The following is a 72,089-nucleotide window of genomic DNA, read 5'->3' as shown; positions in this document are numbered from 1 at the left end:
ATGAAGGCTAACGTACTATTCACCTTCCTAATCGCTTTTTGTACCTGCCTATTTACCTTTGTTGTCTGGTGTACAAGGACACACAGATTCCTTTGTGCATCCACACTTCCCAATATATCACCAATGAACTAATATTGTCTTTCTTTTTTTGCACTGAAAAGTAAGTCTTCAGATTTAGCCTTCTATGTTGAAATCATTATCTGAGGCAAGCCAAAACTTGTTCTTTTTTGATTGATGAGAAAATTGGAACTGTGATCTCCAGGAGTTTCTGATAAGTATCATTAAACATCTGAAAATGTTGGCACAAACAGTGAGTTTTGTATTACTGATGTGTACAGGTATAGACCTCATTTAAAAGCCTTGCAGCAAGATTTTTCACTGTGCTAATCCAGTGAGAACCTGGCAAAAGCAACTCAATTCCTAGGGCAGAATTTTACGTGAGAAATGAGGTGTGGGGAGGGAGGCCTGTAAAATTCTATGATTGACCTGTCCACTGACTTTAATTCTGGTTCACAATTTTATGAGCCTGAGTTTGCTACTCTTAAGCAGGCATTCTTCAGGTGGACAGGAGAGGATGATGAGCAGGAGGGAGACCCAGAAGGTCATCCTGTGATACAACCTCACACAGGGAGGGAAGGGAGACCTCCTTCATCAGCTTAGCTCTTTTTCATCTCAGACAAAACATCAAAAGCTCTGTCCTTATAGATACTCCAGTTGTCAGGGGCAAACATCCCAACTCCATCCAATCAAAATTGAGCAAAATGGCTGCAATATCCGCGGAGGTGCATTCATTGCTGACTTTTCAGATGGATGGAAGGGAATTCCCAATATTCAAAAAAAATTGTGCCTCTGATTTCCTAACTCTCACCTTTCTACCTTCACTGAATTAAAATGTTGGACAATGTACAGTTTTCTGTGGAACTATCATTTAGGTAGACTAAAATCCACTACTAGATCGCTTGGTATCTGGTACAAAATATATTGAACCAACAGGAGTTCAAATACAGCAACATAGGAACAAGAGTAGGCCACTCAGGCCCCTGACTCTGATTCAGCATTTGATTAAACCATGTCCAACCAATATTCTAACTGTGTCTGCCCACAATGACTATTAATCATTGCCAGGCGAAGATCTTGATTTTAAGAGTTTTACTTGGCCAATCCTAAACAGCTTTTACATTCCAGATTTCTACTGCCCTTTGAGCAAAGGTTTCTCCTAGCATCATTTAAATATCCCAACTATGATTTTGTTATACCCCTTTGCTCTAGGCTCCTGGAACCAAGTTTTTCATCTATTTAACCTACAATTTCTTTAATCATATGAAACACCTCAGTAAGATTATTTTAAGTCCTCCATATTCTAGAAAATACATGCCTCGAATATGCAACTTATCCCTCTCAATTAAGCCAATATCCTTTCTATTAGTTGAATTACAATTGGGTCCAACAAATGGGTGTGATGTATCTATAATGTGGATGAAGTGCGTTAGCAAGCTTCCCATTTCTGTGCCTTAGCTTGCTTTTCATATTCAGCCTATATCACTGGCTAGATGCAATGCAAAATAGAGAACTGAATGTGAGAGAGCTGTTAGCGTAGTGGCAATATCACTGGGCTAGTAATCTCGAAACTCCAGGCTAATGTTCTGGGAGCATGGGTTTGAATGACACTGTGGGAAGATGGTTAAAGCTAAATTCAATTTAGATCTGAAATTAAAAAGTGAGCCTAACATCAATTATTGTTTGAAAATCCATCTTGTAGACCAATAACCATTAAGGAAAGAAATCTGCTGTCCTTATCCAGTCTGTGATTGATTCAATTATAGCATTGTAGTGGTTCTCTGGACAGTTAGAGATGGATAATGAATGCCAGCCCAACCAGAGACGTCCACATCCCATGAATGAATTTTTAAAAGTGTACGTTTCTCTTTGTCTCACAGTGTCTCCAGCTGCCAGCCCTCAGAGGTGCCTCACCACAGCAACACCCAGAAACTGGGTCCATCGTTCTCCCAAGTTAAAACTTAAGAAGTGAGGTATACCAGGCACCCTCCAATGGGCATCACAAATTATCATTGGAGCAGTGTGTTAGAACACGCTAGAACTTTCAAGCCTCTCAAGAAATGAATTAATTTCCAATAATCTTTTTGAAGATTGATTTGGTTACAAAATTATTACAAATGGAGGGTAGGAAAAATGGTAGACTGGATGTTTGGGCTGGAGGGAACAGGTCATGTGGTTAAAAGTCTCTCAGAATATGTCTGACCCACTTGGAAAACATTCTGACATCTATCTGCTTTAATTGCCACATTCGTGTACGTTACACTTAAATTTCAGAAATCCTTGTTTGCTATGTTTCAAGAGTCTTTGATCTAGCTTCGAATTCAATGAAAGTTGGACACCTGATGATAACCCTTGAGGTCACATTCACCCATTTCTTCTTGCCAAGTAAATTTGAACTTTTGCTCAGCGTGTTGCAGGATCTGTTTGGCTTGTGTGGTCTAAAAGTGATTAAATAACTGCTGAGCTTCAGATTAGAAGCTACAGAATAATATAAACAAGAATGTAAGGTCATGACATCAGGGTGGAGAGAAAGCTTACATTTTCTGAAACTTCTAATGATTCTTTCTGAGCGACAGCCTTTGATAAAATCCCACCACCGACACCTAATACTTATTGTAACCAGGATACGTTTTTGATGGGATTGCAGCTGTCTTTTGCTGATTAGGACCTGTCAGAGAAATCAGTTAAATGATGGTTTAAATTTCTTTTTATCGTCTAAGTGAGAATGATGTACAGAGAGAAGGTGCTGAGGAGAGAGGGGCCTGAAATTGTCCTCCCTTTTTAGACCTATATTCGTCAGTGACTAATCATTTTCCAAACATTATATTATTTGCTTTAAAACCATAAAGGAGTATGTGTTCACAGAGGACATTCATCATATCAAAAAGCAGTTAGAGCCTAGTTTATATCTCTTTGCACTTTAAATTTTCAGAAACAGATATACCAATGGGGGAGTTCCAATGTTTTGAACAGGAAATAGTTTCAAGGTGCTTGCTAGGTGGAGGCAAAGGAAATCTCTCAATTGTGTCACAATTATGTCTTTTTTTGTGAATTGAAGAACAGGATTGACAGAGGTTAGGGAGCAGTAAGTTCGACCAGCCACCATAATGCTGGACCAGGAACCGAAATACGTTTCTGGTTAGCACCATGTGGAGGAGCTGAATGTTTATATCATTGGTGACCAGTACACTCAATGCAAAGAGCCCTTATTAAGTATGTAGGTGAATGCCAAACAAAATGTAATAGGAATTAATACAAATTATATGTCTACGAAAGGGAAATAAGCACTAAGGGATAGGGATTCAATGCTGTACAGTATAGGATTGTATAGAGGAAAGGGAATATTGGTGGATAGGCTTTAACCTTTCAAATATGTCTCCTGGACCTGACTCCCCAATCTACAGAAATAATTGTTCATCACTTTATCTATCTGGTCCTTAAAATCTTGTCAATTTTGATCAAACATCTACTCAACATTCTAACTTTTAGGGAATGCAACTCCAGTTTATGTGAAAAAAAGCTGTAGGAACTGCGGATGCTGGAAATCAAAAATGAAAACAGAAATGCTGGAAAAAACTCAGCAGGTTTGGCAGTATCTGTGGAGAGAAATCAGAGTTAATGCTTAGGGTCCTTCGGATACTGGTCACTGGACCCAAAATATTAACTCTGATTTCTCTCCACGGATACTGCCAGACCTACTCAGCTATTTCAGTCTTGTTCCTAACTTAATAATTAGCACCAAGATATCTGATAAATCAGCACTACATCTCCTTCAACGAAACACACCATTTTGAAGATGCAATGGCCAAAACAGTTTGTAGTATTGCGGATGTGATTTAACCAGAATTTTATACAGATGAAACACAACTTCTTCACCCTTGTATTTTTCATCTTTAGGTATTAAAAACATTTAATTTTTCTCTTTTAATTATTGTGCATATCTGTTCAAGACATTTTAACAAACCATTTATCAATGCACAGAGTCTCTAAGAATCTCTGCTGTTGCTAATTGTTCATTATTTTGAATGTACCATTTTATCCATTCAAGTTTCAAAGTGGAGGATTTTATACTTTCCTACAAGGAAATCCATTTGCCACAGTTTTGCAGTTTTAATCACTTTGCGATTTTATACTTCTGTTTACAATGTTTACAATAACATCCGTCTTTGTCATGGGAAATTTGGATGTATAATTTTCTAATCAAATCATTAATACTTATGAATAAATGAGGTTCCAGCTCAGATCCTTACAGAACACCACTATTCACAGCCTTCAAATTAGAGTAGAGTAATGGCCAACTTCCAATTTCCTAACAACCAATTTCCTAAGCAAGTTTTCAATTTTTAAAAAATTCACTCATGGGACACGAGCATCACTGGCTGAACTAGTATTTATAGCCTACCCTAATTGCCTTTGAGAAGTTGGTGGTGAGCTGTCTTCTTGTACTGCTGCAGTCCATGTGCTGTAGCTGAACTCACTATGCCCTTAGGGAGGGACTTCCAGGATTTTGACTTAATGACAGTGAAGGAACGGCAATATATTTCCTAGTCAGAAATGTGAGTGGCTTAGAGGGGAACCTGCAGGTAGTGCTGTCCCCATCTATTGCTGCCCGTGTCCTTCTAGATGGAGTGGTCATGGGTTTAGAAGGTTCTGACTATGAATCATTGGTAAATTTCTACAGTGCATGTTGTAAATGGTACATACTGCTGCTCCAGAGCATTGCTGGTGAAGGGAGTGGATATCTATAGATGTGGTGACAATCAAGTGGGATGCTTTGTCCTGGATAGTGTCAAGCTTCTTCAGTGTTTAAATTTTAATTAGATTCCCTACAATGTGGAAACAGGCCTTCGGCCCAACCAGTCTGACCCTCTGAAGAGTAACCACCCAGACCCACTTGCCTCTGATTAATGCACATGGCATTATGGGCAATTTACCATGGCCAATTCACTCGACCCGCACATCTTTGGACTGTGGAGAAAACCGGAGCACCTGGAGGAAACCCACGCAGACACAGGGAGAACGCACAAATTCCACACATACAGTCGCCCGAGGCTGTAATCAAACCTGGGAACTTGGTGTTGTGAGGCAGCATGACTAACCACTGAGCCACCGTACCACCCCAATTGTTGGAGCCCATCCAGGCAAGTGGAGAGCATTCCATCACACTCCTGACTTGTGCTTTGTAGATGATCATCAGGCTTTGGAGAGTCACCAGGTGAATTAATCTTTGCAATATTCCTAATCTCTGACCTATTTTTGTAGTCACTGTGTTTATGTGTCCAGTTGAGCTTCTGGTCAATGGTAACCCCAAGGATGTTGATAGTGGGGGATTCAGTGATGATACATCATTGAATGGCAAAGGGTGGTGGTTAGATTGCCACTGTTGGAGATAGTCATTACCTGACATGTGTGTGGTGCAAATATTATTTGCCACTTGTCAGCCCAAGCCTGAATATTGTCCAGATCTGGCTGCATTTGGGCATGGACTGCTGCAGTATCTGAGGTGTCGTGAATGGTACTGAATATTGTGCAATCATTCATGAACATCCCAACCTTTTACCTTATGTGAAGGGAAGGTCATTAATGAAGCAGCTGAAGTTAGTTGGGATTAGGACACTACACTGAGGAACTCATGCAAAGATGTCCTAAGGCTGAGATAACTGACCTCCAACAACTACCATCTCTTGATGTCACGAGGAACTAAGGGCTGCGGGGAGAATGCTGGTTAGTGGAGTTGAAATGCCCATCAGCCATGATTGAATGGTAGAATGGACTCGATGGGCCGAATGACCTTACTTCCACTCCTATGTCTTATGGTCTTAACCACTTTCCTTAGTGCTAGGTGTGACCCCAGCCAGTGGAGAGTTTGCTCCCTAGGTGATTCCAGTTTTGCTAGGGCTCTTTGATGCCATTCTCGGTCAAATGTGGTCTTGATGTCAAGTGCTATCACTCTCGGGTTTCCCTGCCTGTATTTAACCTGAAGCCATGAGACTTCATGGGTCCCAGAGTCAATGTTGAGGACTCCAAGGGCAATTCCGTCCTGAGTATATATCACTGTGCCATCACCTCTGCTGGGTCTATCCTGCCGGTGGGGTAAGACCTATCTAGGGATGGTGACAGTGATGTCTGGTCCATTGTCTGTCAGGTATGATTCCTTGAATATGACTATGTGATCAAAAGTGTCAAACAATGTGAGTGAAGTGTCAACTGTTGAATAGCATGTAAAGAAATGACATATGATCCTATTAATAATTACAAAAAGTCAAAAATAGAGATATAGGTCATTCCTCCATTTGCTATTCAGCTGTTGACACTTTACTCATACCATCTGACACTTTTGATCATCTGTAGACTTGTTATTCAGCATGTTCACACTCCATTCACACCATTTGTATTTATCTTTTGCCATTCATAATTATCTGGAATTATCCTACCATTACCTCTCTGTATATAAAGTCTGTGCCTGTGTGCTTCCCTCTACTTCATCTGGTAAAGGAGCAGTGTTATGAAAGCTTGTGATTTCAAATAAACCTGTAAGACCATAACCTGGTGTCGTGAGACTTCTGACTCTGTCCACCTCAGTCCAACACCGGCATCTCCAAATTTTTAAATATATTAGGGGAGTCTGTGATCAAGCAAGGAAAACAATTGTGCATTAAGGTTTCTGTTAAAAACTTCTTAATTTTGGTTTTGTTAAACTTTGCTTAGAGAGAGAGAGAGAGAGAGACATTTCAATATTAGTTTTAGTTTTAGTTTTGGGGAATCTTCAGAGGTACTTGGATGAAAATGAATAATGTTAAGGGCTTGGATGGAGATGAATTTGTTAAGTGTGTACAAAAAAAAATTCTGATTCGGTACGTGGATGTACCTCCTAGAAAAGGTGCAAACTTGACTTACTCTTGGAAAATAAGACAGGGTAGGTTACTGAGATACAGGTGGGGAAGCACTTTGGGGCAGGGACCATAAATAGTTTTAAGATAGTGGTGGAAAAGGATAGACCTGATCTAAAAGTTAAAATTGGATTAGACAAGAACTTTCAAAAGCTGATGGGACTAGATGTTCACAGGTAAATGGACGGCTGAAAAATTGGAAGCTTTCAGAAATGAGATAACAAAAGCCCAGAGACAGTATGTTCCTGTTAGGGTGAAAAGCAAGGCTGTTAGGTGGAGGGAATGCTGGACGACTAGAGAAATTGAGATGTTGAACAAGAATAAGAAGGAAGCATATGTCAGGCATAAATAGCAGCGATTGAGTGACTGTCTAGTAGAAAATAAAGGCAGTAGGAGTATACTTAAGAGGGAAATCAGGACGACAAAAAGGGGACATGAGATAGCTTTGGCTAATAGGGTTAAGGAGACTCCAAAGGGATTTTATAAATACATTAAGGAGAAAAGAGTAACTAGGGTGCAATTATGGCCCTTTAAAGATCAGCAAAGCTGCCTACGTGCGGATCCGCAGGAGATGGGAGAGATACTAAACGAGTATTTTGCATCAGTGTTTACTGTGAAGAAGAATATGGAAGATAGAGAACCTGAGATAATAAATAGTAACATCTTGAAAAATGTCCATATTTAAGAGGAGGAAGTGCTGGATGTCTTAAAACACAAAGGTAGATAAATCCCCGGGACTTGATCAGGTGTACCCTAGAACTCTATGGGAAGCTAGGGAAGTGATTGCTGGGCCCCTTGCTCAGATATTTGTATCATCAATAGTCACAGGTGATGTGCTGTAAAACTAGATGTTGGCTCATGTGGTGTCTCACAAATTTGATTAAGTTTTTGAAGAAGTAACGAAGAGGATTGGTGAGGGCAAAGCCATGGACGTGATCTATGTGGGCTTCAGTAAGGCATTCGACAAGGGTCCTCATGGTAGATTGGTTAGCAAGGTTAGATCACATGGAATAGAGAGAGAACTAGCTGTTTGGATACAGAACTGGCTTGAAGGTAGAAGAACCATTCCTCCTATATTCATAGAACATAGAACATAGAACAATACAGCGCAGAACAGGCCCTTCAGCCCTCGATGTTGTGCTGACCTGTGAACTATTCTCAGCTTGTCCCCCTATACTATCCCAAAATCATCCATGTGCTTATCTAAGGATTGTTTAAATCTCCCTAATGTGGCTGAGTTAACTACCTTAGCAGGTAGGGCATTACACACCCTTACCACTCTCTGCGTAAACTTGCCTCTGACATCTGTCTTAAATCTATCACCCCTCAATTTGTAGTTATGTCCTCTCGTACAAGCTGATGTCATCATCCTAGGAAAAAGTCTTTCACTGTCTACCCTATTTAATCCTCTGATCACCATGTATGTCTCTATCAAACACCGCACCACCACCTCCGCAACCCCCCCCCCCCCAACCACACACAAGTCTCTCAGCCTTTCCTCTTAAGACCTTCCCTCCAGACCAAGCAACATCCTGGTAAATCTCCTCTGCACCTTTTCCAATGCTTCCACATCCTTTCTGCAATGGGGCAACCAGAATTGTACACACTACTCCAAGTGTGGCCGTACCAGCGTTTTGTATAGTTGCAGCATGATATTGCAGTTCCGGAACTCAATCCCTCTACCAATGAAACCTAACACACCGTATGCCTTCTTCACAGCACTATCCACCTGGGTGGCAACTTTCAGGGATCTATGCACATGGACTCCAAGATCCCTCTGCACATTCACACTGCCAAGAATCTTTTCATTGACCCAGTACTCTGCCTTCCTGTTATTCTTCCCAAAGCGCATCACCTCACATTTAGCTGCATTGAACTCCATTTGCCACCTCTCATTCCAATTCTGTAGTTTATCCAAGTCCCCCTACAACCCGTAACATTCTTCCAAACTGTCCACTACTCCACCGACTTTAGTATCGTCTGCAAATTTACTAATCCATCCACCTATGCCTGCACTTAAGTCATTAATAAAAATGACAAACAGCAGTGGTCCCAAAACAGATCCTTGTGGCACATCAAAAGTAACCGGACTCCAGACTGAACGTTTGCCATCAACCACCACTCGCTGCTTTCTCCCAGTTAGCCAGTTTCTAATCCAAACTGCTAAATCACCCTCATTTCCATGGCTCTGCATTTTCTCCAACAGCCTACTATGTAGAACCTAATCAAAGGCTTTACTGAAGTCCAAGTATACCACCTCAACTGCCCTCCCTTCATCTACATGCTTGGTTACCTTTTCAAATAACTCAATGAGGTTTGTGAGACACGACCTGCCCTTGACGAAACTATGTTGACTATCTGAAATCAAATTGTTGCTTGCTAGATGATTATAAATCTTATCTCTTATAATCCTTTTCAAAACCTTTCGTATAACAGAAATAAGACTCACTGGTCTATAATTACCTGGGTCATCTCTACTGCCCTTCTTGAACAAGGGCACAACATTTGCAATCCTCCAGTCCTCAGGTACTAAACCCGTAGACAATGACGACTGGCACAGTGGTTAGCACTGCTGCCTCACAGCGCCTGTAGACCCGGGTTCAATTCCCGACTCAGGCGACTGACTGTGTGGAGTTTGCACGTTCTCCCCATGTCTGCGTGGGTTTCCTCCGGGTGCTCCGGTTTCCTCCCACAGTCCAAAGATGTGCGGCTCAGGTGAATTGGCCATGCTAAATTGCCCGTAGTGTTAGGTAAGGGGTAAATGTAGGGGTATGGGTGGGTTGCGCTTCGGCGGGTCGGTGTGGACTTGTTGGGCCGGAGGGCCTGTTTCCACACTGTAAGTCTAATCAAATATCAAAGCCAATGGCTCTGCTATCTCCTCACTAGCTTCCCAGAGAATCCTCAGGTAAATCCCATCTGGCCCAGGGAACTTGTCTACTTTCACTCCTTCTAGAATTGATAACATCTGTTCGTAACTAACCTCGATCCTTTCTAGTCTAATATCTCATACCTCATTCTTCTCCTCCACAATATTCTCCTTTTCATGAGTGAACACTGATGAGAAATGTTCATTTAGCACCTCTCCAATCTCTACAGGGTCCACACTCAACTTCCCACTTCTGTCTTTGACTGGTCCTATTCTTACCCTAATCATCCTTTTATTCCTCACATACCTATAGAAAGCTTTAGGGTTCTCCTTTATTCTATTTGCTAAAGACTGCTCGTGTCCTCTCTTTGCTCTTCTTAACTCTCCCTTTAAATCCTTCCTAGTTAATCTGTAACTCTCCATCCCCTCACCCGTACCATCTTGCCTGATCAACACATAAGAAGAAGAAGGAGGCTTAACAAGAGATGCAATTTCTGTAGTAAACCACAGTTCCCCTGCCTTATCACTTCCTCCCTGCCTGACAGGGACATACCTATCAAGGACAGGTATAATATCTGTTCCTTAAACCAGCTCCACATTTTGATTACCTGCATCCCCTGCATTTTGCTACCCCATTCTATGCATCCTAATTCTTGCCTAATCGCATTATAATTGCCCTTACCCCATCGATAACTCTTGACCTGTGGCATGTACCAATCCCTTTCCAGTGCTAAACTAAACGTAACTGAATTATGGTCACTCTCTCCAAAGTGCTCACCTACAACTAAATCAAAACACCTGGCCTGGTTCATTACCAAGCACCAGATCCAGTATGGCCTCCCCTCTTGTCGGCCCTTCGACATACTGTGTCAGGAAACCCTCCTGTGATTGGACAAAAACTGATCCATCCGAAGTACTGGAGCTATAACATTTCCAGTCAATGTTGGGGAAGTTAAAGTCCCCCATAATGACCACCCTGTTCCTTTTACTCCTACTCAGAATAATTTTGCCAATCCTCTCTTCCACTCCCTGGAACTCTGCAGAGGCCTATAAAAAACTCCAAGCAGTGTGACCTCTCCTCTCCTGTTTCTAACCTCAGCCCACACTACCTCAGTAGACGAGTCCTCATCAAAAATTCTCTCAGCCACCATTATACTATCTTTGACTAACAAGGCCACACCTCCCCCTCTTTTACCACCTTGCCTGTTCTTAATGAAAGATCTAAACCCTGGAACCTGCAACATCTATTCCTCACCCTGCTCTATCCATGTCTCCGAAATGGCCACTACATCAAAGTCCCAGGTACCTCTCCATGCTGCAAGCTCACCTACCTTATTTCGGATACTTCTGGCATTGAAGTAGACACACTTCAAACCACTTCACTGTCTGCCAGCACATTCACATCCAATCATTTATATAAACAATGAAAAGCAGTGGACCCAGTACTGATCCTTGTGGCACACAGCTGGTCACTGGTCTCCAGAACAAAAAACAACCCTCTACCATCATCCTCTGTCTCATACCTTCAAGCTAATTTAGTATCCAATTGTGTAGCTCCCCGAATCCCATGTGATCTAACCTTACTAACCAGTCTACCATGCAGAAACTTGTTTATTCTATTTTATCTTCATTTCTTTTGTTATAGCCAATTTTTTTATTCATTCATAGGATGAGACCATCGCTGGTTAGGCCAGTATTTATTGCCTATCCCTAATTGCCCAAAGGGTAGTTAAGAGTCTGTGGGTCTACAGTCACATATTGGCCAGACAAGGTAAGGATAGCAATTTTCTTCCTAAAGGCCATTAGTGAACCAGATGGGTTTTCCCAATTATCAACAATAGATTCATAACCAGCTTTAAACCCTTGATTTCAGATGTTTATTGAATTCTAATTTCACTATCTGCCATGGCAGGATTCAAACCCATTCCCCAGAACATCACCTGGGTCTCTGGATGAACTGTCCAGTGAAAGTACCACTAGGCCATTGCCTTCCCTACTTGTAGCATTATACACTTTACTTTTCATGAGAGACCACCTCATTAAAACCAAAACCACAAAAATGTGGCCTAACAATCCAGATTTCAGTCTGGGATCTGACCTGCCCAGTATTAACTTCAGCTGGGAATTTAATGAACGGGATTCAAGCTGAGAAGATTGAAAGACTACTTAGACTGTTAATCACGAAACATTTTGTTTTACTTACCCATGTTAATTTGCAAACAAATAAGTGCATTAGGAAGTAGTGAGGAACCAAAGTAGCTCATAAAAAGTCAGAACTTTCAAAGCCTTAAACCTGCCACCAAAGTTAAGTCTAGTGTTTAGTAGCATAGCTACTCTTTAAACAAGGCAAAATAAGATATTGATCAGTGCGAGTAAATCCAGAAAACAAATAGTTAAGTAAGGATTTTCCCTTCTTTGGGTTGTGAAAGGTTTAATAGATTTTAAAAATGACATTCTTTCCTTTTTGATTTCTTTGTATACTTTTAATGCATTTTACTTTTTTTTTCTCTTAAATTCTCTTTCCATTCCTGCTCTGACATTGAATTGACCCTCTATCTCAGTGTTTCTTCTTTTTTTTTATCATATTTTTATCTCATTGCTAAAAGCGTTACACTATTTGTCCCATTATTCACTATGATTCAAGTGCCCTGTTACTCTCACAAGGCTCCTATCAGCTCACACCTCCAGCAGCCCTTCCCAGGCAACAGCTTTTAAAAATTAAATGTGCAAGCAAATCTAACTCATGGGGCTCCAACAAAATGTGACCTTTGTGTTTCTAAAATGGAACATAAGTTTGTAATAATGTATATTATTTAAATATTGCTTTCACTTTGTACTCCTTGGTCTTATGAGTCATGCAGTACCATTTCAGAAGTATCAAGTAACAGACCATGGCACTGTTTTAATTCACCAGACTCCGCAATTTTCAACCAAAGGACTGTCTTCAGATAATTTCCAGTTCTGAAGTATCATTGAAGAATAAGTCACAATGATCAAACATAAATTATTTCCTTCCTAAATGGTTTTAATTGGAATCTTTTGGAATTTTAGAGAAACTTCAACTGCATCCAATTTCAATTGCACTCTAACTTTTAAAACATATTTTCTTGTTTATTGCTCTGTTTCCTAGTAGTGCTTTGTATCTTTATGCTCTATGTTTTAACTTATTAGCTATATTCAGCTGCTAGCTACGCACTGATGCAGTTTTTCATGATATAATTACAATAGCCAAAGTTCAATGGTAGCACTTGTGCCCCAGGGTTTGAGACTTCAGAAATCCAGGCTGACACTTCAGTGCAGTTCAGTGCCAGATGAAATCTAAATTAAACCCTCATCTGGCTTCTCAGGTGAATGAAAAATGTTATGACTTGAAAAACAGCAGGGGATTCCTTCCCAGTGTGCTGGCCAATATTTATCCCTCAACCAACATCAATCAAATCAGATTATTCAGTCATTAGCCACATTATTGCCTGCAGAGTTTACTGTATGAGAATTTATTGATGTATTTCCTACAGTACCATAAGACAAAAAGACTACCATACGTAGGGACAGAACTAGGTCATTCAGCCCATCTCACCCATGCCACCAGGAGATCATGACTGATCTGGTAATCTTCAACTCCACTTTCCTGCCTTTTCCCCATTATCCATGATTCCTTTATTGCTTAAAAATCTGACATGAATGTACTTAATGACCCTACCCATCAATGAAACCAATTGATTCTTAACCATTGATCACTGCAGGAGTATATCATCCTGTCTTGAAATCAGTCCAGACCCAAAATCTTATATCATGTTCTATTTTATAATTACAACAGAGTGACCACACTTTGAAATTATTGGAAAGGCTGTTAAAAAAAACTGCAGAAATGTCCTGAGGTTGTGAAAGGTACTATCTAACTAGGTGAAAAGTGATACCTAAATTCCTTGGAGATCATCCACAGAAATAGACCATTCAGGAGCTGCCAGATGTTTATAAAATGCCATTGATGGATTTGGCCACCTCACTCATACCTGAGGCATAAGCAGGATAAACTTCTGCCCTTGAACTCTTTCAACCAATCTGAAAATGGTCCACTAATGACCACATAAGGATCACAATTGGGCCAAGGACAGAAGATTTGTCTTCTCAGTCTTCCTAGTCCCACTCCAACATTGCATAAATATTGGGGATGATGATGTTAAAAGATGACCAAGGAATTTTATGCCCACCCTTACCCCTCCCCCACCACTCAACCCCCACCCCTATCCCCCCAGCCTGAAGATCCATAGGAAGGGAATGGAACATTCTACTCCAAAGTCTTGAACCCATTAATCTAAACTGATGCCTAATACAGAATTGAGGGAGAGTTACATTGCTGGAGCTTTCAGATAAGTAATTAAATCTGGTGCCCAGTCTGACTTCTCAATTGGATGTTCAAGTTCCCAAGGTGGTACAGTGGCTCAGTGGTTTGCACTGCCGCCTCATAGCGCTAGGAACCTGGATTCGATTCCAGCCTCGAGTGACTGTGTGGAGTTTTCACATTCTCCCCACGCCTGCGTGGCTTTCCTCCCACAGTCCAAAGATGTGCAGGTTAGGTGAATTGGCCATGCTAAATTGCCCATAGTGTTCAGGGAGGTGTAGGTTAGATGCATTAGTCAGGGGTAAATATAGGATAATAGGGTAGGAGAATTGGGTCTGGTTGGGTTAATCTTTGGAGGGTTGGTATGGACTTGTTGGGCTGAAGGGCCTGTTTCCACACTGTCAGGATTCTCAGGTATGAATCGAGAAAGAGTAGGAGTTAATCCCAAGGATTCTGGCTGATGCTTATCCCTCAATCAACGTAAGAAGAAAATTACCTGGTCCTTAATACACTGGTTTAATTGGAGTTGTTGTGCAGTGTTCCCTACACCAGGGATCACACATTGCCTGTAAAGTACTTTGAGGCAGATGCAGTACTGGCTGGTTCAGGACCTATAGCCTTGGTCATGATAATCGAATAGACCATCTTCTTATGGGTACTTAATGGATACAGATACTGCAAAGGGCACTGTGGATACGGTGGGTATCCCTCCTTCTGCAGACTGCTTTGGCCTGCAAGAGAGAGGGCAGATACTCAGGGACTGTAGCTCAGCATAGTTGAGTAATGTGCTAACTGTTGTCTGAGTAATCTGTACTGTCGCTCTCCAGAAAACCTGGACATATGAGCTCTGTGTGTTGCATGACCTGTCTGTAATCTTGCCCATTGTAAGGTTTGCTGCCAACGTTGTCTTTCCTGGTAGGGATTTACAGGACTTGTTTGGTCAAGTGAGGAGGAGAACAACTATTTGCTAATCTAAAGAGACTTGACTTAAACAAGCTGTAGCTTCTTGCATGATGGAAGCAATGTACAAGTTCTAATAATATGATCAGTAGCATTACAGAGCCTTTCAGAAAGACCCACAAGGTAGGATTTACTCCTTTAAGATGCTGAGCTCATGTCTCTACAGCTCTGTATAACAGCATCAAAATAGATGATATTTAAAGCACTGCTGTTAACAAGCTGCCAGCCACTTTCATTGGGAAATATTATGCTGGCCCATTCCTGCTCCTGTCCCCATCTTCACTCTCCAACTCTACCTGTAGAAACACTTTGCTGTTGAAGCTATTGTAACAGTGGACAAAAATGAAGCCTCCATGACCTTCCACTAGATATTGCAACAAACTTGGCAACATGCTCCTTATTGCAATATGACATGTCACTTAATGTGATGAGGAGAGATTTAAAACCAATATATTAAGCACTTTTTAATTGATTTAAGAAACTTGAGCCCAAATAGCACAGTTGAATTGAGCTTTAACCTATGTTGGTTGATGAACTGAAAATGTGTTGCTGGTTAAAGCGCAGCAGGTCAGGCAGCATCCAAGGAACAGGAAATTCGACGTTTCGGGCAAAAGCCCTTCATCAGGAATGAGGAAAGTGTGTCCAGCAGGCTAAGATAAAAGGTAGGGAGGAGGGACTTGGGGGAGGGGCGATGGAGATGCGATAGGTGGAAGGAGGTCAAGGTGAGGGTGATAGGCCGGAGTGGGGTGGGGGCGGAGAGGTCAGGAAGCGGATTGCAGGTTAGGAGGGTGGTGCTGAGTTCGAGGGAATCAACTGAGACAAGGTGGGGGGAGGGGAAATGAGGAAACTGGAGAAATCTGAGTTCATCCCTTGTGGTTGGAGGGTTTCCAGGTGGAAGATGAGGCGCTCTTCCTCCAACTATCGTGTTGTTATGTTCTGGCGATGGAGGAGTCCAAAGACCTGCATGTCCTCGGTGGAGTGGGAGGGAGAGTTAAAGTGTTGAGCCACGGTGTGGTTGGGTTGGTTGGTACGGGCGTCCCAGAGGTGTTCCCTGAAGCGTTCTGCAAGTAGGCGGCCCGTCTCCCCAATATAGAGGAGGCCACATCGGGTGCAGCAGATGCAATAGATGATGCGTGTGGAGGTGCAGGTGAATTTGTGGCGGATATGGAAGGATCCCTTGGGGCCTTGGAGAGAGGTAAGGGAGGAGGTGTGGGCGCAAGTTTTGCATTTCCTGCGGTTGCAGGGGAAGGTGCCAGGAGTGGAGGTTGGGTTGGCGGGGGGTGTCAACCTGACGAGGGAGTCACGAAGGGAATGGTCTTTGCGGAACGCTGATAGGGGAGGGGAGGGAAATATATCCCTGGTGGTGGGGTCCGTTTGGAGGTGGCGGAAATGACGGCGGATGATTCGCTGTATATGGAGGTTGGTCGGGTGGTAGGTGAGAACCAGTGGGGTTCTGTCCTGGTGGCGATTAGGGGGGCGGGGCTCAAGGGCGGAGGAGCGGGAAGTGGAGGAGATGCGGTGGAGGGCATCGTCGATCACGTCTGGGGGGAATCTGCGGTCTTTGAAGAAGGAGGCCATCTGGGCTGTACGGTGTTGGAACTGGTCCTATCACTTACATCTTTCAAGGGATGTTTTATTTGACACACACAATATCACTCACCAGTAGCGGTGATGAGGAATGTAATCAGCGTGCAATATCAGAAGACATATTTTCAATTCGTTATCCCGGACTCTTCAAACATCAATCTGCTTTCTAGTCGAAATATAATGATATGCAATGATGACTGGGAAGTTTTGTATTACAGTGTCAGATCATAAGGAACAAACTTGATTACAATGGTAGCATTTAACTTTCTGGAGCTGACCTACCCAAATATAAAATGACAACCATTGAATCTGCATCCATGCCTTTGGGGCACTGGAAATGAAAGCTTTTCTCTCTAAACAGAATGAAGTAACCTCAGTGGATCTGAGTGCTGATAGTTCTACAGTTATAATGTACATCTGTCACTGTTTCAATTGCCCTGCTCAATAAAATAATGAAAACATCTGGACTTTTTGAAGCAAAGGGAAGCATTGCATTTGGATTCAATAAAGTAATTTAAAAGTTCGAGATTATTCTGTTCATTATCTATCTTGCCGATATCATGTAACAGAAGAAACCAATCCCAAACTGTGTCGACTAATGAAGGCTTTTATTTATGGGCAGGGGTTCGCTCTGACAGCTTTCATGCAACTTTATCCCAACATCAGGTAAAGAGTGTCTCAGTGCTTGACCTGCATTTTACTAATAACATCTGCTTGATATCTTCATCACTTCCTTGAGTTAAATGCAGCCAGTCAATGGCTGACTGTCCACTAAATTCTAATGTTTTATATAGCACTGGTTTGGACAACTGCACTACTGTAATACCTTACATCTGTTCAAACCACAGGCGAACCTCCCTTGGTATCGTACAAGGTAAATTAAAGCATATATTTATATTAAGAATGGAAGGACTGTACTGCGCAATGCACAATGGGTTACATTTGGACACAGCTTCGTGAAATCCTCCATCATACGGTGGCTCAGTGGTTAGTACTGCTGCCTCACAAGGCCAGGGACCTGGGTTTGATTCCAGTCATGGGCGATTGTCTGTGTGGAATTTGTACATTCTCCCCGTGTCTGCGTGGGTTTGCTCCGGTTTCCTCCCACAATTCAAAGATGTGCATGTTAGTTGAATTGGCCATGCTAAAATTGCCCATAGTGTTCAGGGATGTGTAGGTTAGGGGTAAATGTAGAATAGTAGGGATTGGTCCGGGTGGGTTACTTCTCGGAGGGTCAGCATGGACTTGTAAAGTTGAATAGCCTGTTTCCACATTGTATGGAATCTATGATAACTTTGACAGAGGATCTATCATAATCCCATGGAAATGCTATTCTTATGCTGCTAGGAATGAATTTCCAGGGTTTTGACCCAGTGATACATTTCAAGCCTGGACAATAATGGCTTGGAGAGTAACTTGCATGGTAGGGTCCCCGTAAATCAACTGCTCTTGTCTTTCTAGATGGTAGTGATCATGGATTTAGAAGAAGACTTGGCGAATTTCTGCAGTGCATCTTGTAGTTGGTACATACTGCTACTGCCATTTCAGGCTTGCTGCAATGCTCCAGCACAAGCTGGAAGTACAGCTTCTCATTTTCCACTTGGGGACCTAGCACTCTTCAAGGCTCAATATCAAGTTCAATCAATTTTGGATCTGAGCACCTTCTCCTTTGTCCTTACCCCAACCTCACACACCATGCTTTGTCATCACATGGGTTGCCATCACAATCAATCCATTGTCAGCCGCTCATGGTCCTCATTAGCAGCTATTGATTCTCCTAGGCTGATCTTTACCTATTCCTTTATTATATTTCCCTCTGTCTTGGCTCCATTTCCACTTATTGTTTACACTTAATCCTCCCCCCTATCCCATACATACAAGCCTTTTCCCAGCCACAATCAGTTCTGGAGGATCACTGGACCCAAAATGTTAACTCTGCTTTCTCTCCACAGATGCTTCCAGACCAGCTGGATTTTTCCAGCAGTTTCTATTTTTGATCCACTGATCTTAATGCCCTTCAATGGCAAGGGGTGATGGTTAGATTTGGCTTTGTTGGAGACAGCCAATGTCTGGCACTTGTGTGACATGAGTGTTACTGCCAGCTATCACCTCAAACCTAAATGAAGTCCAGATAATGAGGAATATGGCCATGGATCACAGAGACATGACATCAGGATGGCAAATACTGGAACCTAAATACTCAAAGGTGTAAACATTTGGGAAAGATGGATTGCTAAGGAAAGGTGGAGGAATAGTTCTGTTAATTAAGGCTGATGTTGGTAAAATAGAGAGATGACTACAGTTCTGGAGATTATGATACAGAATCAATCTGGGTAGAGATGAGGAAGAGTAAAGGTAAGAAGTTAATTTAGGACTTTTTTTTTTACACCTGGACAACAACCACACTGTTGACTGAGGCATGCAGGAAGAAACAATGCGACTTGATCATGATTTTAATCTGCATTGGATAGGGTAAATCAGATTGACAAAGATTAAACCTACATGATGTTCATTTAGTATTTTTAGGTTAATTTCTCAGAGTAGTGGATCCAGAATCAAGCAGACAGCAGGTTCTACTAGCTGTGTGCAATGAGTCAAAATAATTAATAGCCTCATAATAATAAAGGTGCCTGAAGTTACATTAATCATAATATGATCAAAATTGTTTGCCTTCCTGTTCTAAAATTTAAACAAAGCCAGATGGTTACTTGTCAATCAGGACTGACTTGAACATTCTCCATGGCAACATTATTACCGATCACTTACCAACTAATCAGCATTCTTTTCATACAGTTGGTTTCCCCTTTAAACTGATATTCTAACCAATTGCCCTGATTAGTGCAAGACAGAAATCTTTGACAAAATGGGTCTTTTACAGAAGTAGGCAAGTTCTGTACTACTGAATGATTAATCACAGAATTGTTAGAACACATCACTCAGTCTGTCATGTCTGTGCTTACTCTCCAAATGAGAAACTCACCTAATGCTATTCTCCTGCTTTCTCACTTTTCTGATAATAATTCAATGCCCTCTAAAATGCCTCAGTTAAACTTGCTTCACTATGTGCTCAAGCAGAGCTTAGTTACTCACTGCAGGAAAATATTTCCCCTCATGTTAGCATTGCATTTTATTTGCCTATCAACCTTAAATCTGTGTCTTTTTGTTCTTGACCAATAGAAGCAGTTTCTTCCTATCTGCTCAGTCTGGATCTCTCATAAACTTGAAAATTTCCACCAACTTCTCCTCTCAACTTTCTCCATTCCTCGGATGACTGCCCCAACTTCTCCAATCTATCCAGGTAACTCAATTCAACATCCCTGGAATCATTCTTTTGCATCTTCTTGCATCCAATCACGTCCTTCTGAACATGGGATGCCCAGAATACAGATGTAGTACTCTATAGTGTCAGCGTCAGGCAGCACAGTGTGACACTGTGACAGTGTATCAGCTGCCTGCGAATACACAGGAGGGGTCAATGAAAGGAAGACTAAATAAAGGCCAAATCTTAGATATTTTTTAATCGACATATTCAGAGATGTTATTGCATGTCCCTGCCTGAGGTAGGTGGAACTTGAACCTGGGTCTCATGAGAGAGCGGCACTACCACTGCTCTGCAGGACTCCTTCCACAAAAGCTAATTCCTATGTTATTACAGAGAATATCTACAGCTGGAAAGCTGGGAAGCATTTGGGAAGCAAAACACGATAGAAGAAAGCCAGGCATGGAAATCCTAGAAAGTATGCCAATCCTAGAAAGTGTACTGTCCTGTTGCTTTTTTTCTGACCTTGAAAGTTTTTGCGTAGAGTAAGCTCAAACAAAGAGCAATGAGATAAAGGAGATGATGACTGAGGTCTAAATGTTGGGCAGGACACTATGAATAAGTCCCCTTTTTTGAAATAGCGCAATCTTTTACCTTGACCTGAAAGGACAGATTAGAGCCTCTCCAGTATTTACTGTCTCATCCAAAATATGGTGTTAGATGGGTCGGTGTTTGTCCAATGTGTGCAGGAGGGTTTCCTGACACAATATGTAGACAGGTCAACAAGAGGTGAGGCCATACTGGATTTGGTTCTGGCTAACGAACCAGGCCAGGTGTTAGAATTGGAGGTAGGTGAGCACTTTGGGGACAGTGACCACAATTCGGTGACTTTTACTTTAGTGATGGAGAGGGATAAGTGTGCACTACAGGGCAAGAGTTATAGCTGGGGGCAGGGAAATTATGATGTGGTGAGGCATAACTTAGAATGTATGGCTTGGAAAAGTAGGCTTCAAGGGAAGGGTGCAATTGATATGTGAAGCTTATTCAAGGAGCAACTATTGAGAGTCCTTGATCAGTATGTACCTGTCAGGCAGGGAGGAAAGGGTCGTGTGAGGGAGCCGTGGTTTAATAAGGAATTGGAATCCCTTGTTAAAGGGAAGAGGGCAGCCTATGTAAAGATGAGGTGTGAAGGTTCAATTGGGGCGATTGAGAATTATAAGGTAGTCAGGAAGGAACTAAAGAGAAAGCTAAGAGCAGCAAGGAGGGGACATGAAAAGTCCTTGGTTGGTAGGATTAGGGAAAACCCAAAGGCTTTCTATAGGTATGTCAGGAATAAAAGAATGACTAGGGTAGGTATAGGTCCAGTCAAGGATAGTAGTGGAAAGTTGCATGTGGAGGCTGAAGAAATTGGGAAGACACTGAATGAATACTTTTTGTCAGTATTCACTCAGGAACAGGACATTGTTGCCGATGTGAATATTGAGTGACAATTAATTAGAATGGATTGCTTTGCGATATGTAGGGAAGAGGTGTTGGAAATTCTGGAAAGGGTGAAAATAGATAAGTCCCCTGGGCCTGATGGCATTTATCCTAGGATTCTCTGGGAAGCAATGGAGGAGATTGCAGAGCCATTGGCCTTGATTTTTATGTCCTCGTTGTCTAAAGGAATAGTGCCAGAAGACTGGAAGATAGCAAATGTGGTTCCCTTGTTCAAGAAGGGGAGTAGGGATAACCCTAATAACTATAGGCCGGTGAGTCTTACCTCTGTTGTGGGCAAAGTCTCAGAGAGAATTGTAAGGGATAGGATTTATGAACATCTGGATAGGAATAATGTGATCAAGGATAGTCAGCATGGTTTTGTGAAGGGCAGGTCATGCCTCACAAACCTTATTGAATTCTTTGAGAAGGTGACTAAGGAGGTGGATGGGGGTAAAGCGGTAGATGTGGTGTATATGGATTTTAGTAAGGCGTTTGATAAGGTTCCCCATGATAGGCTACTGCAAAAAATACGGAGGTATGGCATTGAGGGTGAGTTGGAGGTTTGAATTAGGAATTGGCTGGCTGAAAGAAGACAGAGGGTAGTAGTTGATGGTAAAGGTTCATCTTGGAGTGCAGTTACCAGCGGTGTTCCGCAAGGATCTGTTTGGGACCATTGCTGTTTGTCATTTTTATAAATGACCTGGCGGAGGGGCTAGAAGGCTGGCTGAGCAAGTTTGCGGATGATACGAAAGTCGGTGGAGTTGTTGACAGTGAGGAAGGATGTGGCAGGTTACAGCGGGATATAGATAAGCTGCAGAGCTGGGCAGAAAGGTGGCAAATGGAGTTCAATGTAGCTAAGTGCGAAGTGATTCACTTTGGTAAGAGTAACAAGAAGATGGAGTACTGGGCTAGTGGTCGGATACTTGGTAGTGTGGATGAGCAGAGGGATCTTGGTGTCCATGTACACAGATCTCTGAAAGTTGCTACCCAGGTAAATAATGCTGTGAAGAAGGCTTATGGCGTACTGGCTTTTATTGGTAGAGGAATTGAGTTCTGGAGTCCTGAGGTAATGTTGCAGTTGTATAAGACTCTGGTGCGGCCGCATCTGGAGTATTATGTGCAGTTTTGGTCGACATACTATAGGAAGGTTGTGGAGGCACTGGAACGAGTGCAGAGGAGGTTTACCAGGATGTTGCCTGGTATGGTAGGAAGATCATATGAGGAAAGGCTGAGGCACTTGGGGCTGTTTTCATTGGAGAAAAGAAGGTTTAGGGGTGACTTGATAGAGGTGTACAAGATGATTAGGGGTTTAGATAGGGTTGACCATGAGAACCTTTTTCCACGTATGGAGTCAGCTATTACGAGGGGGCATAGCTTTAAATTAAGGGGTGGTAGGTATAGGACTGATGTTAGGGGTAGATTCTTTACTCAGTGAGTCATGAGCTCATGGAATGCCCTGCCAGTAACAGTGGTGGACTCTCCCTCTTTATGGGCATTTAAACGGGCATTGGATAGGCATATGGAGGAAAGTGGGCGAGTGTAGGTTAGGTGGGCTTGGATCGGCGCAACATCGAGGGCCGAAGGGCCTGTACTGCGCTGTATATTTCTATGTTCTATGTTCTATGGCACTTCCAACAGACAATGCTCCTTGCCAGTTAGAAACTTAATAGCATAACCATGCTCCAAATTGTAAGATACTCAGTAATACCACAGGAGGTCAGATCTTTCCGACATGCCACAGAAATAGATAAGCTTCACCATTTACAAAAACACATACAAAGCAATCTGAGAAGTAGTTTTTGTTTACACAGTCTTCTGGTGAAAGAATGTTCAAGAATGAATAAACACATAAAATGCATCTTATTTTGCCTTTACATTGATGTTGCTTCTACAATGTTCATGCTGGCTACCATTGCAGTTGTAATTTGAGTTGGGAGCAGTATGATAAAGAAGCAATATCCTTATCGTTGTCAACTTAAATCTCCCCTTGCCCCACTCCCCAAAATATCTTTATGACTTTCTGTTTTACATATAATGCAACACAGCCAGATTTTAAAGTATAAGGTCATAAGAAAATAAGAGAAGGAGTAGGCCATTCAGCCCTTCAAGCCTGCTACACCATTCAATAAAATCATGGTTGACCTGCTCAATGTCTCAACTTTTCTTTACTGCCAGCATAGCCATCAACAATCCAATATTTTACAAAACTATCTGTTGCCTCTTTCAATACTTTCAATAATCTAGCCTCCACAACTATCTGGGGTAGAGAATTACAGACATTTTCTATCCTGTCAGAGAAGAAATTCCTTCACATCTCAGTTTTAAATGAGTGCCCCTTATTCTATAACTATGCCCCCAATTCAAGATTCCCCCGTTGCTGGAAACATCTTCACAATATTTAGCCTGTCAAACCCCCTCAAAACCTTATATGTTTCAAAAACATCATCCCTTATCACTCATTTATCTAAATCTAAAGTTCTAACATTTTTGGCTGTTCTTGATAAACCTTTATCCCAGAAATGAACCTAAGAATCACTTTTGAATGGACTCCAATGCCAATGCATTTTTTTAAATACAGGAATTAAAATGAGGCCTCACCAATACCCTGAACAGTTGTAACAAGGCATCCCTGTTTTTAAACTCAAACTTCCTTGCAATAATGGCCAAAATTTCATTCACCTTCTTAATTACTTGCTGCACCTGCATGCTAACGTCTAATGTTTTATGCAAAAAGCATCAAAATCCTTCTGCATGCACTTTTTGGAATCACTCTCCATTTAATCCATGGTTTGCCTTTTGATTCTTCCTATCAAAGCACGTGATCTCACATTTTCCTATTTTAAACAGCATCCGCCATGTTTTTGCCCACGCATCAACCTACCGATAATCCCTTTGCAGATACTTTACGTCCTCATGCCATCCATCTATTTTTATATTGGCAGCAAATTGAATACGTTGCATTCTGCCTTCCACCTCAGCTCCTCCAAGGCATTAATATAGACAGTAAACAATGAGGCACTAGGACTGATCCTAGGACCATTCAACTTATTATTTTAAAGAGCCCACATAATTCCAAATCTCCAACTTCCATGTGTTAATCAATTCTTAATCCATGCTAACATGTTACCACCAATCAGCTTCTATCTTGTGCAATGATCTTTCACAATATACCTTTTTAAATGCATCCTGAAAATCCAAATTTGCTACAATCTACTAGGTCTCCTTTATCAACTCTGTTTGATATATCTTCAAAGAACTCTAGCATATTTGTCTAAAAGAAGTGTGTTGACACTGTGTGATTGTGTTAAGATTTTTGAAATATCCTGCTATTTCTTCCTTAATGACGGACTCCAGCATTTTCCCAATGACCAATATTAGGCTAAATGGCCTGACTTTCCTGCTTTAAATCTTTATCCCTTCTTGAAAAAGAATATCAAATTTGTGGTTTCTAATCTACTGGAATCCTTCTGGAATCCACTGAGTTCTGGAATATTTCGACTAATGTCTCCATTATCTCTGCAGGCATTTCCTTCAAACCCCTTCGATACATGCCATCAGGTCCTGACAACCTGTCTGCCTTCAGTCTCATCAGCTTGTCTCTGTCTCTTTCTCTTCCCTCCTATTAGCATTTGGTTATCTGATACCTTTGGGCTATTTATTACATCCTCCACCATGAAGATTGATGTAAAATATTAGTTTAAATTGCTTTCACCTGCCATTCCTCTGTTATCAATTCCCCAATCACATCCTCCAAGGTTTCATTCACTTTAGCTGCTGTCCTTTTTATATGCCAATAGAAGCTCTTGCTGTTTGTTAGAGTATTTCATGCCATTAGACTTTCATCGTCAACTTCCTTTATTAACTTGTTAATCATTCTAAAAAAAAATCCCAATCCTCTGGCTTACCATTCTGCATTCCTTAAAAGTTCACCTCTCTCTTCTCCTTTGATAGACAGTTCTTCTTCGTTACAATTTATTTTACAGAATGTAATAGCAGAACATTTAGAAATTTTTAGAATCAAGTATGCTGCATGACTTCATGCAGGTACAATCATGCCTGACAAATTTATTAGATTTTCCTCGAGGAGGTAACAAGCGGGATAGATAAGAGGGAACATGTAGATGCAATATATTTGGGTTTCCAAAAGGCATTCAATAAGGTACTATCATAAGGAGTACCACATTCAATTAGATAAGTGTTAGGGGAAATATGTTAGTAATATATTAGTATGGATAGGGATTGACTAACTAATTGGAGATAGAAATTGAGATAAAGGTGGCATTTTCAGGATGGGAATCTATACTAGTGGAATGCCACTGGGATCCATGCTGGGACATAGTCATTATACATTATAGATAAACAAAGTTGATAGGTGCGAATGTACTCTTGCCAAATTTGGAGCTGGTGCAAAAATAGGTGGAGGGCAAGTGGCGACAAAGGGATATAGCCAGGTTAAGTGAGTTGCCAAATCCTTGGCTGATGAAATGTAATGTGGAAAGATATGTGATTAAGTGCTTTGACAGGAGGACTAGAAGATTATTTAAGTGGAGAAAGACTGCAGAAAGCTGCAGCACAGAGAAATGTGGGATAAATAAATGAATCGCAAAATCTAGCATCCAATTTCAGCAGGTAATTTGAAGACAAGTGGAATGTTGGCCTTTATTTCAAAGGGAATGGAATAGAAAAGCAGAGAGATTTTACTAAAACTACACAAGGCACTAGCCAGACCACACCTAGACTACTGTGAACAGTTTTGATCTCCGATCTAAGGAAAGATCACAAAAGACAGTCCAGAAAGGTCTGGGTACAGAAGGATTGTCTTCTGCAGAAAGGTTGAGTGGGCTGGACTTATATTCATTGAAATTTAAAAGAATGAGAGATGACTTAATTGAAGCATGCAAGAGTCTTTGGGGAGTTGACAGCGTAGATGGTGAGAGTCTGTTTATCCTTGTGGAAGAGACCAGAGAACATAATCTCAAAGTGAAGGGTCTCCCACTTAAGACTAAAATGTGGACAAATCTCTTCATTCACAATCTGTGAAATTCTTTACTACAGAAGCTATAGAGGTTGGCTCAGTAAGTATATTCAGCACTGAGTTAGACTGATTTTCAATCATTAAGGGAATCAAGAACAATGAGGTAAAATCAAGAAGTGGAGTTGAGGATTATCAGAACAGCCGTGATATTATTGAATGGTGGAGCAGACTAAATGGGCCAAATGGCCTACTTCTACTCCAATATCTTTTGGTCTTATGGTCTTTTTAAGGTGCTCCTTATAGCCTCACAGAGGAATAACTTCACAGAGGCTGGTATCCATCACCAACTCATCATTTATTTACACATGAACAGTCCTTGACTTTAGTACTGCCTCATTCAAAGGCAGCTACCACAGCTTGTCTGACACCCCTCTTTTTATATCAGTCTGATTGGATCAGATTTACAGCCACAATCAGGGAACTCATATTCTACAAAGGCTAGCTGGCTGACCTGGTTACAATTGTGACAATACCATTTTGACAAAGTTTTGGTCCCTTGGCCTAATAACTCCTTATGTGATTGGAGTCAATGTGCAAGCACTTTGTGATGCTGCACTGTGTTAAAGGCTGTATATTGTTGCAAATTATCATTGGAATGTTGGGTGAATTTAATGTGGAATGTCAGGTTCTGAGATACAATATTGTGCTTTAGTAAACTGTTGTCCCTATCTGAATGGTCACCTTCTACACTGTAGCGATTCAGTGATCTTCAACTGAAGATTCAGAAGCAATTATTAGGGGCAACAAGGTACCATTCATTTTGAGAAATTTTGACTTTTGGGAATGGCCAACTGAATGAAAGCGGGTGATTAGATTAGATTTCTTTCAGGATGGAAACAGGCCATTTGGCCCAACAAGTTCACACCGACCCTCCAAAGAGTAACCCACCCAGACCCATTCCCCTACCCTATATTTACCCATGACTAATGCACTTAACACTACAGGGAATTTAGCATGGCCAATTCACCTAACCTGCACATCTTTTGGAGTGTGGGAGGAAACCGGAGCACCCAGAGGAATCATACACAAACTCCACACAGACAGTCGCCCAAGGCGGGAATCAAACCCAGGTCCCTGCCGCTGTGAGGTAGCAGTGCTAATCACTGAGCCACCACACTACCCCAAGAAATTAGATGGCGAGCCCTTCATGGGGGTCTCAGCCAGTGTAGGAATTGAACCCAGTTATTAGCATCGCTGTGCATCGTGGACTGGCTATCCAGCCAACTGAGCTCACCAATAAACTGGGTGGACATTGAAGGCAAGGCAGTCTGTGCTAAGACCAGCAAGGAGGCAGTAGGTAATTTAACCCCCGCTCTTTTCACAGCCCTGATCTATTTCATATCCTTCAGCCCTTGAAATTCCATCCCTTTAACTGCCTGGAGACAAATTTTATACTAAAACAAAACATGTCAGAAGCTGTTATACTTGAGAGAAAACTAAGGAACTGTACATATCCAAACAAGCTTCTCCATAATTCAGGTTAAGTGGGAGAGGGAGCTTGGGCGCTGGTGTTAATTGCGGTTGGTCTGAATCGCCGGCAATTAAAATAGTCTCATTGATCCGCACTCTCGCTTGGCAGTCACACCACTCTATACAAAGTAATCTGAGAGTGGCCTGTGTGTGTCTAAGACAACAGCAGTTAGCAGCGTTTGATGGAATTATTGTCACTATTGACGTGACGGAGGGAAACTCAACAAACTGGGATCTTGTAGGAAAACATTGGGCCCTTAATTGGGGTCCATCAGGGAACTGGAGTCTCGCCGTTACCTGTCAGTTCACTGGGGGCTTTCCAAATGTTCGATCGTTGGGATCATTTTATTTTAAACATCAGATCCTAAAACTAACAGTTTCCTAATCCCTCTGTGTCTTTCTGTAAACACAGGGAGCCTCAACGACCTTCATGTGAGTTATTTTCTGTGTTATTAGTATCTTACTTTTGAAGTTGACTTTTAAGGGTAAGCAATGGAGTTTCCTCCGGTCAGAATTAACATGAGTAACTCTGCAATCTCAGTTTACAGTAGATTGGTGTACAGTTCTCACTCATTGGCTTTACATGAATAATAACACTTAACTCTAGACAGACCCATTAAGTATTAGATTGGCACACAATTAGGTTGGGAAATGCCAAACTTATCAAACACAAAGGAAGCACATCAGGCTTTCTAACTCCAGCAAGAAACTTATCATTCTTCATTTACCACCCAGTAGGTTACACATTCACAGGCATATAATTCTCTTCTCACATGTTCATACTCTGAGCTTGATATCTTAGATTGTTAGAACACAGAATATAGAACTGTACAACACAGGAATCGGCTATTGGGCCAACGATGCTGCACCGAACATGACACAAAATTAAACTAACCCCTTTTGCCTGCCCATATTCCTCCATTCCTACAATATTCATGTGCTTGACAAAAAGTCCTTTGAACACCCCTAAAGTATCTGCCTGCACCTCCACCCTCCCGCAGACTCTGTCTAAAAAGCTAATTGCAACCAATATCCTGAATCCATTTAATATAGTTAATGCAACAAAACATTCATTCCCATTACTAGTTAGCACTCCAGTTCTGTTGTTGGTTCAAGGTTTTTATTCATTCGCAATATGGACTAGCCCAGTATTTACTGCTCATCTCAAATAAGAGTCATTGACAGAAAGAGAAAAGCTTTAAGCAACATCACCCAATCTCTCACACCCACCCATCTTCCCTCTCGTTACAAAACAGATGGCAACACAAAAGGTAGGATTTAGGGAGTTTCAGAGAGGATTCCAGTGTTGAGGGGACATTAGACTCACAGCCTCCGTACTGAACTGGCTAATTATTGTCCAGACCTTGTGACCAATTCAGGATGGCAGGTGGGTTCTCAAGGCTAGAGAACCAATAGCAGATTGTGAGCTGCGATCCACCCTTCAGGTCAGGGCCAAAGAGAAGGTGTATCCCCAATACTTTTAAAAACGTTAAAAGAAAAAGAAATAGCTATAGCTGCCATCTCACCATTTGGAAGAGAAAGCCTCCGCACAGGGTAGTATGTGGTTGCAAATACAGCTTGGTCAGTGGGAAAACATCAAAGTCTGCCTGGAATGCTGCTACCTCTCCCTATCCGCGCTTCCCTAAGCAGCTAGCCCTGGTCTGCCACTAAAATACCACCTTCAGACAGCTAGACTCTTCTTGACAAAGGTGGGGTCCACAGGCCAAGAGAAAAAACCCAATTGTCCTTTCTGAAATTGGCCTTGATTGGCCATAACGTATTACGTATCACTTGGAGATGGGTCACCATTCCACCCTCTTCATTCACAAATCCCACCTCCAGGAACGTAGCCAGGAGGAGGATGGTGCTAGTAAAGCTGCACATAGGCCACAATTCTGTCTTCTCAGACTCCTTCGCCCCCATGAATGGGCAGAATAACTCTGCCACATATTTTACTGCAAGACAGTTGGAGTACAAGAGCAGTGACTTCTTGATGCAAATATGCAGGATCTTGATGCGACATTACCAGGAGTACTGTGTTTATGTTGGGCTTTCATAGCTACGGAAAGACCATAGTTATCTTGACAAAAAGCAACAAAGCTTCATTAGACAGATTTCTGTGATAAGAGGCTTGACTTATGACAGGTGATTGAGTAGAATAAAAGGTAAAGTCTCTAGTCCCCATTAGAGAGAGAATTTTAGTTTTGTTTTATCTCAAGCCATTATCAATCAATGGACAACCAACCGTGACCGTTTATCGGTGGCGAATTTAAATTGGGAGTTACCACACCTTACGCAAGGGGTGAGATTGAGAGGGTGGGACCCTCACGGTAAGGTAAGGCAGTGCAGGTGTGGTAACCTATCTCCAAGTGATGGGTAATAAAGTATGGCCAATCAAGGCCAACTCATGAAGGACAATTGGATTTTTCCTGTCAGCCTGTTGGTCCCTAACTATGCCAGGAACAGGCTAGCTATTGGAGGTAACATTCTTGTGGCAGACCAAGGCTGGGGAGATAGCAGCTTGAGTAGTGTAAGCCTGTACTCTCTACAGTTTAGGATAAACTGCAACAATCTATCTGGAATATATAAGACAGGAGAACACTGTAAAGTTTAACCCTAGGGGGCATAACTTCATGTTAATTGGATGGTCATTCAGGAATTAGATAAGGAGTATTTTATTCACTCAGATGGTTTGTAAATCTTTGGAAATCTCAATCCCAGGGAATTTATGGATATAGGGATTACACAGGGAAGTAAATTCAAAGATCAACTGAGATAATGGTGTCGGCCTAAGGAGCTGCATAACTTACCCCAGTTCATTTTTCTTATTTTCCAAGTGTAGTCTTCAATTAGGTGGAGAATGAAATCTCCTAGGGCATGCAATAATGATCCAATATCTATTTTAATGTCTCGCCTTCTCTTTTTTAAAATTTCCACGACTAAGTTTTGTATCCAGATCTTGAATGGAAACTACCCAAGTAAACATAAAAGACTATGATCACCCACTTTGACCAGTAAGAGGATTGTAGTATGGTGGGATATGGGAATGTAGATTGAAAAAAACTAAATGAGTGTAAACATAATACTTGGGCATCACACTCAAAGAACAAGGGCTGGAGGGACAGAGAGGAGATTTACCAGGAGTGAGATGCATCTGTTAAATGGAGATATTCAAAAAGCTGGGATTGCTGTCCTTTGAGGAGATTTAATAGAGCCTTTCAAAACCGTGAAGGGATTTCAAGATGTACATAAAGAGGAACTGTTCTAACTGGCAGAAGGACTTATAACCAGAGGACATGTTTAACGTACACACAGGAGAGCCAGAGGTGAGGTAAGGATATTTTTTTCTGATGTTGAGTTGTTAGTATGCTGCTTGAAAGGCTGGTGAAGCTGATGCAATAATAATGTTTGAAAGGGAAATGAATTAATATTTAAAGAAAATTGCAGCTTTGGGGCGGTGCAGTGGAGTCAGGTTAATTGAAAGGTACTTTCAAAGAGTCAAATGACCTCCTTCTGTGCTGCATGGATCTTTTATGCGGATCTTGTTCCAACAGGTCGGTTTCCTTCGATTTATCTCAGCATCACTTACTAAATCTTTGCTTTCCATTCTCCCAGTTTCCCCATTTTTAAACTTCTGCCCGTTATAGTTTAACAAAAGGTGAAAGTCAACATCAGGTTGCTCTCAAATATTTATTTCCAAGCAACAATGAAAGGGTCCTCAGAGGAGGATTCCCATTTGACTTCACAATAATTTCACAGGAGGTTGAGAGACAACCTCATAAAAATTTATAAAATAACGAGGGGTATGCATAGATGGAGCTAATGGTAGTTGTCTTTTCCCGAGAGTGGGGGATTTCAAGATTATGGGCATGAGGAGAGAGATGTCATAAAGACATGAGGGGTGTTCTTTTTTCACAGAGGATGGTTCGACATGGACTGGTTGGACCGAAGGGTCTGTTTCCATGTTGTATGACTCTATGTCCCTAAATGGGCTACGAAGTGCTTTGGACTTACTGAGGTCATGAAAGACTTTGCTTAAGAATTAATCTTTCTCTTTCTTCAATATTTTACAGCGTTTGGAAGATGTGGGAGTGATAAGTAGGCATAACTGGGGAGGAAGTAAAACAGAAACCATTGGAATCGTTAAGGATTCAATTCTAAAATCCATTCTATGTCTCTGCACATTTTTTCAATTCTCAGATCCTCCCCAAGTGATTGTTACCACACATATACCAACTGCATCCTAGCATCTGATTTAACTGATAGCAATCTGCTTACTCACAGAACTTCAATGCCTGAAAGGTAATCTAAACATATCTTCTTAAACTTGCGTATGGCTTTTTTTTCTCCAGTCCTCTTTAGATAAAGTGTATAATGAAGAGAATGTTGAACAATAACAGATGGACATCAATCACTTCTACTGCCTCACATGCTGCTGAAGTTTGACACTCCCATGAAATATGTATTGGAATAGTCTGTGGTGCAGAAAATACAGCATTAATACGAAGTGTTATTGTAGATACCACATGCGCCTCAACATAAATATTTCCTGACATATCACTAGCCTGCTCCAAATTAATCTTTTTATTGAATTTCTTGAGAATCAGGACTGATTGAAAAGGTCCCCAACCTAAATGATGTGCTTTTAAAAAACTAATTTTAAATTGAACTAAATTATTGAATAATTCTATACGCCTTAGCCCATATTTTTACTGTCTTTCAGTGAACTTTTGAGACCATTTTAAAATTGTAAGTTTGAAGCAGAAAGGAGGGGTGGGGGTAGGGAGGGGAGAGAGGTAGGCATTTTGTGTAAAGCTCCCCCTAGTGTGGCACCATCAATAGTCATGTATCAGCTAACCCACTGTTTCCCATATGAAGTTACTACACTAGATGTGCTAGTTGACAGATAATGAGCTTCATATCAAGTTTTTTCTATATACTTTTTTCAATAGAATCCTGAATTGTGAGTTTGAGTCAGGAACCCCAACATTGGGGTCACATCGGGGTCACAGGCCAATGAATGACTTGAATCAGCACAATACAAGATTAGGCAGCGGCATGGTAATAGAGGGGTTATATTACTAAAGTACTAACCCAGGAACCTGGATTAATGGATCAATGTGAGTTCAAATCTGCCCATGGCAGTGAGAGGAATTTAAATTCAATTAATTAAATAAGTCTGGAACTTTTTTTTAAAAATAGCCCCAGTATCAGTAATGGTGATCACAAAACAACCAGTTTGTAATTTTTGTAAAAACCCCTCCTTGGTTCACTGACATTGATTAGGAAAGGAAATTTGCTGTCCTTACCCACTCTGACCCACATGTAGCTCCAGACCCACAACTTGGTAGACTTTTAACTTCCTTTGAAAACACCAAGCAATCCTCTCCATTGTTAAAGCAGCTCACCATCACCTTCTGAAGGCAATAACTGCTAGTCTCACCACCAACACCCAAATCCTGTGAATGAGCTTTTTTTTAGAAAGCATTTGTTTATAGGACTAAATCCTTTGGGAATCTGGCCTGCATTAGCAACATCAGTTTCTCTTTATGTAGCACCTTTCATTGTTGTAAAAACATCCGGAGGCACTTCACAGGAACATTATCGGACAAAATGTAGCACCAGGCCACATATAGAGATGCTAGTTTTCCAAAATATGCAAATTTTATAGTGCAACCTGAAGGAGTAGAGACAGAGGTAAAATGTATAGGAAGGGAACTCTCCACCAAGGACTTAGGCAGCTGGAGCCAATCCAGAACTATCACTAAAACATCAAAAATAACTTGCATTCTTATAGCACCCTAATTAAAAATGATCCCAAAGCACTTCATATAGTGGAGAGTAGACAAACATGGTAGAACTACAAGGGATAATAAAAGTCATGATCATAAATAGCATGCAAAACAATACTTTTCACTGTATTTTGGTACATGACAATAATAAATCAAACCAAATGTTTGTAAGAAGGTTTTTAAAATTAGAAACGTTGGGTATAAGGTTGAAAAAGCCTAGAAGATGAGTTTCACCATAAAGGAACTAGGCATTTCATAGTCTGCCACAATCATGTTTGCCCATATCACTTCATCATCTTTTCCATCTATCATTTATCCAATCTAATCTTGATTATTTCCACTGATTCTACTTCAATCACCAACTCAGTATCTGAGTGCTACAGCTTCACTATTATATGTAAAGGAGTTTCTCTCACTCTTAGTTAAAAATCTTTTGCATTTAATTTTATTTCAATTGCCCTTCAAAATTGGGCTCCCTCCACAACTCTCCCAGCTACAGCAATCAGTCTGGTTTATTTACCCTGTTCCATCTGTTCATAATATTAAAGGCTTCTATCATGCAGCCATACAATCCGCATTGTTTAACCAGAAATAAACAAAAGTGAGTGAGGTCTTAGAGAGATTTGTATATGAAGACAGTGAATTTCAATTTGCTGTTTTGGCCATTGACTGCTTTGTAAACAGAAAGGCGCTCAGCAAGGATGAACACCCAGCCAAATTGCTCAAGCATTAATTGCCAGAACTTTAGAACCTTCTCCTCTGATGGAAAGTAGGTTCTTTCCACAGGAGATGGACAGTGCAGAAATTGCCACATGGCACTCAAACAAAGGCAATGACAGGGACACTTCACTCCTTAGTGTCAAGGGAAAGGCCCTAGCTACAGTGCTACTTTAAAGACTCCTCACAGATCAAGTGCAGCCAGAAACACAGCACAATTTCTATGCCATTCATATCTACCAGGGACATGATCTTTTCCTATGACGACTACAAGAGAAATGTAGGAAAGCAGCATCCCTTTTGCTTTACTTTGGTGGATCTCAGTAAGGATCTCAATGCCATCCACCAAAGCTCTTCAGTTTCATCTGCTTCCACCATCAGAGCTGAGTAGTTTAGTGGCTTTACTTCCAACACGTGGAGGTGCCGGTGTTGGACTGGGGTGGACAAGGTCAGAAAGCACTCAACATCATTTGAAATCATAAGCTTTCAGAGCGCTGCTCCATTGTCAGCTGAAGTGAAGTACACAGGCACAGAATGTATTGACAGAGAGACCAAAAGATTGTACAAATGGTGTGAGTGGAGTGTTGCCAAGCTGAATAATATGTCTCTGCAGATGATCAAGAGTGTCAGATGGTGTGAGTAAAGTATCAACAGCTGAATAACAAGTGAAGGGATGATCAATGATCTAATTAATTCAGGCAAAAAGATAATTACAAAAAATTAAAAATAAGATAGTGCTGGAGACAAACTAAGTGGCTGGAATAACATGTTAGGTATAAGAGTCACATGCTGAGGGTCTAACCAAAGTAACAAAACTGTACAAACTAATTGAGGTAGAAAGATCATAACAAGTTATCAATGTGATGGCATCAAAACAGGAGAGTAAGGAAGATTTTACAGATACAGAACAGTGTGGTGTATCACAGCATGAGTGCAAGATCATGGTTGAGGCCATCTTCATGGGTCCAGAACTTGGCTATCAGTTTCTGCTCAGCAGTTCTGCTTTATTGTGTATCTTCAAGTCCACCTTGGAGGACGCTGAGCCAAAGACCGGAGGCTGAGTGTCCATGACCGCTGAACTGTTCCCTGGCTGTTCCCTGGAGGGCAAATGATAACACCATCACCTTGATAACTTGTTCTGATCTTTCTACCTCAATTAGTTTGGACAGTTTTGAGTTACTTGATACTTAGGTTAGACCCTCAGCATGCAACTGTTATACCTATCATGTTACTCCAGCCATTTGGTTTGTCTCCAGCACCAGCTTATTTTTAATTTTTTTGTAATTATCTCTCTGCCTCAATTATTCAGATCATAGATCATCTCTTCACTTCTAATTCAGCTGTTGATACCTTACTCACACCGTCTGATACCTTTGATCCTGCAGAAACTTATTATTCAGCCTGTCAACATTCCACTCACACCATTTGTACGATCTTTTGATCTCTCTCTGCCTATAAATCTTGTGTCTGTGTGTTTCTCTTCACCTGGTGAAGGAGCAGCATTCCAAAAGCTTATGATTTCAAATAAACCTGTTGGACAATAAACTGGTGCTGTGTGACCTCTGATCTTTGCTTCCAACAGTTTCAGAGTGATAATGAGAGTTATACAGGGCTGTGTCCTCATCCCACTCTGCCAGTCTCCTGTTTTTTTGCCTGTGCTGCAGATGTGGGTGGAGTTTGCTTGCACACCAGCTCCAATGGCAGGGTCTACAATATGTCAGGTGAAAGGGAAGGCAAAAACACATTATGTCCTGATCCGAGAACTCTACTATTGATGATGCTGAATTAGCCTCTTCACGTGGAAACTCAGCCATAAAGTCTCATGGGCTGTCTCTCCCACACTTGTAACTTGCTCTCCTGTCTATATAAGCATCAAGGACACCATAGTTATTAGGAACCTGGTCCTGATCCCAGGAACAACAGCCCACTAGAAGTGATGAGCAAATTCTGCCATCTCAAATTAATCTCCACAGACAATAAACCCCTTGATATAAAACTTCGATATATGCAAAGGGAAAGCAGCCATTGCCTTTGACCTACTCACAAAACACCGGTGGGATAGCATCACACTGAGCTTTGGAGCCAAGCTGATGGGACATAAATTCTGTTCTCAGCAGGTTGTTGTGTGGCTGCGAAACTTGTTCCTGAAGAAGGATTACACCCGAAACTTGACTTCTCCACCTCTTGATGCTGCCTAGCTTGCTGTGTTCTCCCAGCCTCCTGCCTGTCCACTATGACACTTGAACAACTTACAGCCATCAATAAACGAGGCTCAACAGTTTCCAACTTTGCTGGCTGCAGCACATATTCTAGCAGGGGAAAAAAAATCACAAATGTAGCACGCAAGCAGAGGTGGCAGCATAGGTGTGGACACACCACAACATGGAGGACGATCACATACTCTCTTAAGGATTGATCTCTTCAGTTATCGGCAAAGGTGATGAAGACACACCACCTGAAATGAAATGAAATCCTGGATATCTGTCATGTTTCACAGGTAGAAGAAAGCCAGTGATGGCTTTGGGAGTAAGTGGAAGCCAGCAATTGAGAAGAACTGGCAGTGATGAACTCCCAACCAAACAAAAACACAACATTCTCATCAGAGATAGGCAAGAAAGAGAAAAAAAAAGCAGTGAAATGAAAGAAAAATATGGACAATTCTGCTTTTCAACAAATGTATATTATTTACAACACTTATACCTTGAATCTCTACAGTTTGGAAGCAGGCCATTCCGGCTATGCCTGCATTTTCCCATGGCTAACCCACCTAGCCTGCATGGTGTGGACAATTTAACGTTGCCAATCCACTTAAACGTCTTTGGACTGTGGGAGAAAACCAAAGCACCTGGTAAAAACAGGGAGAATATGCAAACTCCACAGTCACCTGAGGCTGGAATTGAACTAGGTGCCCTGGTACCGTGAGGTAGCAGTTAACCGTTGGGCCACCAAGCCACCTGCTATGGAAAAGGATATGAAGTAATTTATTAGACTGTAAGTTGAAATATTAGGTGAAAGTAAGGACTGCAGATGCTGGAGATTAGAGTCGAGAGTGTGGCGCTGGAAAAGCACAGCAGATCAGGCAGCATCCGAGGAGCAGGAGAGTTGATGTTTCGAGCAAAAGCCTTTCATCAGGGCTTTTGCCTGAAATGTCGATTCTCCTGCTCCTCAGACGCTGCTTGACTTGCTGTGCTTTTCCAGCGCCACACTCTCGACAGATGAAAACAATAGTTCGATCAACTTTATAGGATTATAGCATGTTGTTTTTACATTATAAGAATATGAGAAGTAGGAGCTGGAATAGGCTATAAGATCTCTACAGCCTCCTCTCTGACCTATCACCTCCATCCCCATCCCCATTCACCTATTGAACTCTATGCTACTTTCTCCCCACCCCCAACCCCTCTCTTTTATCTCTCCACTCTGCGGGCACCCCGCCTCTATTCCTGATGAAGTGCTTTTTCCCAAAATGTCGATTTTCCTACGCCTTAGATGCTGCCTGACCTGCTGTGCTTTTCCAGCACCACTCTAAGCTAGACTCTGGTTTCCAGCTTCTGCGGTCCTAGTTTTTAACCTATAAGATCTCTACAGTCTGTTGCAATATTGACTATGATCCTGTCTGCCTCAATATCATTTTTTGGCCCTATCCCTTGATTATTGTAGTGTTCCAAATGTATGTTTTTTTCAGAAAAAAACACAAGTAGTATGGTTATGGAAGCATATTAACCTATGTGGGCTAAATGGCCTGCTTCCATACTGTAGGGATTCTATATTGTGCAACCCATAGTTGGGAAATGCTGATAGATTACCCATTGACAAAGCCATGTATTAAGTGTAATTTTAGAAAACATATGAAACAAGAAAGATTTAATATGCTGTGAATTATCCACAATCGGTTCCACCAGCTTTCTCAAAAATGACAACAGTGTAATTTGAATGTATTTATAGCTGCTTTTCATCACTTTGAATTTATTTACATCATACACCATGCACCTTCCTTTACACTCCATGGTGTGCAGGGATTAAACCAGTTTGATCACACAGCCATAGAAATTATAACCCTCACCCTCTTAAACAACAGACCATATCTGCTCCGTTTTCTTTCCTACACTCCATGTATCTATCACCTGTTTGAGCCATGTTTGACATGCCTGGAAATAATGGAAATCATAGAATCATGGAATCCCTACAGTATGGAAGCAGACCATTCAGCCCATCAAGTGCACACCAACCCACTGAAGAGCATCCCATCCACTCCCACCTCCCCAACCTATAACCCTGCAATTCCCATGGCTAATCCTCCTAACCTATACATCTCTGGACATTCTAGAAAATTTAATTGATGGTGGAATAATGACAAGGTCAGACTATTTTTATCTCCCAGTGGTTGTAAATCTAGTATGCCCAAGTCTTCTAATTCAATGTTATTCCAAATATGGAACTACAGGGGTCTGAATGAACTATCAGGGTATCTTTTGGCACTGATGTTGTTTTCCTATCTAAATCATGGAATGAAACATTCAAACCCGCTGATTGGCATTTTAATGAAAGAAATATTTTAGGAATTAGTTCTAATTTTGTTTCTCAATCTGTTGATATGTTTTTTCAACACAGTGATTTGTATTGAGAAAGGTGCAAAGACATCCAAGTGACAGAATAGGCACAATACAAAATTCCAAACTACATAACTACCAAGGTAACACAGAAGAGTTTGGTTATTTATCCTTGTGGCATTTTCCTATGTCATTGCAAAAAACATATTAAGATAATGCATGTATAAATTGTATGTAATAACCAGTACAATTATTTTTAACTGAGCTAAATAATTTTATGATAATGCTCAAAAACTGAAAAATGGTTTAAAAACGTTAAAATGTCACCTGATCGCCATTCTTAATGAGAACATTCAAGGAAAATGAGGTTAATACCCTCTGCTAATATTTATTGTAATTGTTGCTTTTATATTCCATACCACGGACAGACATTTCTTTATAAAATGAGAACTAAAATGATCTACAGAAATATCTTAGCTCCGTTAGAATGACCAAATTTTCAGGTAAAAACAACTGTGTATTGCAGAAACTTGAAATAAAATCAAAATGCACAAAATATAAATCTAGCATGCTCCTTCAAACATAATTTGGCTATCTCTGCTTTTTGCAGCATTCCTTTCTCTTATTTACTTCATTTTGCAATTGCAACTGATCTTTCATCTGAAATGAAACCATCCCAACACTTAAGGTATGAGCAAATTGAAAATGAAGACAGTCAAAATGGTCAATTTATTAAACTGATGTGAAATGCTTTCAAACATCACCATTCCAATTAAAGAATTGGCAGAATTGTTGCATGGTGGCACAGTGGTTAGCATTGCTAGCTCACAGCGCCAGAGACCTGGGTTCAATTTCCACCTCAGGCGACTCTGTGTGGAGTTTGCACATTCTCCCTGTGGGTGCTCTGGTTTCCTCATACAATCCACAAATGTGCAGGGTAGGTAAATTGCCCATGCTAAATTGCCCTTAGTGTTAGGTTAAGGGGTGAATGTGTCTGGGTGGGTTGTAGGTCGGTGTGGACTTGTTGGGCCGAAGGGCCTGTTTCCACACTGTAAGTAATCTAATTTAATAAATTAAGCACTCTTCTGTCCCTCGATATGGAGTTAGAGTCTTCCAGTCAATACAATATTTTAGTTTTATTTTTGGTAAAGTTATCAACAGGGAGAGTTTAAACTCTTTTGTGAGATAATCCCTAGTATGACTGTTGGAGATTTTCAAAGAAAAACAACATCCTGTGATCCTATGTACTAAGAATAGTGATGAAGAACAGAGGCAGGTGTTTTTTTGAAGAAAGCAATGGCAAGAGCAGAAGATAGTTAGCTAGAGATAATCAGGTATACCTAAAATTGTCTTTGAGTAATGTTGAGTCAGGTTAATGCTGCTGATGTGGGTATTACAGAAATGGTTTTGTTTCCATCTTCCCTGAGATTTCTACCAGTCCACCCTTGGAGGGAGACTAAATTATGTGCAGACGCAGGTCCATGTCTATATAAAAAAAACAGTTAAAGAAACAAAACAAAATCAATGACATAGAACTGTTTATGACCTCAGAATATCTTAAAAGTACTTTTTAGTCAATGAAGTGATTTTGGAGTGTAGTCACTTGTAATGGGGAGAACATGGTCATAATACAGCAGAGATAATCAGCAGGTCATCTGTTGAAATGATATTGATAAATATCATCCAGAATACAAGATACAATAGGGCTCTTGTGGCACAATGGTAGCAACCACTCTGGGTCAAGAGGGATATTCAAGTCTGACTTGCCCCAGATGTGTCACAATGTGTCTGAGCAGGTTGATTGACTTTTGTTCTGAATGACAAAGTTCTGGGTCCAAACCCCATTGGACCAGGGGCTGAGCACAGAACTCAGAGCTTACTCTCCAATGCAGTACTACAGACCCAACGCCAGGCCTCCCTCAGGTGGAGGTAAAAACTTTCATGGCACTATTATAACGAAGAGTAAGGCAGTTATCCCTAATGGCCTGGCTGATATTAATCGTTCAGTCAACATCACAAAACAAATTAAGTGGTTGTCATCTCAATATTGTTTGTGGGGTGTTGCCATTCATATATTGGCTGCTACCAATATTTCTTACATTGCAACAATGACTACATCCCAGAAACATTTTACTGGCTGAGGCTACCAGTAGTTGTGCAAAATGCTATATGCAAAATGCAAGTTGTTAATCTTTTTCTCTTAGCATCTCATTCAGAGAGATAATCTGATAGTATTAAAATGTGATTGTTGTATGCATTCACAATGCTCACAAAATGTTACCACTTCTTGCATTGTCATAGCTTTAGCATGATGTAAAACTAAACTTGTGAGAGGAAGGGAGCATATTTGATGCTGTACTGTGAATGGGTGCACAGGCTCATTCGATAGTGGGTCAGGCTGACTCAGCTGAGTTCCCAACAGTGGTCCTGTCAGATGTCTTTTTCATGAAGATTGACTGCAATAGTTAATGCTGACAGGTAAAAACACTGCAGGGCTTGAGAAACCACCTGTGAGAGACCTCACGACAATTTGAGTGAACAACTCTCAGTCAAACCCAGTCAGTAGTGTTAGCTTATGTTGTCAGTGAGATGAATGAACATAAGCTTTTGCTATCTTTCATCCTATTGGCTCCAGTAATAAACATGTTTGATGTGACATAATGGCATGAAATACAGGGCAGTGAATCCCTCCTCCGTGGATAGTGTACATGTCTAAAAGGTAAGGGCTCTTGTGGTACAGTGGCAGACTTCCAAGATCAGAGTCAGGAGGCCCAGGTTTAAACCCCATCCTCTGCTCCAGAGGTGTGTGGTAATATCTCTGAGTAGGTTAACTAGGAAAATATTTACAAATTGAAAAACTGCTGTATACAGGATTCTGAACATTGAGTTCTTTATCCAGTGGGCTTGTGAGGTTATTTGTGTGCACCAGGAAATGAACTTTACAATGGACCAGGTCCATTTCAATGCTATTTTAAAACTCAAGATTTACCTTCACTTGGATGGCTTATAAATTAAAGCAATGTTAGACTGCTGCCTAGAAATCTCATTTACCAGTTTTGTGGAGTCAGATGAGGACATGTTACACAGTAGTGCATTGTCACTTCCACAATAGTGAATACAGTTATGGGTGTGCACCAACATGCGAGTAGCAGGAACGTGTCTTGGATCTGGATTGGAATTGGCTCCTTGTCTCTTATCCTAACTCACTGCTGCCCTCTAGTCTTTGATATCTATATTGGTGACAGGAATTATCATGGGAGTTTGCAGAATGGATTGAACTGAATTTACGCTGGAACCTTGTGACATATAACATGATTTTTTTTGACATGGGATGTGTTAGGGTAATGACTGTAATGTATCAAAAGTAAAATAGCAAGGTTCCTGAAAGAAGAAAATGAGGTTAGCAGAGAGCCGAATGGCCTGTACTATCCCCATTCAGTGATTTACCAAGAAAGTGACTTCGAACCTGGCGCCTGTTCTAACCATGCTGGAGAAAGCGCTTTGAGAACTTACCCAAATCGATCAGAGATTAGAAAGGGTGATTCGAAAGGAGAATTGGGATTTAATTTCCGAGTCAGGAATCGGAGCTGTGTAGGAAAGAGGTGGTAAGTGACCTGGTGGAAAAACAACAAGCCCTTCACTGTGTGTGTGTGTGTGTGTGTCTGTTTGCGAGTGTCTACCACAAGAAACGATCGTCATAAACTCATCCCTTTGATGTAGCGCCTCAGAGGCAGAGTCTCCACCTCCTGACCCACAGTCAGTGTTGATGGGCTTGGGAACGGAGAGGCCTCTCCACACACACACACACACAGAGACAGACTCACTCTCTCTCTCACTCACTGTGTAGCAGAACACTGAAAGGTCCGGGCGCCGATCCTGTGGGTGCGCTCCTCCCGATCGGAGGCATTTCCACTCTGTGCCTCAGCTTCTGTTTGTGTTCTTGGAAAATCAAAGGGGGGAACAAAACCTAAAAGAAACACTTGTGCACAGATTAGCTGTTGGAATTCAGCGGCTGCTTTACCGACAGGCAGAGTGTGTCCGGGCTGTGAGTGAGGAATAGAAAGGGACATATCTGTGTCTCTGATCCCCCTCCCACACACATACACACAAGGGTCTGAAGGACTGCTCGGAGTGGCCGCTTGGAAGTGATCCCGAGAGTGAAGGCGGATCGGGGAGGGGGCTCCGGGAGGATATGGACGGAATGTGGAAACAGCGGCTGGGAGCGATGTCCCGGTCCCTGCTACTCACACTCATCATCATGGGTAAGGCCCCTGGCTCCAGGCTGCACTTCTCAGTGTCACTGTGTGCCCGTGTGTTTGCTTATCTACGTATGTTCGTATTGCCCCGTGTTCATGTATGTTTATGTCTTTTGTTCATGTTTGGCATGTGGCTTTGAATGTTTCCGTGTCCGCGTGTGTCATCTGGCCATGTGTATGCGAGTCCTGTTGTACATATGTTTGTATGTCCTGTGTACATGTCTGTATGTCCTGTGTACATGTCTGTATGTCATGTGTACATGCGTACGTGTGTATGCCCTGTGTACATACATGCATATGCCCTGTGTACATGAATGTATATCCTGTGTACATGTATTTGCATGTCCTGTGTACGTGTGTCCTATGTGCATGTGTATGTCCTGTGTATATGTGCACGTGTTTGTCCTGTAGCTGTACGTATCCTGTAGTCGTGTGTGTGTATGTTCTGTAGTCATGTGTGTAAGTGTATGTCCTGTAGTCATGTGTGTGTGTGTGTATGTCCTGTGGCCATGCATGTCCGTGGGAGTTGCGACGGTACCTAGAGACATTCAGCATGGAAACACGCTGCGTTTCATTAAAAAGTGATGTTTGAGTGGATGTAGCGGAGTGTTTGGGCTGGAGCTCTGTCTGTGTCTCTGTCTCAGACACACACACACACACAGGGACCTGTCACCTGTCAGTTGTTTGTGTGGGGGGTGAATGTAAAGGCGCGCTATCTGAGCGCTGTCTCCCCGGGAGCCGCCATCTCTCCCGGGAGAGGGTGGGTGGATGAAAACTCTCCCCTGGGGGAGGTGGAGGATTTGTGACTGCTCAGAGCCACTGAATCAGCCTTACAGGGCTTGGGGTGTGAGCTCCGAAACAGTTAGAGAGGGAATAGATAAGCTGGCCATATATGTGAGAATTCTTAAAAGCAGATGGAACGTTATTATCCAAAGTAGCTATTTTTTATATCGGGTTATGGAATGAATTTATTGAGCTGTTTGGACAGTTTCGTATTCTCTGTGGTAGTATGGCCCTGTATGTGTGTAACAAGACAGGTTCTGTGAAGTAGCACAAACTGGCGGAGTTGTCGAACTGGAGGTGATGGGTAAGTTGTCAGAAGGTGCTGGTGGAGAAACAGCTGAGCAACATTCAGATCAGCGAAGGCAGTCCTGTTCTCCTCAGAGGGAGAGAATTCACCCAGAATGGAATCAGTCTGCGAACCGCTGACGGATCGGGACTTTTTTTAAAAAAATCTCCATCTGTTTGAAATTATCGAGCGATCTTTCTTCTTCGGCTGAATCCAGTAATTAAATCAGGGCCGACCCACAGCAGAAAATCTGCCCCAACTGAAGATGTTCTCTCAGAGCTCTTCAACCATCTCGGTCAGAGTAAATCGCTGGGTAATTATTATCACCAGCCCCTTCCCGGTCTGTAACAATGTCAGGGGACTTCCCTGGGACTCCGTTAGACTGTGAAATGCTCAGCTTTCTGTTCGCAAACTTCAGCCTGCAGAGGGTTACCTTGTGGTGAACATGTCAGTCCATGCTGAGAAAGAACAAAACAAAACGCAGGAACAGTTCTTCCTGCCTGGATTTGTATTAGGGTTAGTAGTTAGGCTTCCGCTGAATCAGTTTGTTCAGAGACTGTGTCAGGATGCCGGCTCTGTGCCAAAGGCTGCCTTTTAAAATATAGAGGATGCGAATCTACTCGCCCCCTTTCATTCCAACTTTGCCGATGGCAAGACCAGGATAATGAACATAAACCGGGAGCTGCTCTGTGTAACTGCACTTCAGGAGCTTGATCGGCGTCCCTTAAGTGGCCAAATAAATGGAGGAGGCTCTATTAGCTTCCAGGAGGACTGAGCATGATGAGTGCTATTCCCCCCTCGATTCCATGTCTTCCTGTGCTGGCTGGCTCTCTGTCAATCTCTGTTCTCTGTGCTAGCATCTTTGTCCTCAGTCCTCTATCCTCTTCCAGTTCCATTCTCCATTTCCAGTCACACCCAGTAACTCTGACAGTGTCTTCCCAGCCTTGACATGCTTCTCCCGCAATCTGCATTTATCTACATTCCCACAGAAAAATGAAGAATCATTCCTTCAAGTGCTTGACATAAGTGTTTTCTGAGCCAGAGACATTGAGATATAGCAGATAACCACAAACTAGTATTTATTTTAAAAAAAACAAAATTCTTCTAAGGGCCAAGTTGCAGAGGAGATTCAGCAAGATGTTATCAGGAAAAACTGGGGTCATTTTCCTTCGGGTGGATGTGGGAGGGTGGAGGGTTGGTGGAAGAGGGTGTGAGGGGAAGTGTTGGCTGATTGAGGTGTACATCATTATGAGGGGCACTAATAGAGTAGATAAGCAGAAACTTTCCTCTTTAGTAAAGGAGTGAAGAACCAGGAGAGCACTTTTAAGGAAGGAAGCAGAAAATTTCAAGAGGGAAAATATTTATGTACCCAGAGGGTTGTGGGTATCTGGAACTCACTGTTTAAAAGGATGGTAGAGAAAAGAGCCTTTGAACTTTAAGGGTTATTTAGATGAACACTTAAAACACTATAGCATACAGTGCCGGAAAACAGGATTAGACTAGATAGATGTTTGATGACTGTTTCAGACATGATGGGCCAAAGGGCCTTTCATCATGCTGTAAAAATTCTATTACTCTATGACTCGGTGACAGTGGAGTTATTGAGGGCATGGTGCTTATTTCAAATAAATTGAAATGACTGAGCCACATCAGATTCAGTCAGAGCATATTACCATCCTCTAGCTAGGGAGTCAACAATAAAGGGCCTACAAGTTAATTTAAAAGTGTTGCTAAGGAGAGTGAGGTTGGCAGGCATGTTGTCATAAAATAGTTTCTTTGAATATCCATGCTTTCTCATGGGGAATGGTTGTGACAGAAACCATTATATCTTGTATGGAAAAACATCGATATTTGATGTTTGCTTTGAGGAGAGAGCAGGGCAGTATAATTAGTTCTGGATGGTTCCAGCAAAGAGCAAGTAAACACACAAGAGGGCTGAAAATATCCTCGGTGGTTCAAAATAAAATCTTTAATGATGCATTTAATGAATCTGAGATTGCTACATTCAGTTTAGGGTCAGCCAGGCATTGCCTGTTTCACATCACTGAAACTCTTTCGAAGACAGTTAAAGACTAACCAGAATATATATTTGCATATCACAGTCTCTTATCAGTTAGATATTTTGAATACTTAAAAGGACAGAAGGGACAGTGTCTTATCACTAATCAGTCATACAGTCATAGAGATGTACAGCATGGAAACAGACAGTTCGGACTAACCCGTCCATGCCAACCAGATATCCCAACCCAATCTAGTCCCACCTGCCAGCACCTGGCCCATATCCCTCCAAACCCTTCCTATTCATATACCCATTCAAATGCCTCTTAAATGTTGCAATTGTACCAGCCTCCGCCACATCCTCGGGCAGCTCATTCCATACACATACCACCCTCTGCGTGAAAACATTGCCCCTTAGGTCTCTTTTATATCTTTCCTCTCTCACCCTAAACCTATGCCCTTTAGTTCTGGACTCCCCGACCCCAGAGAAAAGACTTTGTCTATTTATCCTATCCATGCCCCTCATAATTTTGTAAACCTCTGTAAGGTCACCCCTCAGCCTCCGACACTCCAGGGAAAACAGCCCCAGCCTATTCAGCTTCTCCCTGTAGCTCAGATCCTCCAACCCTGCCAACATTCTTGTAAATCTTTTCTGAACCCTTTCAAGTTTCACAACATCTTTCCGATAGGAAGGAGACTAGAATTGCACGCAATATTCCAACAGTGGCCTAACCAATGTCCTGTACAGCTGCAACATGACTTCCCAACTCCTGTACTCAGTACTCTGACCAATAAAGGAAAGCATACCAAACGCCTTCTTCACTATCGTATCTACCTGCGACTCCACTTTCAAGGAGCTAAGAACCTGCACTCCAAGGTCTCTTTGTTCAGCAACACTCCCTAGGACCTTACCATTAAGTGTATAAGTCCTGCCAAGATTTGCTTTCCCAAAATGCAACACCTCACATTTATCTGAAATAAACTCCATCTGCCACTTCTCAGACAACTTTAAAACATACTCAGGGGTCCAGCATCCAAATTTGATGCCTCTCTGAATTTACAGTCCATACAATGTTAAACTGAAGTGGCATTTCTAAAATTTCCACAGTATCTCACTCCACCTCGAACCAAATCCTTGGTTTTCCACAAATGTAGCATTGGTAAACGGTTTATGTACTCAATAAGACAGCAGTCTAAGGTGCACTGCATCCTGCAAAAGGTCATTGTTACAGGAGGGAAGAAGGAATGAAATTATCTCATCCGGTCATTTAAGAAAAGGAGTTAATGGAGTGAAGAGAATGAAATTCCCAAAATATGTTCAGGACTACTTCCTCAAGCAGTTCTACCAGTGTAGAGATAGTGTCATATCTAATTATGAGAGTTTCTAAATAGTTGGAACTGATGTATAATGTCCCACAATGTTTAGTTTTAGGCAGTTGCTATTTACAGCATAGAACAGTGATTTCACTGTAAGCCCAAAGAGGGTGGAGATAACACTTACAAAAATGCCCTGCAGAACGTTAAAAGAAACTGCAGAGAATTATTGATAAGAAGAGGGTAATGAATTAAAAAGACAGATGGAGCTAAATATCAGTGGAAGATATTTCATTTGATTAAACAAAATAACAACATTTATACTCCTCTTTGGAAGTCGGCTTGCTATTACTTAGGAAAACAAGGATTTCGAAAGAGAGGTTTGTAAGGCATGAAAAGCATGCTTTGCACAAAACAATGACAATCTCAAACAAAGGTGTTTGATATGCTTGCCTTTGTTGGTCAGTGCATTGAGTATAAGAGTTGGGAGGTCATGTTGCAGCGCTACAGGACATTAGTTTGGCCACCTTTGGAATACTGCATTCAATTTTGGTCTCCCTGCTACAGGAAGGATGTTGTGAAACTTGAAAGGATTCTGAAAAGATTTACAAGGATGTTGCCAGGGTTGAAGGATTGAAGCTATAGGGAGAGGCTGGGGTTATTTTACCTGGAACATTGGAGGCTGAGGAATGACCTTGCAGGGGTTCATAAAATCATGAGGGGAATGGATAGGATGTATAACCAAGGTCTTTTCCCTGGGATGGGGGAGTCCAGACTAGAGGGCATAGATTTAAGGTGAAAGACAAAAGATTTAAAAGGGACCTAAGTGGCAACTTTTGCACACAGAGGATGTATGGAATAAGCTGCTAAAGGAAGTAGTGAAGGCTGATACAATTACATCTGAATAGATATATGAATAGGAAAGGTTTATAAGGATGTGGGCCAAATACTGGCAAATGAAGTAGATTAATTTAGGATATCTGGTCGGCATGGACAAGTTGGACTGAAGGGTCTGTTTCTATGCTGTACAGCTCTATGACTCTAAGAGGGATTCTAACAATCAGCCCTTGAAATCAATGGTGTTACCATCACTGAAAACCCTACTATGAACATCCTGGGGGTTAGCTTGAACAGAAATTGAACTAGATTAGCTATATCATGAGATGAGATATATATAACAACAGCAGCTAGAGACTATAAACTCTGTGATGAGTATCTGTCCTTCTGACCCCTTCAATGCCTGTACAAGACATAGATCAGGAGTGGAATATCTCCCACATGCCTGGATGAATGCAAGCTCTAACAACACTCAAGAAGCTTAAGACCATCCAAGACAAAGCGGCCCAATTGATTGACACCCCATCCATGTCTTTTAACATTCTTTCCCTACACCACTGATTCACAGTGACAACAGTGGGTGCAGTTTACATGATGCACTACAGCAAGATTCCTTAGACAGCACCTTCCAAACTCACAACCACTTCCATCAAGAGAGACAAGTGCAGCAGAGGCATGGAAAACATCCCACCTGTAAGTTCCCCTCCAAGCCACACACACCATCCTGATTTGAAAATATAGCACTGTTCCATCCCTGTTGTTAACTCAACGTCCTGGAACTTCCTCCCTACCTGCAGTGTGGGTGTTCTTACACTCAAAGACTGCAATGGCTCCAAGAAAGTGGCTCACTACCACCTTCAGAACAATTAGGGGAAATAGTAAATGCTGATCTACCCAGTGATACCCAAATACCCTTGAATGAATTTTTATAAGTTCAAGTCTGCAAAAGTATTGGTGATATCCTAGATTTTATCATTAGATGCAGAATCTAAAAAACAATGCTAAGCCTGCACATGACCTTAAAAATAACTCTGGTAGGTGTGCTCTGACTAGACTAGACTCCACACTGCAAAAAAGGCGTGGTGACATTAAAGAGACAACAACACATTCAATGGTATGTCATATGGAACTGAGAAAATACAATGCGGGGCTGGTTTGAAATATGGGATTTGAAGGAATAGGAGTGGAAAAGGGCTAGAAAGAAACCTTGTGTGTGAGTGATCCATTCAGCTTTGCTGTTGCCAGCACTGACCTCCACCCCAGCACCATCACCACCATCTGCTTCTTTCTAACCTTCTTCTCCGAGAGTAATGCGGAAGCAGTGAAATCCTAACTTCTGTTCTCTCACCTTCAATTCCAACTAGGTTGTAATTCAGAGTGGAGGAAATCTCAGCTGACAAGCTTTTGGTTGGGTTGGGGCTACTACAGTTTTGAAGGGGTTTTAAGAGAGATCCTCATTGCGCAGTTTCCTAACCATTAACAAGTCAATGGGAGGGTAGTCCTTCTGGTAGTAAATTAAATATGGGTAGGATATATCCTGCCTTGTACTATATAACAACAACATCAAGGATCGGAGTTCAATGTTTATCATATTATCAGTGTTGCTTCAGTCTCACAGTATGCTGGCATATTGCTATATGGAGGATTAACATTAATTACGTTTCTTTTCAACCTTCTGCTTTTTCTTGGCTCCTTTGAAACAATGCCACGGCATCAGTATTGGCTCATACAATCAAGTAACTTGAACAGAAGAGGCATTGTAACATAAGATTTGAAATGCAGCAAAAATCAGGATTATTCCACCGTGTGTTGGAAAAGAAGATGAGAGAAGAGATAAATTATTTAATTGCACAATACTGTATTCCTGCTGTGTGTTAACCCAGTTTAATTAAAAACTGATAGCAACACTTTTTGTTTAATAAGGATTAATCTGAGAGACCATCACCTGCTCCAAAGCAATTCTAAGCTTGTTCTGACCACAATAGGAATGTGTTACAAGAATTGAGTATAATTAATGGGGCCAAATCAAACCTGTCATCTAGTGTAGCTTCTGAGTGCCAGTAGATTCTGCCATCTGCTGTTAAAGGTAGCTATTAAGTAGTCTTTGAAGATACTAACTTCCCATTCTTCAGAAGCCTCCTGATGCTTTGAAGGAACTGGGTGCGACAAGCAATATCCATAAGCATTGTGACGTGAATTAGTATTGACTCACCATGCAGAGATATAATAGCTGTCCCCTCTAACAGAAACTTAAGACAATGTTAGAGTTGCACTGTCACAGTCCTGTATCATTAATATGTAATCTATTCCCATAAAAGGATGTAATGTGAATGGATGACTTGGCACAACAAATCTCTGCACTTACCTTTTTCCAACATTTTGCCCTGAAAGTGACTGTTAAAATAATTTAAATCAGGGGAATCAGCCGTAAACAGCTCAGATTTCCTTACAGCTCAAAAGAAAAGGTTAAATAGACAACAAAGTGGTTGGGCATTTGAACCTTCAGGAGACGATGTTTCATGGATTTTCATATGAATGGTAGTTTGAGGATAATTGAGAACAGGATTCACTGAGCGAATATCAACCTAATCTCAGAACTGGTATTCAGAGGAAGCAAACAGCGAGTTTTTCAAGGAGGGTGGCTGTGTAAACAACATTTCGCACTGAATTTCAACTGAAGGACATGTCAAGTTTTTATCAATACCAACCAATAGCAGCTTGTAGTTGGGTTGAGAGTTGCCACCAATTCTCCTTGCTGTGCTAAGTGCAAGGGCTTATCTAATCAACAATAGAAGGGGATAAACCACTCAGCTCTTAACAGCAAGAGTCACTTGGCTTAACAACAAGTTAAAGCAACCTTATACAACAGCCTACTTAGTGTTACTGAACCTAACTAGATTCTATGGTTCATTCTGTATCATGGCAGGCTTTGATTTAAACTGTGAAGTAAATTAACCAGTTTATTTTATTCAAAATAACCAAGTCAAGCAACAAGTTGAACATTTTTGAAACTACTTCAATCATAAAATATCAATCAAGTCACAGTCAATCCATGTTTTAATCTCAAAATTATATAGTTTCATGTACACAGACTAGGAAAACAGGTGTCCGCATAAAGTGTGCAGAAAAATTAGCAGATTTATCACCTATATATTCCTAGCTGTGAAAACCATTCCTTTTAGCATACTGAATATTATCAGAATATACTCAAAAGATAAACTTTGAAGGTCCATTTGTTACAAAAAAACTCATTTACAAATTATAGATAATTTAAATTTAATAAAATAATGGCATTAACAGAACTTAAATAGGAATATTCTTATTTCTGAAAAGTTCATGGTATGTTTATTTTCGAAATTAATAACCTGTAATGAACTGCCAGAGGAAGTGGTAGAGGTAGGTACCATTGTAACATTTAAAAGACATTTAGATAAGGACATGAATAGGAAAGGTTTAGAAGAATGTGGACCAAATGGAGGCAAATGACAGTAGTTTAGTTTGGGAAACCTGGTTGGCATGGATGAGTTGGATGGAAGGGTCTGTCTCTGTGCTACATGACTCTGTGACTCCAAACCCAGTTTGTTGTTGCAGAGATTAGTAAGTAACAACTTGAATTGAGGAGTTCAATGGTTGGGACTGTACTTGCTGTGTTTAACATTGATTTACTTATGTTCATCCATTATAGATATTACATTCCATGTCTCTTAATTCCAGGACTGGGCAGTACTTCATCTCTCCATTCCTTAGAGGGAATATCCAGTAGGTCCATCGAGAAAATCCTGGGCAAATTTAGCAAAGATTTTCAATGTCATCACGTGTTGAAGCACCTGTACAATGGAGCCAGGATAACTGTGCAAATGCCCCCTCAGGTGGAGAGCCATTGGGTCTCTACAAGGTGAGTAAACAACAGTAGTCCATTGATATGAATAGCTGATAACATAAAATTCTAGTAAGTTAAGATGACTTCCACTTTCTAGCTATTGCATTCCCAGATAAGATACAAGAATCTCCCCATATTTTTCTATTTTATCAATACTTGTAGTGTTATTTCCTCTCTGAGATAACTTCTCTTATTCCTCATTTGCTGTATGTATGCCATTCCTGATTGTATCTTCCTCCTTGTATCCATAGTTTATTCAAATTAAGGCACTTTTCACCATTTCATTCTTTTTATTCTCTCATTCACATGACCTCTAAGCTACTAAATGTTTTCCTGTTAGAATCTATCTTGTTTTTAAACATTCAATCACTTACTTGCTATTTCCTGATCTAGAACTCTGTGGGAAGCTAGGGAAGTGATTGCTAGGCCCCTTGCTGAGATACTTGTATCATTAACAACCATTGGTGAAGTGCTAGAAAACTGGAGGTTGGCTAATGTGGTGCAATTAAAGGTGATAAGGAAAATCCAGGGAACAATAGACCAGCGAGCTTTATGTCAGTGGTGGAGAGATTCTGAGGGACAGATTTTACATGCATTTGGAAAGGCAAGGACTGATTAGGAATAGTCAACATGGATTGGGAAATCATGCCTCACTAACTTGATGGAGTTTTGAAGGAGATCGATGAAAGCAGAGTGGTAGACTTTGTCTATATGGCCCTCAGTGAGGTTTTTGACAGGATTCCACATGGTAGACTGGTTAGGAGGGTTACAGCACATGGAATCCAGGGGAGCTAGGCAATTGGATACAAAATTAGCTTGAAGATAGGACGCAGAGGGAGGTGAGAGAGGATCGCTTTTTGGACTGGAGGCCTTTAACCAGCGGTGTGCTACAAGGATCAGTATTGGCTCCACTGCTTTTTGTCATTTATGAAAATAATTGATGTTGCAGCTGTACAGGATATTGATGGGGCCACTTTTAGACCACTGCATTCAGAGATTTACAAGGACTGGACGATTTGAGCTATATAAGAGGCTGAATAGGCTAGGGCTTTCTTCCCTGGAGTGTCAGAGACTAATGGTGAGCTTGCAGAAGTTTATAAAATTATGAGGGGCTTGGATAGGGTGACTAGCCAAGGTCTTTTTCACAGGGTAGGAAAGTCCAAAACAAGAGGGCATAGTTTAAGGTAAGAGGGGAAAGATTTAAAAGGGACGTGAGGGGTAACATTTTCATGCAGATGCTAGTTTAGGTACAGAATGAACTGCCAGAGGAGATGGTGGGGGCAGGTACACTTACAAGGCATTTGGATAGGTACATGAATAGGGTTTAGAGGGACACTGGCAAATGGGACTAAATCTGGTTAGCACAAACAAGTTGGAGTGAAAGGTCAGTTTCCATGACATATAACTCTATGATTCTCTGACTTTACTCACCTATGTGGTGAGATTTGAATCTCAATCGTCAGGATATTAACCTGGGGCTCTGGATTACTGCTCCAGTAATATTACCACTATGCTTCCAATTTATGCTGTGTGAATAATTTACTTAATACTTAACTCAATACCAGTCTTTGGATAGAAGCAACTGTCAGTTATTATTGTAATAGAATGTTGCATCTCCAGCTAAGGAGAAACAATAATACAAGAAGTATTGATAAGATAAGAGTATTTCCCAATTCCAATTATTGCATATGTTTAACAGTCTGGTATGAAGTCTTTCTTGACCATATTTTACCAGAAGCGAAGAGAAGGAGAAATTTGAAATCAAACTGTTAATTGTTCATATAGTAACATTAGTATCTTCTACCTTTTTAATATCCCATAGCATGTTTAGCTAACAATTAAATGTAAGAAATTGGACAACAAAAAAAAATCGCATAAATCAGAGACATATCAGTGAGCAAATAAAATACAAAGAGTAGGCTACCCAACTAGAAATGCCAATTAGAATCAGAAACAAAATTCAAAAGTTAGAGGTGAGTTTATTAAAATATCTAAAGTGTACAGGTCAATTGCAAATTAAGTTTAGTGCAGATGAGCATAAGTGTTTTAGTAAATTAGTATTGTTAATATACCTGACTCTATGCATACCCATTCCTGAGGAAGGGCTTATGCCCAAAATGTCGATTTTCCTGCTCCTCAGATGCTGCCTGACTGGCTGTACTTTACCAGCACCACACTCTCAACTCTGATCTCCAGCATCTGCAGTCCTCACTTTCTCCTCTAAACATACCTAACCAAAACATAAACAATAGAGTATGAAAAGACATAGCAAAATAGTCAAATATATTAAAGAAAGTTATGATCCATCTGAACAGTGCTCTTGGCCAGAAAAGACCTTGTTTCGGTAATCAAGGCAGAATTTCTAATGCATTATGTCAAGTGTTTGATCCCTAGTATAAAGGACCTGATTTATGAGAAAGGACTGAAGTAACTGGGCTTTGCAACTAGTCAGAGAAGGGATCTTACAGAGAGGTGTATCAAATGGTTAAGGAAATGGCAAAAAGGGATCCAGAATGATACTTTAAAGTCATTGGTTGAATAGGAAGTCATGGATAAAAAGTAATTTTAGGACTGTCTTCAAGATATTTTTAAAATAAAGACTTAGTTGCAAAATAAATTTCCAGAAAGAATTGCAAATGGAATAATTTACAGAACAGTGAAGAGCTGTAGAATGGATGAATTACAAAGGGCCAAGTGATCTTTGCCATTTGTAATCATTGTTATCTTGTCAACATCCTACAGATAGAGTCATATACAACACAGAAACAGACCCTCCAGTCCAACTTGTCCATACCAGCCAAATATCCTAAATTAATCTAGTCCCATTTGCCAGCACTTGGCCCATATCCCTCTAAACCCTTCCTATTCATGTGCCCATCCAAGTGCCTTTTAAATGTTGTAATTGTACCAGACTCCACCACTTCCTCTGGCAGCTCATTCCAGATATGCACCACGTTTGTGTGAAAAAGTTCCCCTTTAGATCCCTTTTAAATCTTTCCCCTCTCACTCTCAACTTATGCCCTCTAGTTCTGGACTTCCCTAACCCAGGAAAATACCATGTCTATTTACCCTATCTATGCCCCTCATGATTTTATAAACCTGTATAAGGTCCCCTCATTCTCTGATGCTTCAGAGAAAATAGCCCCAGCCTATTTAGCCTCTCCCTGTAGCTCCAACCCTCCAACCCTGGAAACATCCTTGTAAGTTTTTTCTGAGCTCTCTCAAATTTAACAAACATCAACACATTTCTTTGTTCAGTTGATGCATTCATCAGTACTCAGTAAATGTGTTTGTTGGGTTAGGGTTAGGGCGCTTCATCCACTGAAGTGGAAAGGTTTCCCATATTCTGTACAGTAATGGTACTGGTTACTGTAGGGTCAGGTATAATATAGATCACACTCAGATTAATGTCATAATTTTACTCTTGGCAACTGAAAGCACAATTGCTAAAGTCGTAGCAATTGAAGTCTAGGATGTGCAAAGGCTACACTAGGAGGAGTTATCAAACAGCTGTAGGGTTGGAGAAGATTACAGAAATTTGGAGGTCTTGAGGCCAGGATGGGATTTGAAAACAAGCATGATAATTTTAAATGAAGGTGTTGCCAACTGTGAACCCAATATCAGGTTTTTGGAGGGTGGCAAAAGGGAGACAATGGAGCAAGGTGTTGGTATAGTCAAATCTAAAGGTAACCAGAGCATCCATGAAGATTTCAGCAGCAGATGAATTGAGACAACAACAGATTTGTATGTTGGAACAGAGGTGGAAATAGACAGTCTTGGTGAGAGGGTGGGTACATGTGCCAGAAGCAGTTTTTAGTCAATAATAATTCAAACATTCTGGTTCCACCTGATTACCAAGGAGATGAATCTATTTCTGTCAATGTGAGTTTATTGTTTAAGAGTATGAATTGTCTTACTGTTCTATTATACTGTTCTCGGACATAACTCTGTAATACAGATGCTGAAAACAGTTCTCTCTAGATTGTTAGTGTGACAGAAATAGAAAACTTCTTTTCTCTACACTGCTCTCGCAGTGCTCTTTAATTACGCCTTCCTTCCATCCAGATCTCTCAAATAGGAGAACATTGTGTCAGGAACTGACTCAGTAAAAAACAATGTTGTTAGGACAAGAGAGTTGACTGATTTCAAAAAGAAGGATAAACACACTTGGATTTCTATCTCAAACATCACAAAATTACCAGTTAATGAAACATAAAGGAGCAGGAATAGATTTTATTCCTGATGTAGATAGACAATGCAGATGCAGGTTTTAAAAGAGAGAAAATATAATTTAATTTATTAAAGTTCATGCTGAAAATGTACATTTTTCAAACAACTATCAAACTTTGAAAATTGTGCTCAAGCCAAAGGTTATTGTCTATGATGGTGAAGCTAATTATCTTCTCTCTGCAGTTGTGAAGTGAGACCGGGTCCTGAGTTCATTACCAGATCCTACAGATTTTACTCCAACAACACATTCAAGGCTTATCAGTTTCATTATGGAGACAACCACTGCACACATCCCACCTACACCTTAGTGATCAAAGGAAAACTCCGATTGCACCAAGCTTCCTGGATCATTCGAGGAGGAACCGAGGCTGATTACCACCTTCACAGAGTGCAGATCGTCTGCCATAACAAGGTGACAGCTGAGGAGATGAGCCTGAAGCTGAACGGGTCATGCCCAGGGTTCATACCAGGAGAGAAGGTGTGGGAGCCGAACGTGAGCTACAACCTGTGGAATGATGATACCGGGTGCAACTGTTTCCGGGCTCTGAACTTTGCCATGCACGAACTGCAGCTCCTCAGGGTCGAGAAGCAGCACCTACACCACAATCCTGAGCGCATGGTGCAAGAGCTCTTTCTGGGGGATATCCACACAGATTGGTCCCAGAGAATGTATTACAGACCCTCCAGCTACCAACCTCCACTGCAGAATGCCAAGGTAACTCTAATTTCCTGACTCAGAAATCCAAGTGAAGTTCACGGTTACCTAGAAATACCTCTGTTAACCTTCAGTGTAGTTTCCTCATAATTGCCAGTTCTGCAGAGCTTCCTCTGCATATAATTTTATCATTTATTTATTTCTATTGTCTTGCATTTGAGCATTAGTACTAGGGGAAACATGGTGGCCAGTAGCAAAGCATTAACTCTTGGTAGTGTGCAGCTTGTGTCTGTCACTGTTATTTGGTAATATCATTGAACTCCTTACCTTAGATTACCCTGACCTCAAAGCCTCCAAGTAATAATCTGGATCCAAATTACTTCTATTGAAGGCTATTGTTAATGAATTAACATTGAATAAATACTTGAAGAGGAAAAATACAGAGTTGTGGGGTAAAGAGTGTTAATTGGGATTAATTGTATCACTTTCACTGGGACAGCATGAGCACAATGGCCCAAATGGCCTCCTGCTTTGTAATCCTCTATGATTCAGTCATCCTTTTTTTTGTTCACGTCTTCAAACACTCCATGTTAGGTCATGCTGTTAGCTTAAAGCATTCTTTTTTAATGTCACACCATCTCTGAATAGATGTTTGGAAAATAGAGGTTGCAAGAATTTTGCCAAAAGTCAACACCGAACAGAACTCAGCATAAGGATAACAGATGGCAGGAGTCGTACAGCCAAATTTCAGGCTCATATCTTGAAAGTTGTTCAACGAATTGAAGCCCAGTAATTCCAGAAGCCCAGAATGAAAAAGATGCACTTCTATTTGAAATACCTGGACTTCTCCATGAACAGCCCTATTCCTTTAAGTTTGTGTCAATAAGTACCAGTTACTTTATCACCCAATATATTTATGCTATGGTTCAACTTGTTCAATCTGCTGAATACAAGTCAGCTTTCCACTTGGCTTGGGAACTTCCCAATGTCCAACTTTCCCTATGTCATCTTGCATTATGATATTTCATTATGAATGCATACTCCTCTTTGTGTTACCAACTTTAATACTCCCACTATCTTCAAACAATGCACTTTATTTCCTTACCTATCCTGATCTAAAATAAACTGCTTAAACGTTTCCTTATGTAGATTGCAAAACCATAATTGTACATTGTCTGTTGCTTGAAGACATTGCAGCTTAAGGATCATGTTAGGAAAATGAAAATTTACTCATGATTGAAACAAAACAAAGCAATGTTAATCTAGCAGATTCCCTAATAAATAATGTCAATAAAAGTCTAAAGAACTGTAGATGCTCTAAGTCAGAGACAAAACTGCTGGAAAAGCTCAGCAGGTCTGGCAGCATCTGTGGAGAGAAATCAGAGTTAATATTTTGGATCCAGTGACCTTTCCACAGAACTGAGTCACCGGACCTGAAACATTAACTCTGATTTCTCTCAACAGATGCTGCCAGACCTGCTGAGCTTTTCCAGCAATTCCTAAATACTGTCAGTACTTCAAGTTCTGCTCTGAATGCCATTTTTATGTTGCTTTCTTACATTTTCAAATTCATTGTCTATCAACTTGTATGGCAGCAAAGAACGTTGGCAAATTGTCATTAAAAGTGATCAGTGTCCACAAGGATCAATGCAACAATCAGACTTGGCACTCATTCACTTCAAGAACTATAAATAGGCAGCAAGAAACATGATCAAGTTTTCTCAAAATAACATATAGAGACCCTCAATATATAATACTAAGTTAAAAATCACACAAGACCAGGTTATAGTCCAACAGATTTAATTGGAAGCACTAGCTTTCGGATCGCCGCTCCTTCATCAGGCAATGCTCCAAAAGCTAGTGCTTCCAATTAAATCTGTTGGACTATAACCTGGTCTTGTGAGATATTTAACCCCAGTCGAACACCAGCATCTCCAAATCATATATAGTACTAGTTTATCCATTTGACCCAGATGCAGGAAACTGAAATCATAAAGTATGTTTACATTTTATTTCCACAATGTCTAATTTTTATCTTTATATATCCTAATTAAGGACATATATAATGTCATTATAATGTCGTAATATATTTTCCATCAATATATTCTAGTATAAGTATGGCAAAGGTGCTTAAAGGTAAATTTCTTAAGGAAATCTTTGACAAAAACTAAGTATTCCTGTGAGGATCCATTCCCAGTAATTAACTGACTTGCACTTTCCTGTCATATTGAAAGAACAATGGATCAAGGAGTGAATGCACCATGTAATGTGTTTACAAACCTTATTCAATAGGAAAGCCCAGAGTCTATGACACATGCTGAATTAAACCTGAGTTATGGTTGGAATAAGAAAACTATCCTTCACCTCTCAGGTTGAGAAAAAAATAAATGGGAAAATAATAAGTTTCTGGTTTTGATTATTACTGACACACCATTGCTTGGAAATTGGACTCAGTTTGAGGAGAAGGTATTCCTTGGTAGCAAATTCTATGATCTATTACCTTTCACAACTTGAAAGATGCTTCAAAGAAAAGCAAATAAGCGGTAAGGGAGTTTGAGGTTAGAAAGCTTTTTGTTTAGGCTGGTTATGGCTTCATCAATGAATGGAAGCAAGAAATCTTCGTTAAATCTCTCCTCAGGGCACTTGACAACAACATCTAGACATTCATAATAAAACATCAATTGATTCATATAGCTTCTCAATGTCCATCTGATACAGGGCAGATATATGAGTATTTCTGCAGAAAGTAAAGTACACTGCATGAATTTATTGGTGAACAAGACATGCAAGGAAGGGCCCTAAAGAGATTCTTCATCCAACATTTGATGTAGTTAGCCTGTCCTATTAGTGAACTGCATAAATGATTGCACAAACTTTAAGACTACCATGCACTTCATTAATTTGATATCAGACACATTAGTGTTTTCAACACAGCACTTCCAGCATGTATGTGACTGTCGACAGCAGATTGAGGGAGGGACTGTTTGAGAATGGATAAACAATGGACATAAATACGGAACTTAGGAACATCGAGAATAGGGACAAGAATTGGTCATCTAGCCCCTTGAGCCTGCTCCAACATTCAGCCAGAGCATGGCAGATCTTTGACCTCAACATCATTTTCCAGCACTACTCCACATCTTCTGGTGTATTTTAATATTCAGAAGACTATTAATTTATGTCTTGAGCATATTCAATGACCTTCAATATCTCCTGATGTTTCAGCTGCCAAAGATTTCGGTCAGGGAAGAAATTTCTCATCATCTCATTGTTAAACGGCCTGCCCGTTATTCCGAGGCTGTGTTGCTTGGTTGTATATTTCTAGCCAGGAGAAACATGTTTCCTACGTATACACTGTTGAGCCCTGTAAGATGTCTGTATGCTCCAATGAGATGACCTCACATTCTTCTAAACTCTTATTGGAATCAAGGGTTATGGGGGTAAGGCAGGAACAGGATACTGATTAAGGATGATCAGCCATGATCATAATGAATAGTGGTGCTGGCTCGAAGGGCAGAATGGCCTACTCCTGCACCTTTTGTCTATTGGTCCTCCAGTCATCTCCTGTCCTCTCCCACCGTCAATGCTGACTATGATTGGAGGCAGCTCATGTGTAAACATAAGCACTATGACAGACCTGTTGTACCAAATAGTCTAAATACAACACATTTAGTTCAGTTCCACAAGATGCCCAGAAAAGATTTTACATATGAATTGATATCAATTACAGGAATTCCAATGAAACATTCCTAAATTGAAGCACTAATTAATGTCATTGATAATTGTCCAATGGGGCCGATATCAGAGGTGCTGTCCATGATCACTCCAAAATCCTTTGACAATGATCAAGTGCAAATGAGTATGGGAAGCTCTTAGTGAAGAATTTAAATGATTTGAAAAAAACTAAACAACAGCAACTTTATATTGAGCCAGCATCTTTAACATAGTTAAATGTCCCAAGATGCTTCTCAGGAATACATTAAAACAAAGTATGAGAAAGAGTCATGTAAGGAGATATGAGATCAGATGACCAGATGTTTGGTTAAAAAGCTGAGTTTTAAGAAGTGTCATAAAGGGAAGAAAGAGAGAGGCAGAGAAATGTAAGGAGGGAATGACAGAGGCTTGGGCTGAAGGGATGGCCAACAACAGTTGGAATATTAACATTCGAAATGCAAAAGAGGCTAGAATTAGAGGAATTCCGATATCTTGGAAGATGTAGAAGTGGAGGAGATCACGAAGATGGAGTGTCGCTCTGGTTGAGGCATTTAAACAAGAGTGAGAATTGTAAAAACAAGAAGTTGCTCAGCTGAGAAACAATGTCGGTCAGAGCACACTGGGGTGAGAGGGAAACAGAACTTAACAAATGGATTTAAAGGACAAATGCACTTTATTCCTTGCTATAACTTTAATTTAAAATCATTGAATATAACTGTTTCCTTCACATCACCAACAGATTATTCTTTACATAGAAAGGGTTTAAGAAAAGTCATTGTTGTCACAGAATAGTAATCTGAAAAACACATCCAATTGTAATTTGATTTCATAGTGGCTTGATACATTAATGAGTAATACCACAGATGGAGTCAAAATACATGCACTGTTCATTCTGAAATCTTCCACGTGCTGAATTCTTAACCATCAGCAAGATCACCAGTGAAATAACTTATGCGCTTGCAGCTAGTTTAAAGAGTGCCCTAGATCTGGGAAAGTGTATCTCTGCATTTGTTTGGTGAGTGGTTTGCAGTTTGAGAACTGCAACTCAGGTGAAAAATTCTTTTTCAAAACATGCCGGAGTGGAAATTAATCGATGGAACGATTGGCTTAGTGCTAGCAGCCAACTTGACAGAGCTCCCAGACAGTGACGCTGAAATAGTACCAGGTGGGATATGAAACTCAATATCTAATAGTTGCCTGGCACTGATCAAAAATTTATAATGAAGCACCAAGGTTTAGGAAAAGAGGTGCTTTCTACCCTGCAAGCAGTCATGCTGCATTAGATTTGCACAAAGACCATCTCTGTAGCAACCTAGTTTCCATCTGCAGCAAAAGAAATATATGTGGTGCAGATGGTCTGCTCTGACTGAGAAACATAGGGCTTCATGCAGCAGTGAGTCAAGCTGACGAAAACAATGAATCTCAGGTTCACTCAATGCACAATGATGGCTTCATTTAGCTAGCTCCCTTCAAACAGGATTCTTGAATTTGCTGTTACATTTATCATTTGTTTGGTAAGTCATTGCGTGAGAAATATACAGGCATTTTGCTTTTCCATTATCTGTTATGTTGCTGCTTGTGGAGCTGTGCAGGGAAGAACTACCTGACCCATTCCTAATCACTGTCCAATGTGATTTACATTGGGTGATGACTGAATAAGACATGGGTTCATTCTAATCCGTTTGATAAGAGTATGCTGAAGCTCACATACTATGAAAGGACAAGGACTGGGGAGTAATAGCTGTGGAATTGTGCCCTGTCCATTAACTTGTAAAATAATGTTAAAACAGTGACAGGAGAATCAATCGCATTTGCTTCTTGCCCCTGCTGAAAAGTGAGTTTTTACAGCTGTGAATAGAGATAGCATAGATCTTCTCCAGCAACTTCTGTTTTTGTTTCTGATGAACAGCATCCGCAGTTGGTTTGGTTTTTATTTCGAGATAACATTGGTCTGGTTCTGATAGTCTCCAGATGTGAATAGAGCTGCACACCCACTACCGACATTTACATTTACAGAATGAACATTCAAACTTCAGGAGAGATAAGCAAAAAAAACTGCTCAAGAGTAGATGGCTGAAGAGGTGAATAAATCATCTCAGAGAAAAAACAGCAAATGCTGGAAAAACTGTGGAGAGAAAGCAGAGTTATCAGTTTGGTTCCCATCGTCAGACGAACAAGCCGGTCGTCAGCAAACTAGATCGGTTTCCTGTTAAAGATTGTAGCAGCAATGTTCGTCCAGTGTTCCAGAAAATGACCAACAGGTTTTCGTGTATATTGTTCAATTGGACTCAATAGCAGATTAAGAGTTGTTTAAGAAAACAAGTCTTTGACATGGAAAAGGAACTCAGGTCTCATTGAGGACAATTTTGTGAAGATGTAGATGTGCCACTACAGATCTAATGAGAGGATAAGATCAAGAATACAATTAGCAAGAAAGGAAAAGGTGGAGGCTTCAAGGTAAAGAAAGGCCATGGTAACTTATACTCATAAGAGACAGAAGGAAACCACAGGTTCCACTTTAATAACCAGTAATTGGATGCATTTTGAATAAAGTGATCCAAAATGATCCCATAAAATAGCAGAAATCAAATTAATATATTTAGCCAAACTGTCTCTCTGGTTACTTACTGGAAGGTTTAACTTCTATTTTAAAGAATTTAGTTATTACATAGAGCAATGAGATAGGATTTTTCTTGGCATTGCTTTTCAGCATCTATGTAGGCATGAGAAGAAATTAGATCATAGGGTTCCCAAACTGTTTGTTTTAGTTACTGCTTAACTTCAATTACTCAATGATTCAAATGTCTGTGGCTCCATCCAAGGATAAATAAGATCAAAATCTGCTGGGTTCAGAGAAGATTGCACTTTGTCCATGGTGTAGGAAGTTGCTGAATGCTTTGAGAGCCTGCGGTGGATTATTATAACAGATCATGGCATGCAGGAAATGGAGCAGAAGAGAGGGCAAACTGATGGGAAACCCTGAGTTCATCAAAGGAAAGGGAGAGGATGAACCAGCTGGCATCATAAATTCTCATGTGAATCTAATGACATTATCTGGCAAACAAACTTTTAAAAGTCCTGCTTTTAATGAGCCTGGAACTTGGCAAACTATGACTTATGTACATGGACTGCTAACTCACTCCCAGATCTCGTTTTGAGACAAGCTCTTGTGATAAAATGTTTCATATAAACATGCGTTCACAAAAAAAAGTCTTTACTCAGAAATAAAGATAAGAAAAATGGTTCTTTAAAGTCTGCGATTCTTGCTGTTTCCCACAGTCTATCAACATGGAAGCAGGTGGAGATGATTCAGCCAAAGCTATTTTCAGTCTGTTATCTATCACAGTTATTATAAAAACTTTATTTGAATTACTAGACAATTTAAAGTTGTGCTTAAAATGGCTACCTGTAGTATTTTAATATATTTGAATTGATTTATTCTGGTCATAAATATCTACGTACAGTGAAAAGCTTTGTTTCACTTGCAGTACAGGCAGATTTAATACAATTAAATTTTAATTCAACTTGATGGGTAATTCAATTTTTAAACTAAGTCAACTTTGAATATAAGTAAACTGGATTGATTTTCTTTTACTTTGACTATTTAAGTCCTCCTGAGATAATAAAAAAAAGTCCATACATATCACACCTTTCATGATCACCAAACACCTCAAAGCACTTTACAGTTGGTGAAGTATTATTGGTGTAAATATTGTTACAATCCCTATAGAGACAGAAAACTTTTACAGTGACGTTAATTACACTTGACTGACTCAAAGGGCCACATGAAAATATTTTACATTTAAGGTTTCACAGTAAAAAACACACTGAAAATGACACTAATCAGTAGGCAACAAATAGTGGATTACAACGGGATCTTGATCAGATGGGCCAATGGGCTAAGGAGTGGCAGATGGAGTTTAATTTAGATAACTGGGAGGTGCTGCATTTTGGGAAAGCAAATCTTAGCCGGACTTATACACTTAATGGTAAGGTCCTCGGGAGTGTTGCTGAACAAGGAGACCTTGGAGTGCAGCTTCATAGTTCCTCGAAAGTCGAGTCGCAGGTAGATAGGATAGTGAAGAAGACGTTCGGTATGCTTTTCTATGGGTCAGAATATTGAGTACAGGAGTTGGGAGGTCGTGTTACGACTGTACAGGACATTGGTTAGGCCATTTTTGGAATATTGTATGCAATTCTGGTCTCCTTCCTATCGGAAAGATGTTGTGAAACTTGAAAGGGTTCAGCAAAGATGTACAAGGATATTGCCACGGTTGGGGGATTTGAGCTACAAGGAGAGGCTGAACAGGCTGAGGTTGTTTTTCCTGGAGCATTGGAGGCTGAGGGGTGACCTTATGTAGAGATTTATTAAATCATGAGGGGCATGAATAGTGTAAATAGACAAGGTCCTTTCCCTGTGGTGGGAGAGTCCAAAACTAGAGGGCGTAGATTTAGGGTGAGGGGGGAAAGATATAAGGGCAATACTTTCATGTAGAGGGTGGTACGTGTATGGAATAAGCTGCCAGAGGAAGTAGTGGAGGCTAGTATGATTACAACATTTAAAAGGCATCTGGATAGGTATATGAATAGGAAGGATTTGGAGGGATGTGGACTGGGTGCTGGCAGGTGGGACTAGATTGGGTTGGGATATCTAGTCGGCATGGACAAGTTGGACTGAAGGGTCTATTTCCATGCTGTACATCTCTAAGAGAAGTAATAGTGTCCAAACAGTGTACCCTCCACAACTAGGCAACATGATCAAAAACCTATATTATACTGCACTCTTTGCAGATTGTAGTCACTACAGGAAACATTCCAAAGTTACTCACAGCTTCTGATTGACCACTTTTCACACTTCACAGACTCAAACCAACTACCAAGAGCAATCCCCTGCAGATGATTCCTTCTCCTTGCCTTCTCCTAGGATGAATCTTTCAGTTCTTCTTAAATTTCTTTGGATTCTGTCTCTTTGACCAGAGAACATTCTCCTACCTGCATTCTGCCTGGTGACTAACAGACATGAGAGCACTCCCTGGCTGTTTCCAACATCTATGGTTTCTATGTTCTGCTCCTTCTTCTTCTGGGACCCTCCTTCTCTCTGTACCCAGGCTTTGTCTCTTGTGCTCCTTCGATGCTGCCTGACCTGCTGTGCTTTTCCAGTGCCACACCTGTCGAATTTCTCCAGCATCTGCATTCCTCACTTCCTCCTTTGAGAATCAGTAAGTAAGCAATGTCCCTTTACATTTGGATGTTAAATTTGATCCTTAGGTTTCAATAGGAATTTAGTCAGCTCCCTCTCCTGCCCAACTGTACAGCCCCTTCTCCCTAGCCATCCCCATGGTAACTAGACCTCTTTAGTTTATCTCTGTGCAGAGATAAATGGAGGTTACAAGCTCCACTTTACTTTTAATTAAAACAGTTTAAAACATGACCATCTTGTAAAACCTCACATTTATAACAGTGTGTCATAATGCAAGGCCTGTGGAAGTCAATTTGCACACAGAAAGCACCCACAAAGTACAATACGGTGATGACTTGGTAATCTGTTTTTGTGACGGTGTTTGGGGAATAAGGACTCCCTTGCTCTTTTCCAAAATGGTGCCATTCGATCTTTCCCATCCACCTGAGCAGGCAGGTAAGTTTCAGTGAAAGGCCGCATCTGAAATGTGGTGTCTCTCTGAAAGTATCGCACTCTATCAGTGCTGCATTGGTGGGGTAGTCTTGAGTTTTGTGCTCAATGGTATGAACTTGGTTTGATTTGGGTCAGGTGGAATTAATACAGTTCTTGCAATACGCATTATGAGGAGAGTATTTCATGCCTACATAAAATGCACAAAAGTTTTGTTGTCTGATAGCTTTGTAACTAATGATCCATCGTCAAATAAATGTACCAAGACTCAAAGTCTCTTTGACAAAGTAATCAGACTGGGCACTACTGTAAAAATGAGACAGTAAATCAAACAACTGCATTTACTGAATTTAAAACAAGAATTATGTGCGAAGTATTTTGGTTAACATGCAGATTTATTAACTTAATCTAAATATCAGTGAGCTGAGTATTAAATTTGCAGCATTTGTTCTGTAGCTTTTATAAGTCTGCTAAAGTTGTAAAGCAGTAATGAAATATGCATTGACCAAAGTTAAGCCCCAATACTATCTAATTTGATAATTTGTCATTTAGAATTGCTACTTTATGTCATTTTCAGAACCACGATCATTCGTGCATGGCCTGTCGAATAATCTACCGATCAGATGAGCATCACCCTCCCATTCTACCTCCGAAGGCAGACCTGACTGTAGGACTGCACGGCCAATGGGCGAGCCAACGGTGTGAGGTTCGGCCAGAAGTGCTCTTCCTCACCCGGCACTTCATCTTCCATGACAACAACAACACCTGGGAAGGGCATTACTACCACTTCTCGGACCCTGTGTGCAAGCATCCAACATTCACCATCTACGCCAAGGGCCGTTACAGCCGAGGCATCCCTTCAACTAAAGTGATGGGAGGAACAGAGTTCGTGTTCAAAGGTAATATCAAAATGATTGATTAATAGTTCTAATTGTGACCCCTATTCAGTTATAGGAATCATTTCTTCTGTCACTGAGCATCACATCCCCAAAACAGACTGCGCTTAGTTTCCACATTCATACTATTTGAAATAGCCATTAACCGCTCAACTCTTCAGCAATGTAGTTATAAAGATGTTAAACAGATGTAGATAAGCCTTGCAGAATGCACATCATATGCACTGTTTGTAAGTGGCACCATGTCTTCAATTGTCCTGCCCCATTTTTCCTACCATAGGTCATCCACAAAGCACATTGACGGGTAACAAGGTGGCTCAGTGGTTAGCATTGCTGTCTCACAGCTCCAGGGACCAGGGTTAATTCCAGCCTTAGAAGACTGTCTGTGTAGAGTTTGTTTGTTCTCTCCATGTCTTATGTGGGTTTCTGCCAGGTGTTTCAGTCTCCTCCCACAGTCCAGAGATGTGTGGATTGGCCATGGGAAATACAGCGATGGGTGGGTCTGAGCAGGAAGCTATTCAGAGGGTCAGTGCAAACACATTGGGCTAAATGGCCTCTTTCATATTGTAGGGATTCCATGATTCACATTGCCCTTCTCGCAGAAACTTAAAATGTTATTCAATTGTTTGTAATGTTAGCCAAAATATTTCTCTCTCATTTTCATATGGTTTTATGAACAATGAGGAAAGTCTTTGAAGAAAATTTCAAACTGTTTCTCTGAACAATTCTGAAATATTTCACTGGGCGGCTTAATGCATTTCCCTAGATCTTCTCTTTCTGGTCACTTAAAGACAGTCCTGAAATCACGCTTTCACCTTGAGCAAAGAGACTGCAAACATAACTTCACCTTATCCAATGGCTAACAACGCATTGTACCCGTGTCCAAGAGCACAAGGCTGAAGATTGCAGCGTGCCATAACAATGCTCACGTTGCATTGTGGATGGTTAAGCATGCATGATCGGCATATAGAGGGGCTGCCAAAAATGTACTGTAGCTGGCATTCAATCTAACAGAGCAATAGAATGGCTGGCTTTTACTTTATCACACAATGCAGGCATTCAGTTACTGGAAGCAAAATGTATTCATAGTTTGTGACACGTCCAAGTGGCCCTTTCCAGATGAATTCCTATTCTTACAATTCAAACCACTCCCAAACTTTATTATAATCCTGCTACTTAAAGTGTAAAATGATTTTACAAATGCTATGATTGTGTGCATCTGTGCATAAACCATGCACAACATGGTCAACTCCACTACTTAACACTTTTGTTTTTCGACCATAGCTTTAAATAATATACTTGAAATCGGCGTTGTGAACTGCATTATAAACGTTCCTGCTGGGGAGGTTTGAATGTGGTGGGATGGGGCGATGTCCACTACAGTTTCCTCAGCAACTAAATCACCAGCTGATGGACAGCCCCTTTTCCCTGGCAGAATTGTCCCTGACCTTTCTCCCACATGCTTCACAAAATCCAGCTGCTACTCTTTCGGCTTGTTAAATTGTTTTATTCGGCGGCTTGTGAAAATTTACTGATCTGGTCTTTGAGTAAACAAGTATACATCTTGGGGCGGTGGAGAAGCCTTTCGCACTGGACAACAAAGAATATTCCTGCAAGTGAAGAATTGTAAAATGTCTGTCTATATACAGTAGTAGAATGATTATCATGATGAGTATGTCACAGGACTTCTACATGGATCCAATTTGCCACATGTATACCCGTGCCAGTCCACACAAAAATCACAGGAGGTGTGTACACAATGTTAGCTATAAAATGTGTTATTAAGCAGAGCTACACTGCTGGACGTTGCTTTATTCCCCCATAGTTTGTCTATTAGTTCGGGAGTTCTTTGTGCACAAAGTAAATGTATGCATTTTCGTTCTTCAGTTTTTCATGGGATGTGGGCATCTCTGATAAGACCAGCTTTGGCTGCTCATCCTTAATTGAACTGAATGCTTGTTTGAAAATTGCAAGGCATTTAAGAGTCAACCACACTTCTGGGGTCTGGAGTCACATGGAGGCCAGCCAAGGATAGCAGATTTCCTTCCCTGAAGAATATTAATGAAACAGATCAGGTTTTATGACATTGGTCCCATTGTAACCATTAAGGCTAGCTTTATAACCAAGATATACTAATTAGAATTAAGTTTATTGCCACTTGTACTCAAGTACAGGGATACAAGGGTACAATGAAAAGTATACAAAGTTACAATTCCTGGCACCATCTTAGGTACAGGTACAAAATTGCATGGTGGGATTTGAAACAATGCACCAGAACATTAGCCTAGACCTCAGGGATTGCTAGTCTAGTAACATTACCATTCTGCTACAGTCTGTCTTGAATTCCTATGACTATGCAATAAAATAATAGTAGAAGAAAACTAAAGTCACATTTAAAAGCATCGCGCTTTACTGGGTAAATTAATCTCTATTGTTGTAGTAAAGATAATTCTAACATCAAATGATATGAACTGTACCCTGGAACCTTCTGAGTTTGAAAGTAGAGGCCCAAAATGGGACATTTTCTAATTGTTGCAATCCCCTCCATTTGGAATCAGAAAACACATTGTAACCTGCAAACCTTCTCAACATTAATAACGGTATCTGTTAATAACTCTTCATTGTGAAATATTGCTGCCCAATGTAGTCTGAGCAAATGTAGATGGTATAGTTTTATTGACTGTTTTGTGTAATGTTCTCAAATTTCGTTCCAGTGAACCACATGAAGGTAACACCAATGGATGCAGCTACTGCATCTCTCTTGAATGTCTTCAATGGAAATGCATGTGGTGCTGAGGGTTCCTGGCATGTGGGAGTGGAACAGGATGTCACTCACACCAACGGCTGTGTGGCTCTGGGGATACGCCTCCCTCACACAGAGTATGAACTCTTTAAAATGGAGCAAGATGCTAAAGGTCGATACTTGCTGTTCAATGGACAAAGACCTAGTGATGGATCCAGTCCGGACAGGCCAGAGAAGAGGGCTACATCTTATCAGGCTCCTTTAGTCCAATGTGCTGCAGCTACAGTGGGATTAGATGAATCAGGAGAAGATGGCAAACAAACCAGATCAACCAACAATGGATTCAAGATAAATGAGCACTCTGTTGTATTACTGTTTATTTGTGCATTGCATTCAATGATCAAGCATATCTTCAGCTAAGCACAAGCCCGTCTTCCTATGGTCCCTATGATGGAAAACTGTGAATAGGATTACTTTCTCCATCCAGACAGTTCATTTACTTGATGCACTTCAATGCTGAAGTACTGTTCCTCCATTTGAAGGCATCAGTATGATGGTTTTCCACGTTGAACTCTCTCCAGTCAATTTCAGACATGGAACAAGTAGCATCTACTGCACAACCATAATAGCACTTTATTACAATGGAAGATTTTATCTGGCACGCACTGTAAAAATGTACATAGTTTGCCAAGTATATTCAAGCTAGTGTCATCTGTGGCATTCTCTTCCCAATGCCTATATGCTTCAGGTAACTCAAGAGGATATTTGTATTGGTAAATTGAACTAGTTTTTGTATATTTGAGTCAATTATTTCAATGTACAAGATCTGGAGTTGTAAAAATGAACTATTGGTAAAAGTTAGAAAGAACTATTGTATTCCTTAAACAGGAACAGCAGTAAAACAAAATGGCATTAATTAAGGTAACAATTAAGAAAATACTGCTTTTACATTTTATTTTTCTTTACATTAATACAAGTCAATATTTGTATCATTTCTACAAATAATATTTCTGCTGTGGGTTAAGTGTGGCACTTGTTTTTCAGTTACTTTGTTAAAAACTTAGGTGTAGGTGACATTATTTATATATCAAGCCACCAGATATTGTTTTTATAGTCTGGTTTTAACTTCTGGCATCATTAATTTTCTTACGATTTTTAGAAATCACATATTTTTGAGAAGTGCCTTTGGGCAATTATATAAGTAAATCATTATAATGTGGATTGATTCCTGTTTGATTTAAAGATTCTTGTCTATTTCACTGGTCTCTCTTTCTACAACATTTCAACAGAAATCACAAAAATGCTTCAGGTCAAATCAATGTGCCTGATGCTATTCTTAAATTGCAAATGATATGTCATAATTACACCATTGAGAATATTATTGAAATCATATTTAATTTATGACAATTCATTGGAAAACCTTGTAATAATGACATAAGATAATAGGAAGCAGAGTGAGAGTAGACCATTCCATCTATAAGACCATCAGAGACAGGAGTAAAGGAAGGCCATTCAGCCTATCACATCAGCTCTGCCATTCAAAGAGATCTGATAATTCTCAACTTCACTTTCCTGCCTTTTCCCCATAACCTTGATTCACTCCCTGATTAAAGATCTCTCTCTATCAGCCTTGAACATACTTGATGACCCAGCCTCTCAGCTCGGTGATAAGTAATTCCATAGATTTATTACCCTCAGAGAAGAAATTTCTCCCTTTCTCCGCCTTAAATGGGTGAGCTCTTATTCTGAGACTGTGGTCTAGATTTTCCTACAAAGGGAAACAACCTTTACTTATCTACCCTGACAAGTCCCCTAAGAGGCTTGTATGTTTCAATAAGGGTGTCTCTCATTCCTCTCAACTCCT

General features: G+C 40.8%; 1 protein-coding gene across 2 annotated transcripts; it reads left to right on the top strand.

Annotated features, from left to right (window-relative positions):
• Nucleotides 1-42,370: 42,370 nt before the first annotated feature.
• On the top strand, nt 42,371-71,369 carry LOC132815507 (protein APCDD1-like). Of its 2 annotated transcripts, none has more exons than XM_060824484.1 (5): nt 42,371-42,609; nt 52,193-52,373; nt 56,772-57,303; nt 67,164-67,485; nt 70,197-71,369. In XM_060824484.1, exons 2-5 carry the CDS (start codon nt 52,336-52,338, stop codon nt 70,643-70,645), a joined length of 1,341 nt encoding a protein of 446 aa, XP_060680467.1. In that variant the 5' UTR covers nt 42,371-42,609; nt 52,193-52,335; the 3' UTR covers nt 70,646-71,369. The 2 variants fall into 2 exon arrangements, with proteins under 2 accessions (XP_060680467.1, XP_060680466.1); XM_060824483.1 differs by lacking the exon at nt 42,371-42,609 and adding an exon at nt 42,754-43,266.
• Nucleotides 71,370-72,089: the final 720 nt, after the last annotated feature.

The sequence above is a fragment of the Hemiscyllium ocellatum genome, chromosome 4 (genome assembly GCF_020745735.1).
Source record: "Hemiscyllium ocellatum isolate sHemOce1 chromosome 4, sHemOce1.pat.X.cur, whole genome shotgun sequence".
NCBI classification, from domain to species: Eukaryota; Metazoa; Chordata; class Chondrichthyes; order Orectolobiformes; family Hemiscylliidae; genus Hemiscyllium; species Hemiscyllium ocellatum.
The sequence above is the reverse complement of the archived record's forward strand: the minus strand, read 5'-3'. Positions and strand labels throughout refer to the sequence as shown.

Coding starts and splice junctions, on each gene's coding strand:
- LOC132815507 (XM_060824483.1), top strand. CDS start 43,197: ATGGACGGAATGTGGAAACAGCGGCTGGGAGCGATGTCCCGGTCCCTG. Junction 43,267..52,192: donor ACTCACACTCATCATCATGG/GTAAGGCCCCTG, acceptor TCTTAATTCCAG/GACTGGGCAGTACTTCATCT. Junction 67,486..70,196: donor AACAGAGTTCGTGTTCAAAG/GTAATATCAAAA, acceptor ATTTCGTTCCAG/TGAACCACATGAAGGTAACA.